Consider the following 72,089-nt stretch of genomic DNA (forward strand, 5'->3'; position numbering starts at 1 on the left):
GTCATTATATACACCTCTCTACACACATCCCAGTCACACAGCTGTGCTTTCTTCCCAGCACTTGCAATCACAGATAATGCAGAGCAGTGTATGTAATAACACACAGCTCTGCTCTCTTTCCCAGGTAATACAGATCTCACTGCCCGCATCTATTGTGCTGACAGGTGCCAAGAAGAGAGCAGAGATATGTGTCTTTACATATTATGCTCTGCATGCAATGTCGGACTGGGGTGACAAGGGCCCACCAGTAGCATTGACATTGAGGGGCCCACTTTTCACATGCATACAAATATTACACTCCCCTCATTCACAAATGTACCTTTATCTCTAAATAATAATAAGCTAGGTAGTTTGGTTAATGAATGATGAGATGCTGCTTTTTTTCTGTACAGATTAAATCAAGTGAATTATGCCAAGTATTACCATATAGTGGGGTTGGGAGCCCAGACCTGCACAGGGGCCCACCGGGGGATTCCCCTGTTACCCTGTGGGCCAGTCTGAGCCTGTCTGCATCTATCATAGGCATCAAGGAATAATGCTCTAGTATATAGAATAGATATAGAACGGTGTATGTTACACGCCCCAATCTCCATGCGCCGTTATATTATTACATTATGAATAACATGACAAGAATAGGAAGTTTTCAACCCTCCTTAATGTGAAGGAGCTGTCATACAAGCCCTGTAGGTCAGTTTGATTGGGAGACATGCAAAACACAAGCCGCGGAGACATCACATGTTTCTCAACGCAAGCAATGACTAGCCAGGTCTTTCCCCGGGAAGGAACAACCATGGGAAGGGCAGTCTCCAATGAAGGAAACCACCTATGCCAGAACATGGTATCCATCCACAGACAGCTGTTTTGGGGTATTGCCCCTCATCAGTGTGGAGTAGGAAACTGGCTAGTAGGGGCAATGCCTAGTAAAAGACTGTGAAAAATGAGGATGAATGAACTCATGGAGATCAACATCCAACACGGCGTAGACTATCACATGTTTCTCAATGCAGTGATTCTAGAGCAATGCCCCCATCCCTTATGGGAAATATGCAAAAACATGCAAAACACAAGCCGCGGAGACACCATCACATATTTCTCAACGCAAGCAATGACTAGCCAGGTCTTTCCCCGGGAAGGAACAACCATGGGAAGGGCAGTCTCCAATGAAGGAAACCACCTATGCCAGAACATGGTATCCATCCACAGACAGCTGTTTCGGGGTATTGCCCCTCATCAGTGTGGAGTAGGAAACTGGCCAGTAGGAGCAATGCCTAGTAAAAGACTGTGAAAAATGAGGATGAATGAACTCATGGATAGAATCACTGCGTTGAGAAACATGTGATAGTCTCCGCAGTGTTGGATGTTGATCTCCATGAGTTCATTCATCCTCATTTTTCACAGTTTGATTGGGAGAGACAGGCCGATACTCATTTACATACAATGATGGATTTTTACCAAATACATGGTCAATTCTTTATTTTGAAGATCTTGAATATGCCCCAAAATTAAGGGGTCGGCCTAGAGACAGACAACCTTAAAAAGGTTAATCCAATCGTTTAAAGATATGGCCTATCACTAGGATGCGTAATTAATTTATGATCAGTGGATGCCCTGTATCTTAGATGTCACCAAATCTTAAAATTACTGGCAAAGTGTTCTAGGGCGCAGCTCCGTCACTGTTTTTTTTTTCGTAGGCAAGGCTGTAGAACACCTCCATTGGAATGAATGGGGCCATTCCGCATCTCCCTGCATAGCCATGGTTGGGATTGCTGCTGTGCAAGAAAAATTTAGTTGTGGACACAGTTATTAAATCTCAGGATCTATAGGGTTCAGGATCTATAGGGTTCAGACCCATATGACTATATAGTGATGGCATATCCTAGCAATACCCCTTTAAAGTAATGTGTGATGCTGGATAGGGGGTCACATGAATTGAAAGAACCCTCCTAAGACCCTGCATTAGACATAACCCAGTATATTACTTTTCATTGGATTTTTTCCTTTTAAGAAGACAGAAAACGTTTTTCACTTATTTCGAAATATAAGTCAAAATTTAGTTTTGTGTGTCCGTAATAATAATAAGTTTCAGCTCATAAAATATCAATTTATGTGAATATTGGAGAAGAGTATTATAATCCTGATTTCGTGCAGAGGTTAGCAGCAGGTGAAGCCAAGCAACCACCAGAAATATAATCTTTTCTCATGTGAAAGTAAAGTGTTCTCCGGCCTCGGAGACTGGATGTCTCCAAACAATTAAACAGTCTTGTTCCTAATGTGCCAAATGATTTGCCACGGGTTATGAAGCAGTTGGATTCAGTCCTTCAAGATTTCTTGCTTCAGACACATTCAAATTATTTCCTAGACTCTTCTGTAACTTTCCCAACTAGCACTTTTGAAAACTGCAAAAGGTCAGTTAAGGAATTATCGGCAATCAACGGACCTCCGACCAAACCCATCCTGCTCGGTATTTAGAGACATACCTCGCAACCCTGTAGGACAAGATCGAGGAACACCATTGCCTAACAAACAGCCAATCCCTGCATGTGTTGTGACTGTCGAACAGCTGCGAGACATGCAGCCGCTGGGGCTCAAACTTGTTTTTTGGGCATGACAAAAACACTTGGTTAACACCTGAGCATGCTTATCCGGGCACGTAGACTCATCATTAATGGTCAAGTGTTTACATACAGTACAGGTTAATTTTTTGACTACTGATATGGGTTCTTATTAATAACGGTTATAGGAAGTTTCGCCCCAAGCAATTTGCCCCCAGGTACATTTCGCCCCCAGGTACATTTCGCCCCCGCGCATTTCACCCCTATCATTTCAAATGCTGAGGACGAAATGTGCGGGGGGAGAAATGTACCCGGGGCGAACTGCTGGGGGCGAAACATCCAAATCCCATTGTTAATATACAGTACAAACCCAACATAAAGCTTTTTTCTTGTACTTGGGTGTCTTTTTTCATGTTCTACTGTCCAGTGGTGTATCCAGTTTCACAGAGGTGGAGCTATCATCAGAGGTTATGTGAAGTAAGAGGAAGTGCGGCCATCTTAAGGGCAGTCTGCTGTTATTGAGAACAGGGACAGGACATGCCGGAGGGGAATACATTGACATCCTCTCGTGGAAGCATCCCACTGAGACCTGAGCAGCGGCAAAGTGGAACTCTCGTCCATGACCAGAACTTGTCCAGATGTGAGGAGATTCTGACAGGGACGCTGCTGAGAGGCGGAAAAGGCCAGGACTTGGCGTGAGAGGTGTTGGACACCGCTGAGGAGTTAAGTCACAGTCGTAAATAGTATCACTCTGCATCACTCCATATACACTGATTGTTTATCCAGAGCAAATCCGGGTAGGTAAGAAAACTAAGGCCCCGTACGACGCCGTATTGGATAATCGTGCACGCACCTCACTACATTATGAAGTCAAAATACTCAAGGCTGAGATAGAGCCTGTAGTTAGATTGATAGCCATATTGACTTTTTCAGGTCACGTTTATTGCCAAAATCAGCATCCAGAACTTTGGGATTTGCTGCCACTTTTCCTGCTCGTTCCGTAATTAAGAATCCTAATCCATGCCTAGGTGCTGATATGGAACGTAACATACATCAGATCAAACTTGAACTTCTTTTTGATTCAGGAGAGAGTTTCTGAGGAACAACAGGAGGACCTTCTATAGACTTTGTTTATGGCTAAATAGCTATCGCAGTTGGTTAACTGTTAATAGTGTTTTCGGTATAATTAAGGATGGACTATTCCTCTGAGTTAATTAAAGCCATATCGTAATGGGGAAGGGGTATTTGGTTTTGGGATAGAGGTAATTGATTGTAAGTGTAAACTGTTCTGCTGTACCGCAGGCAAGTCTGGGCATTACACTCATATATTTGTCCCACGACTTAGGGTGTTAATAGGTAACAGGCCACCGGTTTAGACAGGCACACCAGTAGGTAGATATATAGAAAGCATAGTAGGCACAGATTGATCGCCACTCTGTACAGCACAAGGGTCTCAGCCTCCCGGCTGAATGTCTATATAATGTTTTCAAAGTTTTCTATTTTCTTGTTGTCATCCACATAACTAAGTAAATTAATTCCAGTGAGTGAATTGTGTAGGAGTCGGTTTTATCGCTGGTGACTTCATTGATCCTGAGGAAGACACCCCGGTATACGACTTACACTATTTCTGTCCCCAGGATTACCCCTGATGGTGGGGATGCCTGGGTCTCGTTCCTCAATATGCGCCTGAGTATCAATAATCTGTTAAGTGTATGGAGAGAACTCAAGCAAGATAAGGTGTTAAACAGAAACACAATCAAACAGCATTCTGACAGGGAAGAACACTAAGGAACAAAGGTGTAAAGCTCATGAGGCAACAAACTAACATAAAGACACCAAGAGAAAAGGACAGGTTTCACAGAACACTGCTGGCAACAATTTTGGAATAACCACCAGTAAACCAGGATGTGTCCTGTCCACCTCTCCAGACCGGGATAGACTACTATAGCTGCATAGCAAAGCCAGCATATACAGAAGACGAGTAGACAAGACTCGTTCTTCCATAGCATGTGAAAAGAGAATAACAACCCCAGCCCAGCACAGATTTAACTCTTGCTAACCTGCCTAGGAGCTGCATCTCTTTGAATGGAAGACCAAGTCACCCTGCGATGATCATGGCTATAAATGGAATTAAAAAGAAAAGTGTAAGAATATGTGGATTCTACAGACCCAGATGCCACCATGACAGTTGGAGATAATTGCAAAAACCTCCTTGTGACAAATATCTGCAGCAACTACCCTTCCCAGAGGCCTGCTACTCCTCAGTCCTGCAGGCCCCTGCCCCTGCTCTACTGTGAATTTTCTGATAGATATAGATAGATCTCAATATAGACAATATTTATTTGTATGGGTGAGGTGACCATTGATAGTTGTGAAATTTATGACTGACCCACTATTTGACCAATATTAAAAACTTATGCCAACATTTCGGCCCTTCAACCCTTTATCGACATAACATAACGCAAGTCAGAACAGAACAAAGTAGAATAAAAGTGTCAAAATTGGAAACACAATATAATGGTATGCATTTTTGTATCATCTCAACATAATAGACTCTGTTTCTTGTTCATAGGAATTTCAGAAAAGTTTTTTCAAGAAATAGAAACTTCATATAAAGTGAATATTTTCAGTAATATAAAAAGAATATCGGGTAAAACACACTGTGGATGGACAACATGAGAATGGATGAGGTCAGGTGGACCACTGGTATGGGAAAGATGAGGAGACTGAGCTGAAATGTGAAAGATTCACTAAAAGTTACACATTTTAAATATATGTATAAACAAATAAGAAGGAATATATGAAAGGGTCATACAGCCAATAAGTGACTCTTATGGGTTGGCTCAATAAATACTGTTACTTTCAGAAAATTTCCATTTGTGCGGAAGGTTTTCTTCTTACAAGAGTTTGATAATTTTTCATTTGAAGATAAACTTTCATTTTGCACTGACCATCTCTTACAAGTTTGTTATATATGTCGTTCCTTCTGTCATACAGTATTCCTAATAAACTCTTTTTAATATTTGCCCGGCTACCTCTCCCATGTCTGCGTGTATTGTCTGTCTTCAGAAAACTAGGACGAAAATGGTCGTCTCAATCCTCTACATGCGATATTCTCTTGCAAGTAAATTATCCAGGAACATCATGTCAGACTGATTATTCATTTCTTTCTATTTCTTCTCTTAGGCTACTTTCTCATTTCCGGATTTAGCATCCGGCACCCTGCGGCAAAAATTTCCCAAACCGGATCCGGCGATATGTGGTGCCGGATCTGGCTTTTTCCTCATTGAGATACATTGGTGCCGGATTACGCCGCATTAACACGCGGTGCGTCCGGGTTTCCCTGGATCCGGCGAAAAGTGACGATGCGGCGTTGTGAAAGAACGTTGCTTGCAACGTTTTTTTCCTCTGCCGGACCGTTTTTTTGCAATGCGCATGCCCGGCATATTTCCTCGGGCGAGAATGTTAACCCTGCAAGCGGCGGCAAAAATAAAAAATATCTCTCCCTCTCTCTCTATAGATCTCTATCTCTATCTCTCTCTCTATATATATATATATCTCTCTCATCCAGCAACCCCTTCACATGGCCAGAACGGAGGGATCAGGGTCATCTGTTCCTTTAAATTTCTACTCCACTGTATCCGGCCAAAAGAAGGGTCTGGTGTCAGCGTTTTATGCCGGATCCGGTATTGCGGCTTTTCACCGCAGGCCGCCGGATTCCAAAGCCAAAAATGTGAAAGTAACCTAAAGCAGGAGTCCCCCAGTCATCGACTTGTGAGTCACATGTGGCTCCAGGTCCCTGATGTGTGTTTCACAGCTGACTGCTCTGGTGAGGGCAACTCTCAACTGTGGCGTCCACCAGGGAGATTTCTACTTGTTGAGGAGGGAATATGGGAACACTAAGGGGGCATTATTAATTTTCAAGGGGCACTCAGGACAATATTTATTTATAAAGGTCATTCAATGCATTGTTACTTTTTAACACATGGGCCATAATTACTTTATAAGGGGACACTTGGGCATTATTATCTATTAAGGGGTCACTTGGGCCATTATTACCATAAGGGGGCACACATGACATTAGTACTATGTAAGGGGACACACATGACATTAGTACTATATAAGGGGACACTCAGGGCATTATTGCTGTAAAAGGGGGCACTCGTGGCATTATTACTATATAAGGGGACACTTGGGACATTATTATTATATATAAGGGGACACTCGGGGCATTATTACTATATAAGAGGGTACTTGAGGCATTATTACTTTTTAAAGAAACGCTCAGGGCATAAGCCATTTATAAGAGGGGCTTGAGCCTTTTTCCTTTATAAAGGGAAACTTTGGTCACTATTAACTTATTAAAGGGCATCTGCAGAGCATCTGCAGAGCATAATTACTTTTCAAGGGGGCACTTGGGACATTATAAATTTATAAGGGGGCACTTAAGACATTATTACTTATAAGGTGGGCTTGTGCCATTATTTACTTTTAAGTGGGCACTTGGAGAATTAGAGCCGTCAATGCGGCACATCGGGAGCTTCTATAATTTCTTTGCACAGAATGGGGCTCACGACCATCTCTCAGAGCCGATTGTGGATCTCAAAGTAAGAACGGCTGGGGCCCCTACAGTTAAGCGATACACCTGGGAATCATATCCTTAGTTTGTTCTTTGGAAAAACATTTTCACTTTTCTGGTCCTTGTTGGGCTGGCCTCTTTCTGTTTCTCTTGCAGTCTCTTGACACCGTTGATTCTTCGGTTGATGAGGCAGTCCATCCTCATGAGCGCTGTCGCTCCTGTTTGGATCTATGATCCTCCAAATTTGTCAAATAATCAAAGGGATTTCAACATGAGACAGAGGAAAGAAGAGCGGTGCTGTCAAAATACCGTAAATATTCAGTAGTTGTTTTAGAACAGGCGATATGACGGCTCACTTCCCCTGTGCCGGATCGTCTCATGGTAGCCCGTAATCAGAACAGGGCATCAATGGTATAAAAATGAGCATTCAGCATTGTCACCACAAATAAAGACTTCCTTGGATGACAAAAATAGAGGGAACATATCTCCATTGAGGACAATTTCCAGTTTTATGCTTAAATTTTTCCCTCGTCTTCTTCCAAAAGCCATAACTTTTTTTTTATTTTTGTCAACATAGCTGTATTGGGGCTTGTTTTATTTGCAGCACAAGTTGTAGTTTTGAACGGCACCATTCATTTTACTATAAATGTACTGAGAAATGGGAATACAAATCCAAATGAGGAGAAACGGTGAAAAAAAATGCAAATCCTCATTTTTTTTGGGTGTCAGTGTTCATGTGCCGGAAAAATTCAAATCATGATTCTATAGGTTAGTACAATTATAGTGATACCAAACTTGTATTTTTTATTTATTTTTATTACCGTATTTTTTTGGACTATAAGACGCACTTGTTTCTACCAAATTTGGGGGAAAAATGGGGGGTGCGTCTTATAATGCAGATATACATATACCTTACCGGTACCGTTGCTGCAGGCCGCAGGCTGGGATGAGGCCGGCGGTGCTGCTGGTGTCTACGGTGCTGCGGGGTCTCTGCCGACATTTTGTGAAAGGCCAGAGCCCCCCACAGTTCCATGGTTTCCTATGCGGTGGACTACGGGAAAATGGCTGCCGGGGGCGGCGCATGCGCAGATGGAGATCTCGGAACCAAGATCTCGGGAGATGAGATCTCAGAGCAGCAGCATTGAACACCCCGCAGTGCCGGACACCCCTGCAGCACAGCACACCCGCAGCAGCACCAGACACCCACAGCAGCGCGCTACACATCAGAACACCCTGCCTCCTCCAGCAGCGACCCTGGGACCCCGTTTCACCGTAGCCACCACCCCTGGTAAGCAATAAGACGCATGGATTATAAGAAGCATCACCATTTAATTAAAAAAATAAATTTTCCTATTTTTCTCCTCAAAATACATAGTTTTAATTTTCCGCTTTATATTTTTGTCCGTATAGAGGATTGAATCGGCAACTGTTTGATCACTTGTTCTATATACTGTAATACCGCATTATTTCTTTATACAGTAAAAATGACAGTCTCCTATGAGATGCCTTATGAATGAGTGGAACCAAGACTTCTATGACCTCTTATTTCGTGGCTGCCGGCTGGGCTTTATCAGTACCAAGACTGTAATGATGGGGACCTTCAGCAGGTCCCTAAATGTCATCACAACCCACTGGTACCCTGCAATCATATCACAGGGGATGATTGGTTCCCAAATGGATATTCGGGCAGGATTGCATGCCTTAAAGAAGCACTCTCATCAAAATTTGGATCCTTGTAATATATTGCACTGTGTACTTACAATTGCACATTTTGCCTTTCTACCCAGCTAATTCTTCTCTTTTCCATTAAGTCTATGACATCACATGTGATGAGCGAGTGTGCTCGTATAAGGTGTTATAAGATGTTGGATTAGGACACGAGCATGCTTGGATAACACCTCATCAAAGCATGCTTCCTCTCATCACTAATCATGTGATTAAAAACTGACTAGCTGAATCCTTCTAAGCTCTATGTAGGACCAGAAGTCTCTCTTCTCTGCAATTTAACATCATGGCAAAGTATATACAGTATATCGGAGCAGGGACTCTTCAGTGTCATAAAAATGAAAAAATATATGTTTTAGAAAAGAATATGTGCGCCATCTAGAGTTCTTTTTTTAAATTACAACTATCAAAAGCGGGGAAAAATGACCCATTGTATTAAAGGGGTTCTCCGATGAAAATTTTCACCTATCGATTGGATGGGTGTTAGATAATTGATCGGTGGACGTCCATCCACTGGAAACCACACGGATTAGCAAAGGGGAAATTTTATCGAAACAGTGAACTTTTATTCCCGCCGTGCACATGCTCAGCCTCGCTCAATTCATTCCTTATGGAGCATTCAGAGAAGGGCAACCACAGCACTCCTTGTCCCTATTGGGATTAAATGGAGCGGTGGTCAAGCATGTGCACTGCCGCTCCATTCCATGGAGGAAAAAATGGTGATGATTTCGGTTCCCCCCCGGTCATACCCCCCCCTTCTGTCCTTTATGCTACACACAGAAGATAAAATAAGTCTGTAATATCCTTGTTATTATCTGAAGTTGATTGAGATAACTATGAAATAACACGTCAACGCAACATGGGGACATAAAGTGGCACCAAAGAGGCACTCAAACTTACAGCAAAACTTCCCACTCGGGAATAGTCACAAGGTCATGACTGATATTTATTATTCACTGTTGGAAAAAATATTAGAATTAAATAAAGAAATAAATGAAATAAAAAATAAATAATAAATGAATAAAAAAAATAATAAAAGCTGCATTGTTACTGTGATCTTACCGAGATGAGTGTCTATAATACTATGGTTTTTAATGGAGAGGTGACAGCATATTTCTTTAGTGATTGCTGACTAGGTTTTAAAGGGACGGTCTTATGAGAAAGGGGCCCTAATATGGGCAATAAATGGTTGGAGGTGTTCAGTTGCTAAATTAAATGTGCTAACTAGTGATGAGCGAACGTGCTGGGATAAGGTGTTATGTGAGCATGCTCAGGTGCTCACCGAGTGTCTTCGGCATGCTCGAATAGTATGTTCAAGCACTCACAGCTGCATGTCTCGTGGGTGTTCGACAATCACAACACATGCAGGGATTGCCTGTTTGTTAGGAAAATCCAGATTATCACCAATTATGTCTCTTTATTGCCCGGTATTAAAAGGAATTTGTCAGTGACAACCTGACATATTGTTCTTTTCATACTTTCTGCATAGTATTTATGGGAAATGAATCGAGGGCTTATGTACTAATGACCTACCATGATTAAGACCTGAGGCGTCGAAACGCGTTGTTCTGCAGTCATCCGACTGATATGCTGTACCTGCTGGAATTTTAATATGCATTGGCACAATAAAAAGGATTTTTAATTTTCCATTCCTTGCGCTGGAACTTTCTTCCCTTTTTTCTACTAATGACCTACCATGGGACATTCAGTAACCCAACTGATCAGCAGTTTGCATCGGCAGGATGTACACAGTGTACGGAGCCAGAAGAGCACAGCGCCCCACATTGTGTAGTGGCCATTTTCAGGTACTGCAGCTCAGCTCTTATTCATTTTAATAGGACCTGAGCTGCAATACCTAGAATGGCCGCAACACAGCGTGAGAACTTGTGCTATTCCAGCTCCGTACATTGTGTACATCTGGCAGATTTGGGAGATGCAAAGACACTCGGCGACGTCACCCTCACTGATCTCATATTGATGACCTGTACTAAATGTGCAACATCAATATCAAAGTGATGACTTAGCCAGGCAACAATTTTTTTTTAAGTTCTGCATACAGCATATAAATTAGTGGAACAGCAGGGGGCAGTGTTGTTTTATCGTAACTTAACCTCTGCTGCTGCAGCAGACGCTCTTTTTGAAAAGTAGCTGGAGACTTACACAAATAAAAGTTACAGATAAATTTTATAAAAAAATGTACTGCCCAACGAAAATAAATACTCCCGTCCTCAAGATTGTGCTGCAGTGCTCTCGGGAATGAGATCTGTAAACCACAACACCTGCCAGTGTTAATATCAGGAGGCTGGTGCCGGTATTACATTTATTCTGCCAATATGTTACCAAGGGAATCTTTCAGCAGATTTATGTTATGTAATCTGAGAGCAGCATGATGTAGTCCCTGAGACCCTGATTTCAGTGATGTATCACTTACTGGGCTGTGGTTTCAATAAAATGAGTGTTTTATCAGCAGGAGATTATTATCACTACATGATTGACTTGGTGTCTCGTGCCTCCTGGTCCAAGCACGCCCCCCCACATTGTACACAGAAAGTGGCCAATCAGTGGTGTGGGCGGGGTTATATAGAGCTCAGCATTCGAGCACTGCTGGATCTGCAGAAGAGAAAACTGTGATTGTATCACAACTGCTACACCCAGTAAAAAAAAAAGTGATACATCACTAGAATCAGGGTCTCTGTCCCTACATTATGCTGCTGTCAGATTACATAGTAAAAACCTGCTGATAGATTTCCTTTAAGGACCTGGATATTTTTTTTTAAATTTTGAGCTTTAATTTTTTTTTACTTCCCATCTTCCAAGAGCCATAACTTTATTATACTGTCAACACAGCTGTATGAGGGCTTTTTTTTTGTGGAATGAGTTTTAAATGGCATTCACTTTACCATATAATGTACTGCAAACTGGGCAAAAACAAAATTCAAAGTGCGGTGAAATGTTGGCAAAAGGTCAATCCTGCCATTAAGTTTTGGATTTCATTTTTTCCTGTATTTTTTGTGTTGTAAGAACGACTAGGCAACATGATTCTTCTGGTCAGTATGATTACAGCAATACCAAACTTGAATGTATTTATTTTATATTTTAGGGGTTTAAAAAAAAACATAAAAAATTGTTTTTTATTGCCGGTTAGGTCACCAGATGAGGTGGATCCTCTAAGCCTCAGGTTTTGGGAAGCCACGCAAGCCATGGGAGTTGATGCAGCAAGCAAGAAGAGGTGGGCATAGAAAAAAAAACATGGCACACTCAGGAATCTCAGGAGCAGCAAAATGGATGAAGTGGAGCTCAGCATGGCTGGAAGCAATTAAAGCAAAGTATGCACAGAAGGTGGAGGACACCAAACATCGAGGTCTAGAGTCTCAATCCAAAGACACAAGTGTGTCTAAATGGGCCTTAAATAGGTCTAGGGAGATGATGTCATTGAACCACATCGGGCAACTTGCAAAACCCGATGTGCAGCGCAACAGAGGGCAGCGGACCTAGGGGAAGGAAGTGGAGTCGGGGACAGGTATGTAACACTGCTATAGTCCAAGATTCATTTCTTTTATATTCTTCCTTCAATAGAGCTGCATGAGGGATTGGCTTTTGCACGACCATATAACTGATCAGTCACACTGGCACTGCTGCGATTGCTCTTTCCCGTATTAAAAGATTCTCCGTAATATTCGTAGAATACGTCACTCCTCTTCTTCACTGCTACAGTTGTGCCGCACACACTGACTGGAGCATTTGACTCATGTTTTAAGTCGTTCTCTTCAAATCTCTATTGCTGCGCTGTGAGCTCTCATGTCATCTCACTTTCCTGATTCACACTGAAATGGCTGCTGTTTTCCTTGCAACGGCTTTTATACAGGCTCTGATAGTTCCTCCTGATTGGCTGCAGTATGCTATATAATCTGATAGGTGCAAAGCATTAGAGGAAGCCCGTGTGGCCTTGCCTGAGGTCATGTGACTTTTTTCTGGCTGACGCAATTTTATGCAATCATTTTTTTTGAACGATTCGCATTTCAAATTGTCTACATTCGCCGAGTCCAGCAAGTGTCCTAAAATTCAACATGAATTTAATTTTCATCAAATTGATTCAGTCATCTCTCGTCTTTAATACTTGGTAGAGAACATTTGGCTGCTATAACCTTCTGCAAGCATGATGAATAGAGAAACATCAGCTTCTGACAGTGTTCCAGAAGAATCTTAGCCTAATACTCTTGGGCAATGGCTTACAGTTCCCTAACATAAAACATATAAGATAAACCTCCGTCCAGATCACTCTGATTTTCAAAAAAGAAATTACGTGATGCACCTGGAGGACGTCTCCTCGCTGGTACACAATTCACATGAGAGATTTTATAACACTTGATTTTACTGGATGGAAGTGCAACAAATACATGAACACACAGATCTATCTAAGCCTAGGTCTGAAGTTTTCAGTGTGAACATTGGATTCATCAGTGTCTTTCCTTCCTTCTTCCCTTCCTTTCCTTCCTTATCTTTCTTCCCTTCCTTCCTTTTTTCCTTCCTCCCTGACTCACTTCTTTCCTTCCTTCTTCCCTTCCCCTTCCTTCCTTAATTTCCCTCTTTATCTTGCTTTCCTTTCTTCCTATCTTCCATTCCTCCCGGTCTCCCTCCTTTTCTTCCTTCCTTTCTTCTTTCTTTCCTTCCTCCCTTCTCCTTCCTCGCTCCCTTCCTTTCCTTCCTGCCTCCCTCCTTTCCATTTTTCTCTCTTTCTTTCTCTTTTCTTCCTCCCTTACCTTCCATTCTTTCCTTGCTCCCTCCCTTTCTTCCCTCCCTTCCTTCCTCCCTGCCTCCCTCCTCTCCTTCCGTTCTTCCTTCTTTCTTTCCTTCCTCCTTTCCCTTTCATTTCTTCCTCCCTGCCTCCCACCTTTACTTCCTCCCTTATCATCCTTTCTTCCCTTCTTTTCCCTTCCTCCCTTCTCTTCCTCCTTTCCCTTTCCTTTTTCCTCCCTGTCTCCCTCCTTTCCTTTCCTTCATCACTACTCTTCCCTCCCTTCCTTCCTCCCTCTCTTCCCTTCCTTCCTCCCTGCCTCACTCCTCTCCTTCCATTCTTCCTTCTTTCTTTCCTTCCTCCTTTCCCTTTCCTTTTTTCCTCCCTGTCTCCCTCCTTTCCTTCCTCCCTTCCTTTCCTTCATCCCTTCTCTTCCCTTCCTTCCTCCCTTCTTTCCTTGCTTCCTTCCTCCCTTCCTTTCCTTCATCCCTTCTCTTCCCTGCCTTCCTCCCTTCTTTCCTTGCTTCCTTCTTCCCTTCCTTTCATTCCTCCCTTACTTTCCTTCGCTCCCCTCTGTTAAGGCAATTCGATCTTTCTCACATTTCGAAAACCCTGAGTGACCCTGAGTAAGGTGAGTAATCCCTTCCCCACACTGATACGCAGTAGTCTTCATGGATTAAGTCTTCTATGTAATATTTGTGGTTCCTCTTTGTTTTTACAGACACTTGTATGTTTAGGGGGTTGTTGCCCCTTGTCCTTTATGGCTACGCCTTTGATTTTTAAATGAAGATTTGATATAAAAAAAAAATGATGAGACATGTGCAAATGAGACATTTTTTCATTTGGACCACCCAGAACAGAATCTTCCACCCCAGATTTCATTGTGGACGTGGCTTGATTAATTAGCACATTTCATCTTTATATAAATAGACATTCTGCAGCATGCACATGACTTTTCTTAAGGCTGTGTTCACACACATCGTTTTTTTTCGCAGATTTACCAAAAAATCCGCTCAAAAAACGCTTAAAAGAAGCATCCCATTCATTTTAATGCATTTTGCACTTTTTGTGCCAATTGATGCATTTTTTACCGCGAAAAAAACGCTTCGCGGTAAAAAAAACGCAGCATGCTCATTAATTTTGCGGAAAATTCCGCATTTCTGGCTATTTTCTATGTGTCTGGGGACGCGCGGAAAAAACGCATAAAAAACGCACGTTTTCTGGGAAGGAGTCCAGTTTTAATGCATAAATTTTCTGCATACGTGTGCACATAGCCTTAAACCTCAGCCATAATACTGAAAATGACTGTAATAATAATCTGGATGGAAAATCAGCTGTGTATGCACCCTAATGTATCCTAACCATGCGGCAAGGTTTACCGTTATCCGTGAGCAGATTACAGCAGCAGGAGAGGATTGTGTTGATCTTGTAAGAGACAGTGACCATAGCTATAACTCAATGGCCAAAAACAGACGAGATAAATAATTACACACTGAGATTAATGTGGGCATAGAGCAGGGTGTTATTAGCTGGCTGATGGCATATGTGGTGGTAGGTTGGGTGCTGCATGCGGTCAGGTATTTATAGTATTGCCATATCCGGTAGAACATGTCACATCCATGTAAATAGACAATATCTAGTTAAAGAGTCAAATCTGAGTAAGGTCCGTGTCCGGTCATGTTTAGTTTATCATAGTGGTCCCAGGATTAAATGGAGCTTTGTTCCTCCTCACCAGGTTCAAGTGGTGTTAAATCCTGGAAGTGAAAGTTCTTGATTGGCTCTCCTATTATCCCGAAACTGAAGACAGAGGAGAAAAGAGAGCGTGATGAATCCATATCTGCCATACTAGCTAATATCAGAACATATCACAGTCTTGCATCACTTCCAAATGTCTAAGAAAAAGGGACAGCAATGGGTTCTTCTATGGCTCACAATACTTAATACCATCTTTACATATGACTACCGTGATACATAGTCCCAAGATAGAGAGTGGTGTATAGTACCAAAATAAAATGAAACTCACATTTTTCAGGCAAAGCCCGTCACGTGGACACAGTGCAGTTATTACATAAAGTGCCCAGCTAGTGTCCTACACCGCCAACATCCATTGTGCATGACACCTGGCCCTTTTGATTTTCCGTTTCTTTTGCTCTTACAAAGAATTTATTCAACATTTAGACTCAAAATTTTGGACAACCCACATTCCTGGCATGTTAATAAAAAAGGCTAATTTTTATAAAGGCCACTTCTGCTGCATTCAGTAGAAATGTCTGGACAAGTGAGGAGCCCTCAGTAAGGGCACTCATCTGATGGACGAAGCTTTGGAAGGATGGAGAGGTGATGAGAGAGCGATATTTAGCAGACTGGGCATCGCACTACCTGACCATTCATTAGTTTCTGGACATGATAAATATCTGACGTAATAAAGTGCTTACCGCCATGGGAACGAATACTCAACAATTGTCTTCTGAGATGTGTCCTCTGTGGTGGGCAGTATGGAGGCGATTAGTGGGGAGTGCAGCTTTCTACAGCAATGAATCGATGGTAGTTTGGTTTTCCTATTAGAAAATTAATATAAGAAGTAATAGTAAATGGACAACAATTGGATGTAAATTTTACTTGACCCCTGGGCAGGAGGGCAGATAGTGTGTCACTTACAAGTAGAGAGGGTCAGCCTAGGACTGAAGTAAAGATATAGGATTGTTAAATAGACTGGTGCCCAGCAAAACTTCTCTGGAGAAGGAAACTCTCAAGCAACTGTGTCACATACAAAATCTGTAAATGACCTCCGATAAGGTGACTCTAATGACAGAACTCAAGAACCCCAAAGCAAATTGTGTATATAATACAGTCAAGTGCTATTTATAATTCTGGTCATTTGGGCCCTCCTAGGCACCATGTCCTTTGCGGCTGCGCCATCCTAAAGATACACCACCGTTCACTATAACTAGGATTGTATGTTGACCCTACACCAATGGTCAGCAATGTGCTGTACCTGTCTCCTCCAAGGGCTGACACTCCAAGCAGGTTCCTCGACTGCAATTTTGGGATGAAATATTCTGTTTTGAAGATTCTGCGTAATTCATCCTCAATTTTTTCAAGCTTTTTTCTTTTGAAAGCCACCCAGGAAACTTTAATACATAGGCTGAATAAAGACTGTAATGTAACAAAGACAACCAATGATAGAAATAAGAAGATGGTCAGCACCAGGTCCACACCAAGACATGGCGATCTCAGCTCATCGGGAAATACCTTAGAAATTTTATGCTGGTACCTCAAAGAATCTGCGATCCCTCCATGTTGCTGATATTTGGCTCCTAGAACAGAAATTCAGGAGAAAGAAAATGAAAGGAGCGTTTTGGGGGGCAAAGCAGCCATGAGAACATCCTCATGGTGTACACGTAAACTCGTAAATGGCAGCAAGTGCTTAGCGGAGAGTGAAGATTGTGAAGATTGTTATTGGAACCGACTACAACACACGTATAGAGAACAGTTTCGATCATAACGTTATGGGATTTTTAGTTTCTCAAAATTTTCTAGAAGGATATCGTACTTTCCACGGGCCAAGTGGTGCCGATCCTCCAGTCCTGCTCCAAGGATAATGGCGGCGTATTTGTCAGTCAGTTGTCTCAGTGCGGCTCTTGATCTCTTTTCCAGATTAGACAACTCTGCCATTTTTCCTGGAGGTATTATGACTCTAAAACAACACCAATAAACAGAATTATATCAAAGGCTACTCTATAGAGGGGTTGAGGAGCAGCATCATGGACAATGAATAGCCCTTTCTTTCCATGTCAGACTCATGATCCTTTTTGTAAAGACACTTACAGCAGTAAAGATTCTGGCTTTTTTCCTCGAGATCTTTTTATTAGATGGCAGTAAACGTAATTAATCACGGCCAAGAGGAATTCATCCACTTCTTTAGATCTAAATGAAAATTATAACAGTTTAATTAAGACTCCATCATTGTTGCTCCTCCGATTTTCTGGAGTCATTTGCTCCTTTTTAGTGGTTTTAGTATTTGCATTTTATTCTGTATACATTTTGTACCATTTTTTCTGTTTTTCTTTTTTAAGTCTTTTTTTTTTACTTTGATCATTTTGCTCATCCAGATATTTTAGATCGATTCGTGTAGTGCAAATTTAACCAAATGTCACTTTTTTTTTTTTTTGCACATCTCCCTCCATTTCTCCCTGGAGAAGTTTTCGATTTGACTTATTTTTGCAACTTTTTGAAGACTGAAACTGTTAAATCCTTCAAAAACTGGTTTAAGTTAAAAAAAAAAAAGCATTTTTTTTATTTTTTGCCAAATTCATGGATCAAGTGTGCCGTTTTTAAGAATTTGGTGAATAAAAATCAGCAAATACCACAAGACAAAAGATGAAAAGTGACTCCAATAAATTACAAACAGGTTCAGAAATATCTGGAAGACCAGTTTTGGGAACCAGCGCTGAAACAACATAAAGACACCAATCATCAATTCTCTCTGCCACGTTACGACCTCTCACCACCCATATAGTCCATGGGGCAATAATAAAGTTGCCTGCGGGTGTTGTGTACATCAGTCCAGCTCTCCAGCAAGGTTTTCTTTTTTCATCTATAGAAAAGATTTCTGAGTAGATAAGACTCCTCATACCCTTGGCATCACTACTTAGACCCAGCATGAAGGTCTAAATGGTTAGCACAGTGAAAGATATTTCGATTCTCAACATTGAAGGTTCCCGGTATCTATCGTTTTCCATCGTTTTAATGAAGGTTCCTGGTATCTATCGTTTTCCATCGTTTTAACTTATACCAAGATGAATGGAAATAGAATATTTTGCTGGTTTTCTAGACCCAACTTACCCGAGGACAGAAGAAAACTCAGATGTTAGGCACAGACAATGTTGGTCCTCAATCAAAGTTAAAGCAACTCCTGGAAAAGAAGGGACACGTGAGATGGATCTGTTGGCCACCTAGTGAATGGGAAAAAAAATCATTGAGTTCCTTCATGGGTTTCAGGGCCGTTCACTTGTCCCCTCAACGATGGATTGATGGCACATAGACATGTCATGTACTTGTCACCTTGACCATACTTACTCTTCACGTCTTCCAGAGTCACTTTGTCATGTCGTCCCTTTCTTGGTAGAACCATGTACCTCGGGGTGAAGGTCCTTTCTGAAAATGTAGTTCCTAGTTGTTGTCTGAAGTAGGTGAATGATTGTCTTAAAGTGACAATAAGAGATGAAGTTACTGGTTTCTCAGCTGTACAAAATGTCCTCTCGTACGTCAAATAAGTATGAGAACAGGTCATTATCCTTTATTAGAAAAGGTTTTGCCACCACCACTACCGATAGTCCTCTTTCTGCAGTCTCCAAAGGGTCTTCAGTAGCCAAAAATGATGCATTCATTTGCCAAAATTGAAATGTAATGCCCAGGCACAACTTATACTAATAAAATCTTTCATTAAGTTGGGATGGAGCGACAGCTGGGGCACCTAACCACTACTACACGTATGTGATTGACCGCCATTCTATTCGTTTTTCTCAATGAGGATGTGTAATGAGAAAGGACAAAAGATTCAGTGCTAGGGATCACAGGGGTCCCACTGATCCTACATTTATCTCCTATACTGTGGATGGGTCTAGGAACATAACAGTAAATGATTCCATTCTTATGAAAGACGTGAAAAGTGAAATCACTCCCCTAATCCTCCAGAGTATCTGAATCTGTATCTGTTACAGCTTCTCCCCATCCGTTCATTTCTCTATTGCATGGCCATACTAATGGTACCTGTCCGATGGCCGATCCGAAGATAGTAGGTTCTCCTTGGATCCCATGAATATGCTGCTCCTACAAGCGAGGGATTTGCGGACCTGCACATTGCTGTGTCTAAAGTAATAGTGTAATAAGAGAAGAACTATAAGGAACAGGATCCAGAGAAGAGAAGAATAGGTCTGCAGGCCTAATCTTTATAAGGGACTATATGCCATCTCGTGGAAATGATTCTTACTCATTGCACATCTCCTGGCTGGTGGAAAGGGGGACAAAAAAAAATATACAGACAGGACAGCATGGGATTGCAGCTGATTTTTTTTGTGACATTTCCCTGCCTGTTTTTAACCAATATTTTACCTGTCAGAAAGAATCATTTGCAATCCCATGCTGTCCTGTCTGTATACTCTCTTTTGCTTCCTCCCCTTCCCAGGAGCTGTGGTATGATCAGACCATGTTCCTGTATGGTCAGACACAGCCATTACACAGTACACAGCAGGGACGCATTTATAAGATTATCTCGGCACAGGAACATTGTTTTAAACACATCCAGTTGTGGAAATTATTATTATTCCAAGATCTATTGATTAAAATGTACTTTTGTTCCTGGGAAGACCCCTGTAAGGGTGCACCAGAAATGTGTTAATACAAGGTTTTTTTTCTACATTATTTTTCCCTTGCACATTTTAATTGTATTTTGCACATTGATATTTGTTTGCACTCTTCCACTGAATAAACCATTTTGCATCATTGTGGACTTGAACTTTTTCTCCTTTTCCTCAAGGGCTTCATAGCGCCCATATGTTTCAGAAAGGGTTAAACCCTGGGACGTCTTTTCATCTTGGAGGATAACTCCGGCTATGAGGTTATTCCTGAATGACTCCAGATCAGAGTGACTTCTAATAAGTAGCATCTAATAGTAGTTCATCCAGAGTCACTGGCACATCCCGTACAAATAATTCCCAGCTACTGACCATTAACGGGAAGCTCCACATTTATAAGCACTGTAGCTGATACATTACAGAAGGCCTTGACCACTTATGCTTAATATCAACCTTCGAGCTGGAGAGAAATAATAGAGATGAGAGAGGAGGACGAAGGGTCGGTTCTCACCTTAGGAATTCAAGTTCCTTCTTCTCATCATTCCAGATCCATGTTCCTGTACATGGCTTCCTTATCTGATGGGAAATTGAAGAAGAAACTTCAGATCTAATCTTAGACTGAGAACCCAAAACCTGACTAATGATGAAGTCAGGGGAAGTGGTCAACACTGGATATTAATGAGCAGGAATGTCATATATGTTGGGTCAGAGGTCAGCAGCACCTTTCCAACCTCTGGTCCACGGGAGCATGCTTCAATGTAATCTCTCAATTACTGATTCAATTATTACATTTTTTAGAATAGTGTAAGACTTCGGGCATAGATGAGGGTGACTGGCAATAAATGGTATCCTCTCCATGTATTACAGGGGTTGTGGCTGGAGGGATAAGTTAGTTGCCTGCTCTTTGGTTTTGGTATAGACCAGACTTAGGAAATCTCTTTGAATCTTCTTAAAGTGACTTCAACTGTGACACATTCAGCATGCAGAGCAACTGAACTGTGCGTGGGTGGGGAAACTGAACTGTGCGTGGGTGGGGAAACTGAACTGTGCGTGGGTGGGGAAACTGAACTGTGCGTGAATGGGGAAACTGACACATTTAGCATGCAGAGCAACTGAACTGTGCGTGGGTGGGGAAAATGAACTGTGCGTGGGTGGGGAAACTGAACTATGTGTGGGTGGGGAAACTGAACTGTGCATGGGTGGGGAAACTGAACTGTGCGTGGGTGGGGAAACTGAACTGTGCATGAATGGGGAAACTGACACATTTAGCATGCAGATAAACTGAACTGTGCATGGGTGGAGAAACTGAACAGTGCGTGGCTGGCAAAACTGAACTGTGTGTGGGTGGGGAAACTGAACAGTGCGTGGGTGGGGAAACTGAACTGTGCATGAATGGGGAAACTGACACATTTAGCATGCAGATAAACTGAACTGTGCATGGGTGGAGAAACTGAACAGTGCGTGGCTGGCAAAACTGAACTGTGTGTGGGTGGGGAAACTGAACTGTGCATGGGTGGAGAAACTGAACAGTGCGTGGCTGGCAAAACTGAACTGTGTGTGGGTGGGGAAACTGAACAGTGCGTGGGTGGGGAAACTGAACAGTGCGTGGGTGGGGAAACTGAACTGTGCATGAATGGGGAAACTGACACATTTAGCATGCAGATAAACTGAACTGTGCATGGGTGGAGAAACTGAACAGTGCGTGGCTGGCAAAACTGAACTGTGTGTGCGTGGGGAAACTGAACTGTGCGTGGGTGGGGAAACTGAACTGTGCATGGGTAGCGCAAGTGAATTGTGTGTAGAAGGGGCAACTGTGCTGTGCATGGAGGGGTAATTACTGTGCATGGGTGAAGCAACTGAACAGGAGGACCAACTGAATTGTGCATGAGTGGGCCAACAGAATAATTTGTGGACAATGCAACTGAACTACAGTATGTGTGGGCAGGCCAAAAACCTGTGCATGGGTGGGCAACCGAACTGTGCATGAGCATAGCAAATGAATTACGTGTGGGTGGGGTAACTGAAAATGCATGGGAACTTCACAGTGATGCAGCCAGAAGATGAATCTTGTGAGTCACAGTAGTCACATAGGTACTTGGAATTAACTTATGAAAGGATATTTCTGAAAATCACAGGTCCCCACACCTAAATTTTAAATAGCCGCACAAGCAACAGCGTCAGTGGTGGAGGAGCCACGTATGTAAATTCTGAAATAAATACCAACATGGGACTGAAGTTTGTTTAACATGGCTTGCCATGAGGCAGGGTTTGGTAAAATGCACATTTTTTCAGAATTTTCCATGTATTTTGTCCTCAATATGAAGACCTTTAAATGAGGAGAGGATAGAGGGAACTTATTGCTTATGATGGTTACAGATTTTTAATGCCTGGATAAAATATTTTATCCAAGCCTGACCCCTAAAATTATTTCCAACCCAAAAATTCATACACCAACGAGGGCTTGACTTGGCCTAAAAAAGAAGCCATTGTGCGCTTTGAGTTCATTGTGAACAAAATACAAATGTTTGTTTGTTGATTACACAATCTCCAACTGTAATACACAACATCACAAGTATAGATGAGGTAGTACAGGCAACAAGTGACGTTATTTACCTGCGCCATGGTTGTGGCATAGAACAGACTGAGGAAATCACGAAGCTTCCAATCCTAAGAATTCTGTTGCTAGGTAACTTCTATTATGACATATTCAGTAGATCACTGAACTATGTGTGGGCGGGGCAACTGAACTGCTCTTGGGTGGGGAAACTGAACTGCTCTTGGGTGGGGAAACTGAACTGCTCTTGGGTGGGGAAACTGAACTGCTCTTGGGTGGGGAAACTGAACTGCTCTTGGGTGGGGAAACTGAACTGCTCTTGGGCGGGGAAACTGAACTGTTCTTAGTGTTTTGTGACTTTTAAAAAAAAACAAAATATCATGGTGCCCCAGTACCGATGCTCCGGTTATCTTTGCCAGTCTTGGCCCTTGACTGCTGTTTTCTTGTAGATGGACCTCATATTATAGCTGCAAAGTAAATATTGACCTTCAGGCACGGCCGATGTTAGAGTGGGGTAAAATGGGCAATTGTCCACTGCCCTTACTCCCTTAGGGGCCCCCAGTGACTAGTGATCTCCAGTTATGTATCCCCTTTTTTTTTTCAAAATTATTTCGATTTTAATATACTGATTGTCTGTGTCGATTTTGTTACTGAAGTATTTCAGGATCTGGGACCTCACTTTGAATTTTGCCCGAGGCCAGAATTTGTATGAAACCTCCCCTAGTTACTATATTGTGTGCTACATCATTAGTTAATTGAATTACTCTGTTATTGCTAATTAACCTGTCTCTATAGGATTGTGCCTTAGGGACAATTAACCCCATATGTGTGTGTGCTGCCTGCAGGTTCCAGGAGATGAAAAATGCAGGTAAGTAAATAATTATTTTTGCGGTGTATGGTACTTTATCCACACTAGATGGCAGTAGAGTACAGTGAATATGAAGAAGATCTTTTTGGAAGTGTTGAAAGCTGATGATGACTGCAGCACCAGCTTCATGCAAATGACGCGGAGTATAAATCATGCAGAACAGATATATTTGGCTCTCTGAGTGGTTTCATTTTGTTTTATTTGTTTCTTTTTTCTTACTATTTGCAACACACAACACAAAGAAAAAAAGGTTTAAAAACTGTGACTTATTTCTGGGGAAGATTGGTTGCGACAAATATGAAGACTGCACATTTGTTCCTATAGCGGCTCACATCCAGCTTTTATGGACTCCTAAAATGGAAACCCTGATTGCAATACTTAGGTCACAATCAGACGGCCGTATAAATCAAACCAAAATCGAAATGCAGTGCATGGACTGGCCGGAGGCCCTCCCTACCAGAGCGTGACAGCTTCATATATCTCTAGGCAGCTGACATGCTCGGGTCGGGAGAGCCGCCGGCCAGTCCGTGCACTCCGTTCTGATTTCTATGACCGTCTGACAGCGCACATGAAATAGTTCTCTGGCAGCAGTCACTTCCGCATCAGGAGGCTGATGATGATACTGTATCAACAGGTGTCTGTGGGGATGGAAGCACACCCAATGGCAGGTGCACAATACTTATGCATGAGACCTGACTAACACTTGCCAATGCAACTCATCAGTGCCTCTGTGCATGAGACCTGACAAGCACCTGCCAATGCAACTCATCAGTGCCTCTGTGTATGAGACCTGACAAGCACCTGCCAATGCAACTCATCAGTGCCTCTGTGTATGAGACCGGACAAACACCTGCCAATGCAACTCATCAGTGCCTCTGTGTATGAGACCTGACCAGCACCTGCCAATGCAACTCATCAGTGCCTCTGTGTATGAGACCTGACAAGCACCTGCCACTGCAACTCATCAGTGCCTCTGTGCATGAGACGTGACAAGAACCTGACAATGCAACTCATCAGTGCCTCTGTGTATGAGACCTGACAAGCACCTGTCAATGCAACTCATCAGCGCCTCTGTGCATGAGACGTGACAAGAACCTGCCAATGCAACTCATCAGCGTCTTTGTGCATGAGACGTGACAAGAACCTGCCAATGCAACTCATCAGCGCCTCTGTGTATGAGACCTGACAAGCACCTGTCAATGCAACTCATCAGCGCCTCTGTGCATGAGACGTGACAAGAACCTGCCAATGCAACTCATCAGCGTCTCTGTGCATGAGACGTGACAAGAACCTGCCAATGCAACACATCAGCGCCTCTGTGCATGAGACCTGACAAGCACCTGCCAATTAAACTCATCAGGGCCTATGTGCATGAGACCTGACAAGCATCTATGTTATGAATGGGTCACCGAGGAGAAAAAAACAAAGCAAGCTAAGTCACAGAAAGCCAGAGAGGTTGGTAACTATGCAGATTGCAGATCCCTGATCCTACCACACAACTAGCAGCAGCCATGGAGCGTACCTACGATGATCCTAGACGCCTCGTCACGGCCGGAGGACTAAAGCCTAAAGCAAGAAAAGGGGAAAACTAACTGCCCCAGAGCAGACCCCAAAGCAAAGACAGCCCCCACACATGTATTGACGGTGAAACAAGATGAAAGCACAAACACAGGCAGGAAAATAGGCTGAGCAAACAATGGGTCCCAAACTAACTAGAAAGGAAAGGAAAGACACTGTCTGCAACCTGCAAAAAACCCTACAAAAATAATGTCCAACACTTCTGATAGCAAAATTAACCCTGAAGTCACTAGACTTCTCCCACTATATCAGCACTCTGAAATAATCTGAGACAGAGCAAAAAGAGGCCAAACAAGTAAGGGGCAAAAAGCAAATTGGCAAATACAGATAAATAAGAGTGGAAATTCAGCACAGCCCCCAGCCAGGGCTGGCTGACCACACAAAAAACTGAACAGACCAACAAAAACAACCCTCATCCACGCCACCAGGCCGATCAGGATGGGCCCGGTGAAAAGCACGAACCAATCTATTGGCATGAATATCAGAGACAGAGACCCAAGAATTATCCTCCTGGCCATAACCCTTCCATTTGACCAAATACTGGAGTCTCCGTCTAACCAAGCGAGAATCCAATATTTTCTCTACCTCATATTCCACATTGCCTTCAACCAACACAGGGTCAGGAGGTGCTGCCATAGGAACCACTGGCTCAACAAACCTCTTCAACAGAGATTTGTGAAATACGTTATGGATCTTGAACGTAACTGGAAGAGCCAATCGAAATGAAACAGGATTAAGAATTTCCAAAATCTTGTAAGGACCAATAAATCTTGGCTTAAATTTAGGAGATGCAACCTTCATAGGAATATTCTTAGACGACAACCAAACCATATCACCCACTTTAAACCGGGGACCAATGGTCCTATGTCGGTTTGGAAATCGCTGGGCCTTTTCCTGAGAGAGTGACAACTTATCCACAACTTGATCCCATATCTGCTGCATTCTCTTAACCACAGTGTCCACACCTGGGCAGGACGAAGATTCCACTTGCCCTGAAGAGAATCGAGGATGAAACCCAAAATTACAGAAAAAGGGTGACATCAAAGTGGCAGAACTAGCTCTATTGTTCAGTGCGAATTCGGCCAAGGGCAAAAATGAGACCCAATCATCCTGATCAGCAGATACAAAACATCTCAAATAAGACGCCAAGGTCTGGTTTGTTCTCTCAGTCTGTCCATTGGTCTGGGGATGAAACGCGGAGGAGAAGGATAACTGAATTCCCAGATTGGAACAAAAGGCTTTCCAGAATCTGGAAACAAACTGGACTCCTCTGTCGGACACAATGTTCTCAGGAATCCCATGTAACCGAACCACCTGTTGTAAAAACAAGGGCACCAACTCAGCGGAAGATGGCAACTTTGGGAGTGGTACAAGATGGACCATCTTCGAAAATCTATCACAAATCACCCAGATCACAGTCATTCTCTGAGAGACAGGAAGATCAGAAATAAAATCCATTGAGATATGGGTCCATGGCCTCTTGGGCACCGGCAAGGGCATCAGCAACCCACTAGAACGAGAACAGGGCTTAGACCGAGAACAAGTCCCACAGGACTGTACAAAATTCCTGACGTCACGAGATAACGCAGGCCACCAAAAGGACCGACTCACCAAATCTCTGGTACCAAAAATACCTGGATGACCAGCCAATGCGGAGCAATGAATTTCAGACATCACTCTCTTTCTCCACTGGTCAGGAACATACCATTTTCCCATAGGGCAACGCTCAGGTTTATCCTCCTGAAATTCCTCCAGGGCGCGTCTCAAATCGGGCGAAATGGCAGAAAGAACTACCCCTTCACCTAGGATGGTAGTAGGCTCGGTCACACTAAGAGAATCAGCAAAGAAACTCTTAGAAAGGGCGTCTGCCTTAACATTCTTATTGCCCGGAAGAAAAGAGACCACAAAATTAAAACGCGTGAAAAACAAGTCCCATCTAGCCTGTCTAGGATTCAAGCGTTTGGACGACTCCAGATAAATCAAATTCTTGTGATCGGTGAGGACCACAACTTGATATCTAGCTCCCTCCAACCAATGTCTCCACTCCTCAAATGCCCATTTCATGGCCAACAATTCCCGATTCCCCACGTCATAGTTGCGTTCAGATGGGGAGAACTTTCGAGAAAAGAAGGCACAGGGATTCATCATAGAAGTCACAGGGTCTTTTTGGGACAAAACAGCTCCTGCACCAATCTCAGAAGCATCTACCTCCACCTGAAATGGAAGTGAGACATCAGGTTGCCGTAAAACTGGAGCTGAAGTAAATCTCTGCTTAAGCTCCTGAAATGCTGAGATAGCCTCAGGAGACCAATTCAGCACATCAGCGCCCTTCTTGGTCAGATCAGTCAGTGGTTTGACAATACCAGAAAAATTACCTATAAATTTCCGATAGAAATTAGCAAAACCCAAAAACTTCTGGAGGGCCTTCAAAGAAGTAGGCTGAACCCAATCATAAATGGCCTGTACCTTGGCCGGGTCCATTTCAATAGTCGATGGAGATAAGATAAATCCCAAAAATGAAATCCTCTGTACACCAAAGAGGCATTTCGATCCCTTAACAAACAGGGAATTCTCCCTCAAAATCCGGAAGACAGTCCAGACGTGTTCCACATGAGAATCCCAATCACTAGAAAAGATCAAAATATCATCCAGATAGATGATCAAAAACTTATCCACAAAGTCACGGAAAATATCATTCATAAAGGACTGGAAGACAGAAGGGGCATTAGTGAGCCCAAAAGGCATCACCAGGTACTCAAAATGTCCCTCCGGAGTATTAAACGCCATCTTCCATTCATCCCCGTGCTTGATGCGAATAAGATTATACGCCCCCCTGAGGTCAAGCTTAGTAAACCAGCAAGCACTCTTAACTCTGGAGAATAAATCAGACATCAGAGGTAATGGGTACTGATATTTAACCGTCATCTTGTTAAGGGAACGATAATCAATACACGGTCTTAATGAACCATCTTTTTTGGCCACAAAAAAACCCAGCACCTAAAGGTGACGAGGATGGTCTAATATGACCCTTCTCCAATGACTACTTAATATAGGATCGCATAGCATCATGTTCGGGTACTGATAAGTTGAAAAGCCGACCCATGGGAAATTTACACCCAGGCATCAACTCAATAGCACAGTCATAACTCCTATGAGGAGGCAAAGACGCAGACTTGCTCTCACTAAATACATCAGAAAAATTGGCCAGATATTCAGGAACATCATGAGACTGAGGAGAGGTGGAGAAAACAGGAGCGTCCCTAAGAACACACTGACAACCCCAACTCACCACAGACCCAGATTTCCAATCCAAAACTGGATTATGAGTTTGCAACCAAGGAAAACCCAGAACAATAGTATCATGCAAATTATGCAGCACAAAAAATTTACAATTTTCTTGGTGGTCTGGGGCAACTCGCATTATCACCTGGGTCCAAAACTGAGGTTTATTCTCCACCAAAGGAGTAGCATCAATACACCTCAAAGGAATAGGCGTCCGCAGAGGCGTCATGGAAAAACCACAACGTTTAGCAAAGTCCAAATCCATCAGATTCAACGCTGCTCCTGAATCCACAAAAGCCTTCGTGGAAAACGTGGATAAAGAGCAGATCAGAGTAATTGCCAAAAGAAGCTTAGGTTGTACACTGCCCACAGCAAATGTGTGTGCAAAACGTTTCTCTCGTTTAGGGCAGACAGAAATAGTATGAGAGAAGTCTCCACAGAAAAAACACAGCTTATTACGCCTTCTAAACTCCCGACGTTGCGCCCTAGACAAAACCTCATCACATTGCATAGGTTCAGACGTTTGTTCAAAAGGTGGCAGCGCCTCACGTGTAGTTTTACGTTCACGTAAACGCCGATCAACTTGATTGGCTATTGACATAGAATCATCCAGACCAGATGGAACAGGAAATCCCACCATAACATCTTTTACGGTCTCTGATAAACCCTTCCGAAAGAGAGCTGTCAATGCACTATCATTCCATGTAGTAAGGACCGCCCACTTTTGGAATTTTTGACAGTATAACTCTGCAGGATCCTGACCCTGGTTTAATGCCAACAGGGTTCTCTCAGCTTGATCAACAGCATTAGGTTCATCATACAACAACCCCAAGGCTGGAAAAAATGCATCCACATTAGTCAGAATAGGATTTTCAGGTGTCAGAGAAAAAGCCCAATCCTGGGGAACGCCACGCAGCAAAGAGATGACAATTTTAACCTGCTGCGCAGAGCTCCCCGATGAGTTAGGCTTCAAGGCCAGAAATAATTTACAATTATTATTAAAATTCAGAAATTTAGATCGATCCCCAGAAAACACATCAGGAGTAGGGATCTTAGGTTCAGCAGCATGTGACTGAATGAGGTAGGTGGAAATTCCCTGCACTTCAGCAGCAAGCTGCTCCACACAATCAGACAATTGCTTAATCTCCATTAGGAAAAAGAAAAATAAATCCTCCTACGGCCCCAGAGAAAAAGAGGAAAAAATATTAAAAAAAAAAAAAAAAAATCTGACACTTTTTTTTCTCTTTTTTTTTCTTTTTTAACAACTCTTTCCTGCTTTTGAGTACCCTAGAATCTGCGGTATGGCTGGTGATTCTGTTATGAATGGGTCACCGAGGAGAAAAAAACAAAACAAGCTAAGTCACAGAAAACCAGAGAGGTTGGTAACTATGCAGATTGCAGATCCCTGATCCTACCACATAACTAGCAGCAGTCGTGGAGCGTACCTACGATGATCCTAGATGCCTCGTCACGGCCGGAGGACTAAATAAGCCTAAAGCAAGAAAAGGGGAAAACTAACTGCCCCAGAGAAGACCCCAAAGGAAAGACAGCACCCCACATGTATTGACGGTGAAACAAGATGAAAGCACACAGGCAGGAAAATAGGCTGAGCAAACGATGGGGCCCAAACTAACTAGAAAGGAAAGGAAAGACACTGTCTGCAACCTGCAAAAAACCCTACAAAAATAATGTCCAACACTTCTGATAGCAAAATTAACCCTGAAGTCACTAGACTTCTTCCACTATATCTGCACTCTGAAATATTCTGAGACAGAGCAAAAAGAGGCCAAACAAGTAAGGGACAAAAAGCAAATTGGCAAATACAGATAAATAAGAGAGGAAATTCAGCACGGCCCCCAGCCGGGGCTGGCTGACCACACAAAAAACTGAACAGACCAACAAAATCAAGTGTGAACATTAGCAGAAAAACTTAGCTTTAGATGACTGGAACAGAGCTGAAAACAAGAGCTGACAAGCCAGAAGGAATCACCAGCAACAGAATAGGGCGTCGGCTGTCTTAAATCCAATCTGAGACTCCTGAGGTCCAATCGTCATCCTCATTCTCAGGTGGCAGATCTCCACCGATCAAATCAGCCTCACTACCTCCTGTTACCACCAGAGGGAGTCTGGAAGGAGAACTCACAACTGGTGAACCAGAGAATGAACTCACAACACACCTGCCAATGCAACTCATCAGCAAATCTGTGCATGAGACCTGACAAGCACCTGCCAATGCAACTCATCAGTCCCTCTGTGTATGAGACCTGACAAGCACCTGCCAATGCAACACATCAGCGCCTCTGTGCATGAGACCTGACAAGCACCTGCCAATACAACTCATCAGGGCCTATGTGCATGAGACCTGACAAGCACCTGCCAATACAACTCATCAGGGCCTATGTGCATGAGACCTGACAAGCACCTGCCAATACAACTCATCAGCGAATCTGTGCATGAGACCTGAAAAGCACCTGCCAATGCAACTCATCAGCAAATCTGTGCATGAGACCTGACAAGCACCTGCCAATGCAACACATCAGCGCCTCTGTGCATGAGACCTGACAAGCACCTGCCAATACAACTCATCAGCGCCTCTGTGCATGAGACCTGACAAGCACCTGCCAATACAACTCATCAGCGCCTCTGTGCATGAAACCTGACAAGTACCTGCCAATGCAACACATCAGCGCCTCTGTGCATGAGACCTGAAAAGCACCTGCCAATGCAATGCATCAGCTCCCCTCACATCCGAATGTGGAAGTGAGAGGCGCTGGACAATCCCTTTAAACCTGTAGCAATACACCCTTCGTTCACCTACCTCTAAACTTCACTAGCCAATGTGCATCAGTTGACATGAAAAATTTGCAAATTATGTGGAGTGCGACGATATTTCCAACTTTGTTGCTGTTTTTTGCATATTACTCCAATGTACTATACATTAAGACTAAATGTCAGTGTTGGTAAATTTTCCACATACAGTAAGAAAATGAGTCCAGAAAGATAACACGTCATAAGTTGGGTTACGGCCCCAGTCTGTGGTCGGATTCATATATGTATTTGTGCTAAGATGTCCAAATTATGGCGCCACATCTGCTCTAACCCCTGTGCAATGGCTGCCAGCGTTATCCAACTTCAGTTCTGTAAAACTGTACAAGCTTCAGCTTCTGAGTTTATTCCATTAAGGGCAGGTTCAGACAACCGTATTTTCGATCCAAGTGCGATCCGAAAAAACATTGGATCACCTCCAGACCAATATTTTTCTATGGGACGGTGCACATGTCCGATTTTATCCTTGGATAGACACTGGAGCATGTGCAAGATTGATCCAATATTCAGATCGCTCTCGGCCATGCAAGTCAATGAGATCATGCTAAACATCAGACTGCACTCAAATGACATCTGAGTGCAGCCTGGTTTCCGTGGCCTCATAGAATGGAGAAGATGGAGACATTTTTTTCTCCATCTTCCCCTCATCCGAGAGAATCAGATCACACTGATCAGAGTGTGATTAGGATAATTGACCAGATTCTCTCGGATGAGAATATGATAGTCTGTGCCTGGCCTTAGAATGTTTCCTTTCCCGCACTGTAAAAAGAGATATTGAAAAATAAAATATTTTCAGGGATTGTCTTAGGAAGTTGCACAAATTTTTGTTTTTTTGTGGATTCAACTTTCTTTTTTTAACAAACAAGTGGTGCCTTGTTTAGTTTAGGGCTACCCCCGGTGACATTCGGTGGCTGTACATCGCTCAAGTCCAAGGGAGTTGAATTTGCATCGAAAAATGTCTCTGATTAGCTCTAGACTTTAGACTACACAGTCCTAAGAAAAAGAACATGTAAATGACCTCTTAGAATAACATTGGTCTGAGTCCTGTACGTTTTTTTTTCTTCCGCAAATACAGTTGTGTGAACGAGTCCTCAAGATCATTGCTCTCTGCAGCACACTGTCCTGTGTAAACATGTAATCGTGCTGTCGAGAACATTCCATTAGCTTAAGTTCCAACGATGAGCTGCTAGAAATCTCCTGGCCACCGTGCCTTTTTATGCTGTGTAAACTGACCTGCGGTGCGTGTTCCATATCTGCAAAATGTCAATTTTTCTCACGTTTTAAGTATGGATTTTCCCCATAGAATTTCCTAAGAAATGCAGAGAATAGTGATAGTAATTCCATGCTGCTCCAGCACCGATGTTCCGGTCATCTTTGCCAGACTTGACACTTGGCTGCTGTTTTCTTGTAGATGAACCTTATGTTATAGCTACAAAGTAAATGATGTCTTTCCGGCACGGCCGACATTAGGGTGGGATAAAATGCCCAGTGCCAATGTAACAAGGTGGCACGGGGTGGTAGTTATGGCCGAGTCACTTAAAGCTACAGTGCACGAAGAGTCCATTGGGCAGTCAGCGAGCACCCAGACTCCTTGCACAGAAAATAGACAGGAGAGATGCACCTCAGACAATTTACCTCTTCTCCACATTCACTGCATGCGAGCAATCAGGATCCAGGGACACCGTTAAGATCCAACAGGGATGACAGTTTATTGCAGGGTAGAGATCAGGTAATAAAAGTAAAATAATGTGGAAAAGAAAGGTGGTTACAATGATTCAGGTAAACTTTCCCTAGTTCTTTCACTATTGTAGCCGCGGTAGAAGCAATGACGGCAGCAATGGCAGCCGCAGCAACAGTCACAGTCCTCAAGCCAATTTGTGGATGCTAATAGTCCTCAGTCCCAGTGCCCATTCCTGCTGCCTGACAGTCCTGGCAGCCTGTAGTCTCCAGCCGGGGCTACTCTCCTGTCCCGGATGCGGACACACCTTTTCCCCAGATGGGGGGGTCTCTCTTGTCCCGGATGGGGACACACCTTTTCCCCAGACGGGGGGGGTCTCTCTTGTCCCGGATGGGGACACACCTTTTCCCCAGATGGGGGGGTCTCTTGTCCCGGATGCGGACACACCTTTTCCCCAGATGGGGGGGGTCTCTTGTCCCGGATGCGGACACACCTTTTCCCCAGACGGGGGGGTGTCTCTCTTGTCCCGGATGGGGACACACCTTTTCCCCAGATGGGAGCTCCTTCTCTGTCCCAGACCGGGACGCACATATGCCCCAGACGGAGGCTCCTTCTGTCCCAAGCGGGGACACACTTGTGCCCAAGACGGGGACCTTTCCTGTCCCAGACGGGGACACACACCCTGCCTCAGGCCTTCCTGCCTGGGCTCTTACCAGGAAGCAGGAGCTTCCTCTTCCCTAGAGGCTGCTGGCTCAGCCCCCTAAATTAACCCTTTCTGTCCCTGCCTCTACATGTGCCTAACAAACACAGCACCACATGAATACAAGTTAACACAGAACAGAATAAAAGGGGCATCACACATTGCATCAACACATATATGAAACATTGCCAACACAGCACATTAATATGTAAACATACAGATAGACCATTCGGGCGCCGCATAAAGTGCACAGACCCAGCACACGAAAGAGAGGGGGCAAGGGTTCCCGCCACCTCTTACACCCTTACTCCCATAGGTGCCCCCAGTGACTAGTGAAAATCCACAGGTAAAAAAAAGCATATGCAATTTTAGTTAGTTTTCGCAGTCACACATGTCTAAATAGCCTATTAAATGATCATCTATCTGCTAATATGTAGCTGATTGATGACCACTTAACTAATTTTGCACCCTTTGGTTCTTTATCCTATATGGTGCACTGTGTATTGCTGGCTGCACAATGAGTTAACTGAGAATCTGTCAGTCAGCACGTCATGTTGGTCTGACAGGAGAGTTTGTAACTCTTTCAATCTGAGATCTTTTTAGCTGATTTATGACCACAGACCACGTCACAGTTAAATGTGCACGGAAACAAAGAGCCTGTAAAAAGCCAAACGGTGCAACATTTATAGTGAAACCCAATTGTAAAAATTATTGTTACCCTCAAAAACCTGTATTTAAATAGCAAAAAAAATTGCCCCCAAAAGCGATCCACTCTTTTAAATCTTGTGATTCACTGATCTTCTAATAAATCTGATAGATCTCAGCTGCTCATGCGCCACAAACTGAAATCTATGAGCCGACCAGGTTCCCTCCTTGAAGAACAAGTATATTGTGAAGTTGTCTAATGACTTGCATTAAAGGGAATCTATCACCGGAAATTTGCGGGCTATGTAAATGCCCTGTGTCCGGTCCAATGGGTGGTGTTTCTTCTTCTTTTCTCCACCCCATCCGTGGCCGCCGTCCATGATATTTTCCAGAATTAGAGTGGTTCTTCATATTTCGCGCGTGCGCAAAGCAATCTTGCCTCGCGCACACGCAGTATGCTTTGCCCAACTGCGGGCAAAGCTGAAAATCATTACTGCGCATGCGCCGGTACACTATGTCCCGGAAGTATTTCGCTGTGTTCCGGGACTTAGTGCACCGGCGCATGCGCAGTAATGATTTTCGGCTTCGCCTGCAGTTGGGCAAAGCATACTGCACGTGCGCGAGGCAAGATTGCTTTGCGCACGCGTGAAATATGGTGGAGAACTACTCTAATTCTGGAAAATATTGTGGACGGCGGCCACGGATGGGGTGGAGAAAAGAAGAAGAAACACCGCCCATCGGACCAAACACAGGGCATTTACATAGCCCGCAAATTTCCGGTGACAGATTCCCATTAATGATGTTGATGTTGTGTGCTGCCTGAAAGTAGGGAAAGTGAGAGTTAATGTTTGGGACTAGCCCAGAGTAGGAAGTGTTAAGCTGAAGGGACAAGAGACAATTCCGGTTAGAAAGGGCCCGTAGTGTATTGAGAAGACACCTAAGGTTTGGTGTGAGAGGTGCCGCATTTCTTGGGTGCCCATAGAAGTGAGAGGAGATATGAGCATAATAGAGGAAGCATGACCAAGAGACAGTGATAGATCGGAGACGGGTACCAGGAGAGGACGCCTAGCAGTATGACCCAAAGTTTATAACTCCTAAAGGTAAAGGACCTAGACTAGACAAAGTAGGCAAGATGAAAATAGTGCCCAGGCAGGAGTTCCAGAGCATCAGCACCAGAGAGGATAAGTATTGGCCATATTGGTACCATAGCTCCCTTAAGTGGAAAGAAGATGCGGTGCCGAGGGTTGAGTAAAGGACTCTTGCTAACTGAACGGTAGTGTCGAGCTGGGTTGTGGTGAAGTAGTGAGGAACAGAATTGAGCGAATCTGTTCGAATTCGGTTCCGAATACGATCGCCGGCGAATATTGTTTTTGCAATATTCGTTGAACACAGCCGAACGTCATTAGAGTCAATGGGAGTAGAAATTACCGAATATGTTCCGAACCGCTCATCAAACATACAGTCGGCATAAATAGGGTACAAATATGGCAAATTTAGATCCGGCAACCGAATCCGAACGAATTCGCTCAACTCTAGTGAGGAACAAGTAAATAGAGACAAGAGTAAGGGATTGAATTTGCGTGGGAAAATGTTAGGTTTGAGAAGATATGTACCCACCATCCCTCCCCAAGGCAATGTTCAGAAAAATGTTTATTTTAAACCTCAACAAAGTATACCCCAATTGGGCCGATTCTTAACTCTTGTACTTCGCCTCCCCATGTGTCAGTAGACGTAAAAATAGAAAAGAGCAGAGTAGGACCCGGGTCCCAACTGTTCAACCACCCGTCCGTGGAAAGCTATATCAATAAACAACCCAAAAATGGAGCCACTCCGTTTGTACAAAGTGCAAAAAAATGAACCAAAACCAAAAAATTGAGCCGGAGCATATGTAGATAGAACTGCAATACATAGGAGTGCATTCACACAGTTAACAGTCAGCTCAAACTTTACATAAAGAAAAGCAGCAAAAAACGCAACGTGTGAACATAGCCTAAGGGTAAGTTTTTTTTTTTCACAACCGCAAAACCACAGCATTTTACAGTACCAGCACGCTGTTTATTTTTTTTCTTGATTCTTTCAGTATTTTAGCAGTGTTTTTCGCATATTCAAATGAATTTAGAAAAAAAAAAAAACAATGACTAAAAACTAATCAAAAACAAGCCTTCTCTACGCAGAATTTTTACTGCCAACACTCACGAGTTTGCAGTAGAAAATTCTGCTGCAAAAACTAAATGTGTGCACATACCCTAAGGCCTTGCGCACACGGTGAGTATTTGCTCAGTATTTTACATCGGTATTTGTAACCCAAAACCAGGAGTTGAACAATCAGAGGAAAAGTATAATCGAAATACGTCACCACCACTTCTGGATTTATCACCCACTCCTGGTTTTGACTGATGAAAAACACTGAAGGTGAGAACGTGGCCTTATAGTCTCCCTGCACTTACATGTGACTTTTACATGGCTCAGTGGTGAAAATACAGTAGTTAAATTAATCTCTCCCCATGGTCATTTTTTGGGGTCTAATTTTTAATATTTCGACACATTTTCCACTTTTCACTAGAATTTAAAATCGGATTTTTTTTTCAGCCTTACTTAATATTACGTGTATTGTAATATCCGGCAGCCGCACAAGTGTTTGTTATTTCCTCTCCTACTTCGTCTTATTCCTTTTTTTCTTTACACCGCTGGCACCAGCAGGCATCTTACATCTGCATCTTGTATCTTGGCAGTTGTCTCACCCACCTCTTTCCTCATCCTATGGCTCTGAATGATTATTTTTCCAAGGAATGAAAGAGAATGCCAAATAATTATCTCTGCTCATTAAGGAGTGGGCTGCCGTCTTGAGCACAATCAGCAGGTCATGCTTTCAATGCCAGCGGAAAAAAATAAATAAAATAAAGACATTGGAAAACTCAAGGTGGGGTCGAGAGTCTTGATTATTCCCTAAAGTATCTTGAAGACTTCACAATCAGCTGAACTAATCCGTGGGAGATAAAGTGTTAAATGTATGATGTCAGCTGTAAAAATTGCACTGATCATGACCCAAAGGAGAGGTACTCTATCAGCGGGGTCTGCGGGAACTCACACCCACCCCACGCTCGCCTTATGTAATGTTTAACCAGACCCCCGTGATGACGTCCAATGAATGGAACTGAATTTCTCAATTAACTTTTTGTTACATTTTATACATTGCAAATTCTGACGAGGTCTCGTGGGGCTTGTTTTTCCTCTTGTGCCTAAGGGCTCATTCAGACATCAGTGTTTTCCACCTACGAGAAAAATGAACCAAAGTTTGATCAGAGTTTCATCAGTTTTTCTTAAAAAAAAAAGTTTCTCCACCTTCTCCTTTCTGACGGTCCGTAAAAATCGGACCACGCTCGGACGTCATCCAAGTGCAGTCCGAATTTTTCACAAACTCATAGACTTGCATTGTCCATTTTGATCGGATCAATATCAAACGTGTCTCTGCAATATTGCGCAGAATGATCGTTGCGCGAAAAATCAGGGACATGTGAACAGCCTCAATCACTACTGCACCCATATATTAAAAACTGTGGGTGGAAGAAAGCTGATGCTAGGTGTTCCCATCGGTGGCGTCTGCCCCATAAGTCAATGTCCAACCCTTTCCTTTGCGTGACGGATCATATATTTGCCTTTTTGAGAAGGCTAAAAATCAAAATATAGGAGGATTGGATATTGAATTTAAATTGTCTCCATCCAGTGGGTGGCAGTAGAGGGCCAGCTCTCGACTTTCTGGATGGGAGAGCTCATTTTCATATTTTTGGACTGAAAAGCAAGGGGCCAATATGTGCATTATAGATCGGATTCACACAAGGCATAATTTAGAGGGGTTGTCCCCTTTCAGAAAACCCCTATCTATAGGCGCCGAGTTCAGTGACTTTACCCGTGTAGACGGAATGTCCCGTTGAGAGGCGCTGAGCTCAGTAATTGGCTGTCGACATAACATCACCACCAGGGGGTAAAGCCTGGATTGCTTTTTAATATATACACTAGCTGGAGAGCCCGGCCCGCCATCACGGTCTCTCCTTTCACAGCCTCGCTCTCCACCCACCTTCCCGCTCTCCATGCGCCATCCATTCTGTTCTCTATCCCTCCGCAGCCCAACTCTTCATCCGTGTCCCGCGCTCTCCCTCGCAGCTCCACTCTCCACCCACGTCCCACACTTTCCCTCTGAAACCCCGCTCTCCAGTCGCCAGTGGGCGGGGCTATGTGGAGTGGGTGTGGCTTGATACACACACACATACATACACTCAGCTTTATATATAGATTAGACCACGGTATTTTCTGCCACAAAGTCTGCACAACTTACATAAGAATTTTGATGTGGATCTGCTTCCAATTTGATCCTTTGCATAGTAAGGGTAAGTTCACACCAGGCATTTTTTCGTTGTTTTTTTTCTGCAAGTTTTCAGGTGCATTTTACAGTACAAGCTACGTCTAGATTTCAGAAATCTTACACACACACCTTGGGTTTTTTATCATCAGTATTTTGTTCTTTGCGTGTTTTTTTTCACATCAGAGCATGCCATTTCTTTCATGGTTTTTTTAGCGTTTTTCAACCACTGACATGATTGGGTGGTGAAAAAACGCTGAAAATCCTCAGCAAAAACGCAGGTGTCAGGTTTTGCTGCTTTTTTGTGCCAAAACCTGATTCTGGAGAATAGGACTTTTTTTTTATTGCACTAAACTTTATCAACATGCATAAGAGACAAATCTAGCATGCCCAAACACAAAAAAATTGCAAAAAATGCAAGAGAAACCAAGCAAAACCTGTTTTTTTCTGTAGCTTCTTTCCTGCCAAGAGATCGCATTTGCTGTAGAAAAAAAAACGCTGAGAAAAAACGCCTAGTGTGAACCTACCCTAAAGGGTCCAATCCACAGTGATTTAATTGAAAATCCACATCAAAATTTACATGTGGTGTGAATAAACCCTTATTCAGCAGAAATATTGCCTGTGTCACCTTCAAATTCAGGCCTATGTCATATGTATATAAGCCCATGGAAAGATTCACAGAGGGCCAGTTTAGGTCCCATCTCTATAGTTGGCAACTTTTCTGAGGGTTTATTTCCTAGTCCTTCTGACCTACCTGGAATGTTTCCACTTCTTCTGAGAAAACACAGGCCCCACCCAGAATGCCTATTTTTAAGTAAACTCTGCACTTATTGTATAAGTGTGTGTACAGTTTTAACTCACTCCTCCTCCTGACTGACAGTTGCAGCTTGTACTAAACAGTGTGAGATCTCAGCATGGAGGAGGGACATTGAAGAGCTGTCATTTAGATTAGATGGGCCAAAGATTCAGCAGCTGCAGGGAGGAGGTACACTGAGGAGATGCCATTCAGACTATGTGGGTAGAAATTCATCAGCAGGAAGGAGGGACATTGAGGAGCTGCCATTCAGACTTTATCGGCTACGATTCAGCAGCAGCAGAGAGGAGGTACACTGAGGAGATGCCAATCAGACTATATGGGTAGAAATTCAGCATCAGGAAGGAGGGACATTGAGGAGCTGCCATTCAGACTAGATGGGCAAAGGTTTAGCAGCAGCAGGGAAGAGGCACACTGAGGAGATGTCATTCAGACTATGTAGGTAGAAATTCAGCAGCAGGAAGGAGAGACATTGAGGAGCTGCTATTCAGACTAGATGGGCAAAGATTCTGCAGCAGCAGGGAGGAGGTACTCTGAGATGTCATTCAGACTACGGTAGAAATTCAGCAGCAGAAAGGAGAGACATTGAGGAGCTGCCATTAAGACTAGATGGGCAAAGACTCAGCAGAAGCAGGGAGGAGGTTCTCTGAGGAGATGCCATTCAGACTATGTGAGCAGAAATTCAGCAGCAGGAAGGAGGGACAGTGGGTAGATGTTAATCAGACTATGTGGGCAGAGATTCAGCAGGAGTGAAGTGGGACACTGTGCAGTTTTCTATTTGCAAAGTTGGAGCTTAAAATTTCATAAGGAATTATATTGCTATTATGACAAGGATTTTCAAAGTAAACACAACAGCCTTATCAGGTCCAAGAGATCTATTTACTAATGGATGTAGTTTGTATCATGAAATCCGGCCTTTGATTCTGTGGATCACCTTCCCTGTTTAGATACAGCAGAATTAAATATTAATAAAGTTGACCAAATAAAAATAATCTTTCTGAATCCCTTGATAGCTGTATACACTTCCCATTATAGCCAGCATTATCAGCGTACAGTACTAGGCAGGTATTAGTACCAACCTATACAAAGGCCGTTATACTGCCCAACCCTTCACATGTCTACGCCAGGAAGTTATGCAGCCAGCGTATTGCTTCCATCTGTTAAAGCTGTTGTCCATTGTAACCAAGGAACCCCCCAAAAATATTTTTATTTGAATTTGGAGAAAAAAAAAATCTCAAGTTACAATATTGTTATCAACCCCGTGAGCTTAGCAAAATTCCCTGCTGGTTCAGTAGTCTCCATGTCAGCGTTGTCTTGTAAATCACTTGACATGGGATTATGTTTGCCCAGGTGATCGTTTAGCTTGGTTTTCCTTTTACTTTAAATTCTTGGCTAATATGGCTGGAATGAGCAGCTCCACATAACTGTACAAAAGGGAAGTTCACTCATGTATTGTGTCCTGGAGACTTCAAGAGAAGAAAAGCCCCGCTGACAGAAATGTTCCTGATGGCGGCGGGCTGTATCGTAAATCCTACGTTTGCATTAGGAGATCCTGCCTACAGCAAAGTTGGCTAGATCTCCATGGTGGAATCATATATACAGTATATTTGTCATGTATTTCTCAGAAAATCGAGCCACGCACCATTATCAACCCCACCAAAAAATTACAGATCCAATGGATCCGAGTTTATATTTGTAACTGAATAGACATTGTCTAACTTTAAGGTATTCATATTTATATCAGGGGCAGAGTAAAGACCCCCACATGTCAGATAAAAGTTAGCCGGACCCACGGATTTGGCGACATCGTCCAACGAGCTGTTGTATATGGTGGTCTCCTAAAGAGGATGTTGGGGGACAAAGAGATTAGGTGGTTGATATTCTCAAGAAGGACACAGGAGCGCTCAATTCCTCCGTATTGAGGAGACCAGAGAGATAGCCTCCCATAAACCTTAGATAGCTGTTGGCCATTAATCGTTCGGTCAATCGTTCATCCGGCACAGGAGCGTTCTTAAACAGCAGACTGGTGAATACTCATATCACATACTTGCAGTCACATGGCCGTCACCAAAGAATCCTAACAGCGTGCGGTGTGCGCAATGTGAGGATTCACAAGTCTGCAGTCACATAGAGTGACTGAAGACTTGTGGTTTAAGGCCGCGTGCACACGTTGAGTATTTGGTGAGTTTTTTTTACCTCAGAATTTATAGGTCACAATCATGAGAGGAACAATCAGTGGAAAAGTATAATAGAAACACATCAGCACTTCTGTATTTTTCACCCACTCCTGGTTTTGGCTTACAAATACTGAGGTAAAAAACGCACCAAATACTGACCGTGTGCACATGGTCTAAGGCTGGACAACCCCTATAATGCTTACAATGTCATACACACAGTGGTACTATAACTGCATTTTATACAGAGCATTAATAAGGCTCCTATAGAAATTTATAGCACCTCCGATGTACAGATTTTTTTTCTAATTACCTTATTTTTACAAGTCTATTCTATATAGCAGTATAGTTTACCTTTCACATATTCAATGTTTGGTATGTATAGCATGCAGTCACACTGTAGCTGCTTACGCCTGGTCACATTTGTTTCATTCTGATAGGAGATGCTGGTGAATTTTTGTTTCTTAGGTTACATCTTATAATAAAAATAATCATATTTCAGAGATGAGCTAATCAAATTTGCCTTGAATTTCACAAAAAAATTCTAATTTACCAGAATCAATTTTATGGTTATTCGCTTCCCTCAAATCCAGCAAAATGTTAGCCCATTTTGCTGGATTCTTTTAGGGCCAGGAAGATTCTTCTAGGCTCTTCGGCTCCTCCAGTGCTGACTAGGCCTCACAATGTTGACTAAACCTCAATGTCATGACAATGCAGGGTGATGCACTCCATGGCATTAGAATCATAGAATCGTAGAGTTGGAAGGGACCTCCTGGGCCATCTGGTCCAACCCCCTGCTCAAAGCAGGAAGAGCTTTGTGAGGCCTAGTTTGTTTTGGAGGCACTGAAAAGCCCTGAAGAGCAACCTGCAGAGAGCAGGGTATTATATATATTTTTTTAATCCTACTTTTATTCTCTGAGATCTGAAGAAACCTTAGAACAGTTATGTTCTGGAATTTCGAAGATTTCGCTCATTTCTACTGGATAGAAAACCAATACAAGAACATAAGAAATCTAGGAAGGGATGAGCATTTTTTTCAAAATGGTGCACAATTAACTTTGGAAAAATTCAGAAGAAAATGGTCATGGACTTACAGTAGAAATGGGAAAATATATATTTCTAATGTTGATCTGGGTCGCCCTCCGAGGGCTGTGGGGTACTCGGTACCGGGCTGGTGTCAGGGGGATGTGTCACAGCAGTGGTGACCCGGTCCGTGGCCCTGGGCGCCCAAGCAATGGGGAGATGTAGTTAATGGTAGGATAGTTTGTGACGCCACCCGTGGTGTTTGGCAAATATGGTGTTAGGCCAACGCTGCATACAGATCCGCTGGGACTGGTGGTAGGTGCAGCTTAGATGGTAAAGCTCCCCACAGGTGGAGCTGTAGTCCCAGGGCGGTGTAGATGTAGATGTAGCTGGCACGGGTATGTAGCAGTGCCGAAAGCGTAGGGAACAGACAAGACACAGCGGTTGTAGTTTCTGTACCTTTACTGAGTATATGCAGTCCAGAGTCCTGATTACAGATGGTATTGGAGCAGGCTAGCCAGGAAGCAGATCAGGATTCTCTCTCAGCAGAAGGGCTGTGCAGTCTCCTTCCTAGCGCCTTGAGGTGTGAAGCACTCCAGTACTTAGTTACTCTGGAATGCCTCTCTTCAGATGTTCCTAGAACTTTACTTGTATGACAGACAGCTGTAGCCTCTCTCGGGGACTCCTCTCCTGAGTTCTGGCTCACTAGTCAATTGCTGTTGTGTCCCAAGTCTTTGCTGGGAGCAGGGCATTTACAGCCTCCTACTCCTCTGGTATCTGTGGTAGGACCGTCAGTATCCGTACCACCGTGGAGACCAGGCTCCAGTTCTGTGTGCTATCAAGCTGAGGGAGCTCGCCTTCTGCAGCTCAACCTCTCAGCTTTGCACCTCCCGTCCGCACACTTCACCCTCCGCAGACTATCTGATCTCTTTCCCTCCTGGCCCTCAGAGGACACCCCTTTCCAGAATCCCGGTTCATAGTTCCCCCTGCTGGCCCGGAGTGGAACGGTGTTGCATGCATTAGGTTAACTGCTGGAGAGACCCCTCACTGCTTCCAAGCCTGGCATTACCCTCCCCTGGAGGAAGGCAAAGCCAGTGTGGCGACCATACCCCTGGGGGTGCCACAGATCTTTTTTAACTTAATAAAGGAGTCAATGTGATGTGGAGTAGTGATAAGACTACAGAGGTAATACTTTTCGCATGGTGTGCACAGCCACATGCGGGAAGTAAGCGGAATAATGCTTTCCTATAGGTGAGGGATCGCCGCGATTCCGCAAAATTAATGAGCATGCTGCGTTTTTTACCGCAAAGCGATTCCGCCGCGGTAAAAACCGCAGCATTAGCACAGCATTGCAGAATTCCATAGGAATGCATGGGATGCTTATTTTTTTGCGTTTTCGAGGCAAAATCGCGCAGTTAAAACCGCCGCGGAAACGCAAAAAAAAGCCACGTGTGAACTCAGCCTAAAGGGAAAGCGGACCTATGTAATTTTTGCATTAGTCCTAGGAGCTTCTAGTTACGTCACTAAATCCCGGAAAAGTGTTGACTCTACATGATGTTTAGGAAAGGGGCAAGACTAAAGGCCCCGTCACACTAAACGATGCACCAGCGATCCCAACAAAGATACAACCTTGTCAGGATCGCTGGTACCTCGCTACATGATCGCTGGGGAGCTGCCAAACAGGCAACTTCACCAGCGATCAGGACCAGCTAGGACGCTGGTATCCACGGTAAATATCGGGTAACTAAGCGAGCGCGTCACTTAGTTACCCGCTGTGTACCTTAGATACCTGCGTGCTTGCGCTAGGACACTGGTATCTAAGGTAAATATCAAGTAACTAAGCGCACGTCACTTAGTTACCCGCTGTGTACCTTAGATACCTGCGTGCTTGCGCTAGGACACTGGTATCTAAGGTAAATATCAAGTAACTAAGCGCGCGTCACTTAGTTACCCGCTGTGTACCTTAGATACCTGCGTGCTTGCGCTAGGACACTGGTATCTAAGGTAAATATCAAGTAACTAAGCGCGCGTCACTTAGTTACCCGCTGTGTACCTTGGATACCAGCTCCCAGCGCCAGCACGCAGGTATCTAAGGTACACAGCGGGTAACTAAGTGACGCGCGCTTAGTTACCCGATATTTACCTTGGATACCAGCTCCCAGCGTCTGCTTACAGCACTGGAAGCTCGCTGATCGTCAGTCTCCCGCTGCCACGCGATGCGTGTTGGCCAGCGGGAGACCAGTGATCAAAAAATGGCCCAGGACATTGCTGCATGATCAGCAATACCCAGCGGGGGGGGCGGTCGGTGATGTGTGTCACACACAGCGAGATCGCTGCTGCGTCACAAAATCAGCGATCTCGCTAGCGATCTCGCTGTGTGATGGGGCCTTAAGAAAAAGCAGAGGCAGGTCTAGGATAGGGCGGGGGTAGGGGCGAGTCTAGGACAGGGCCTAAAACAGTTGAAGATTATCTTTTATTATTTTCTAACTCCTTCCCATCCCTCCATTATTATACTTTGGGGTATAAAGAGATCTCCGAGTATAATAAATGTCTTTTTGGGGCACTTTCGATCCCAAATGAATTTTATTGAGAACAAATCTACCGGACAAAATTTCTATTGGCTACATAAAGTTTTATCTGGTATACTCTAAGTACTTCAATCCTGAGGAGGACATGTATTTTTTTTAGAGATGTGTAACATGTCCTCATATTATTGTATTAATATACAGGACGATGTATGAATAGACCCTAAATTCAAAACCTTAAGAAATGCTGTGCTATAAAGTACGCTGCTGTGCTACAAATGATTCCCATAAGAAATCTGTAGGGAAGAAAAACGCGTAAAATTTTGGGAAAATTGTGCAAATGCTGTGTGTGTTTGTGAGGTCCTAATATTTGAAGGCTTCTTTAGTTTGCAATGGTTGGCAAAATTTGGAGTGCTGAAACATAGCAATTACTACTCCAAGTCAGAAATATTTGCCACTTTTTTCCAACCCATGTGAAAATATAGGAAATTGAATTTTTTTGTCTGGGTTTTGCATTGTATTTCCGTCACCTTTGCAGCAGCAGGTTTGGAGTTTTCTGGAGAACTTCTCTTTATCTGATTTCTAGGACCCACATCTATTGAGCTCATTGTGCAGGATATCAGATTATCAGTTTGGCGGATAGGAATTCTTTTCATTACAAAATGTTGAAATACTGCAGATAGACATCAATCCCGATCTTCCAAGTAAACTGAGTTCCATGTTCTAAGATTGTGTCTGATGAGGCCTCTCCTTTATGTCTAGTCTGAAACAAGACAACACAAGAAACAGGTCAGTGGTCTATTTGTTGCATTCGGTATGGTTATCCGAATGGTAAAAAATGTAAAAGGAGGCTAAAAAAATAGTTATATGGTACAAAAAATACAAAAAGTACAAAAAATATTAAATACAAATCACTAAAATATTTTTTATCGTCAATTGATGATAATTGGTGTAAAAGCAAAAGAACGGGCTGTCTCGTAAAATCAACTCATTTCCTAATGTCCTGTTAGAGCATAGTGATCTCATAGATAGGGGTCTGCCTTGGGACCCTCCTTTATGAGCTAGAATGAGAGAGAGTGACTCAAGTTCTGACATTTTTTGGCCTCTTAAAGTGAACTTGGTCAACGATGGACAGAGGAGTGGGAAGTCAACTTCCAGGGTGCAAAATTTTAGGGTGTCACAAATTTTTGCCTAACCTCTCCAGGATGGCAGAACTAGTCCCTGGGAAATTTTCACTGAGCAGCTAGCTTACTAGCAGCGTGCAGGAGGCCACCATGCAATAGCTACTTCCATTTTAAAGCCTAGCTTAAAATAGAACCCAAATGGACCCATACTTTTGTACATGTTCTCCTTTTGATTCTCTAAAGGAAACAATACTGAAATGTGGTCTTAGCTTTAATTACACCAATATTTTCAGATATGGGCCTTTTTTTATCTCTTTCTAATTTTCATAGTCTTTACCAATCGGATGGCGCTCACAGTATTCTTTGGGGGTCATGCCTTTAGGTTGCTTTGCATTATTACTCTGTGAGTAGAGATGAGAAGACTCTGATCCAGAGTCCAGGTCAGTTTTACCTGGAAGCTAGATGGGAGGCCCCCGAATCTCTTACCTTCCGACATCCCCGGTACGGCTTTTGACTTGTCAGGTCTGACGCGACGTCATCTGTGCCTCCCATCTAGCCACCAGGTACCATTGACCTGCACGCTAGGCCGGAGTCCCGCAAATTGATCTGCTCATCTCTACCTGTGAGCATCACCCCCTTGGTAAAGATCATAAAAGTTATCACTAACTGAAAAGGCCCATATCTCTGGAAACATAGGACAAAGGTGAAAAACAAAAATGCAATACTCAGGAAGGGGAGCAGCGGGAAATAATTAAGAGCAAGGACTGGGCCGTTTTGACCCGGTGACATGTCCTCTTTAAATATACAAAACTAAAAAAAATGATTTTGAAATTATTGTAGAATAGAATGTTATAAAATAGCAAAAATAGCCATACCCACCTTACTGATCCCCTGCTGCTTCGGGTCTGGCACTTCCCGATACCCCGCCGGTCTCCACCTCCAGGGATGACCTCCTAACTCAATGACATGCCCACTGTAGCCAGTCAGTGACGGGAGCGGGTTTGGGATGGAGAGCGATATTGTAGGCAGATGTATGAGGGATTGTTGTAGGTCTGTGTGAAGTCAACCACTATGGATTGTGGCCCCGGGAGAGGAACAAGGAGTAAATTTAGAAAAATAACCATGTCCTGATGGAAAAAGGGGAGATAAAAGGGCAGAACTCTTAAATATCGGACTGTATTGATGAAAATATTACCTATTATGGGAAAAACACTTGACATATTGGCTACGACTTTGAGGTGGTACATGTGGGTAGGAGATAGCATTTTTCGAATTCTGTGTAACTGCATAGAAACTGTTACTACTTCTTATCTATTGTCTTTGGTTCTCAAAATAATTGCTAGTTTATTTTCCCTTGTAGCAGCCAAAACACAGGTCGGAGGATGTGAACATCTCTCGGCTGCGGAAAAGACCATACATATTATATTCTGCTTTATTGTAATGCGTAGGAGCCAGAGTGATTGTCACATTCAGGATGCCTCAAGTTCCTTTCATCTCAATATAAAATGTTATTTAAAATCATAAACCTTGTACTTAAAAGAATTGATAAGCAGGTTTATTCCAGCATCATGATGTAAGGGCAGAGATTCTATCAGCATGTGATTATCACTAGAGGACTAGTACACCTGCTGCCATTTAATTCTCCATATTTATGAACTATGTATAACTCCGCCCCCACCACTGATTAGCAGCTTTCTGCCTATGCAGAGTGTAAACAGAAAGCTGCCAATCAGTGGTGTGGGCGGGGTTATACAGAGCTCAGCATTCAGAGAACTGCTAGATCTGCAGCAGATAAAATAATGATTTAATCAAAATTACAGCAAGCAGCTCAGTAAATGATACATCATTGGAACTGGGGTCTCAGATGGAGTAGCAAACATGATGGAAGATTCCCTTCGATTATTGTTTTACTTTTTATTTTATGAATCAACAGTACACATGAAAATAAGAACATTGTAATATATCTCTTGAGAGAAATCTGCTTCTTTCTCCTCCTGGACTGATCTTTCACTCTCAGTTCAAATATAAAGTCTGTATTCAGTGCAGACAGATTTCACCATTACTGAGATATTAGATGACAGTTGGTGCTTTCAAAATTCTATGGAGAGGGGGCGGGGCTAGGAGACAGACATTCCACTGTAAGTGCTCCAGAAATGACAGTTGCAGTTCTCCATAGAACTTTATAAGCACCAACTGTCATCTGTCTCAGTAGTGGGAAAATCTCTATTCCTTGAAGACAGATTTTACTCAAGAATTGAGAATTTTGAGAATGAATGATCAGTCCAGGAGGCGAAAGAGGAAAATTTCTGTAATAAAATATATTAAAAATTTTCTTAGTTTCATATGTACTGTCGATTTATGAAACAAAATTAACCCCTTTTTGATGTTAGACATAATAGTACGCCCACATTGGACATCCTCCCTTTGATGTGGGCTATGGTGGTGAGCCCACAACTTTCCCAGCCCATGTCAGCTGTTTTGAACAGCTGACATGTGCCTGGAACAGCCATGGGTGCAATCGCGATCCACCCGCGACTATTAACCCGTTAAATGCCGCTGTCAAACGCTGACCATCACGCCGGAAATCCGCCTATCGGTGACCCCGTCATGTGATCGCGGGTCACCGATGAGTTAACATGACAACCAGAGGTCTCCTGGAGACCTCTATGGTTGTCACTGCCGAATTGCTATGAACGCCACCCGGTGGATTTTTAAGAAACGGTAAATTACAAAGTTGCTTGTTTTTGCAAGCACTTTGCAATTTTACCAGTCTATCAAAATGAAATCAACTCTTTTAAGTCTATGAAAACACTAATGCATTCACATCCTACCCTTTGCTGCTATCCTTGTAAGTAAATAAATATAATTACTATATAGGTCACTCATTTAAAAAAATGATCTATTGAAGATTTATTAAATTTGCATTAAATAGTACTGCACTTCTTTGTGTTTGTTGTAACATGCTAGGGTTGAGCAAAACCATTCGGCCCTGGTTTAGTGGTCGGTACTGTGTGGCAGCAGGACCAGAGCTATACGAACGTATTACAATGTGCAAGAATACTAGGTGACTCTTTCATATTAGAAGGCCTATGAGATGGAAGGATATGGTGCATTTGGCCACAACATCATTATGTTTTGGGGTCTACTAATTGGAAGACGCACCCTGGATACCGTTAGGTAGTAGGAAGTTTGCCGTGGACAGGTCTGATTGCCACCTACTTTGATTGTCTACTACTGATTGTCTACCTACTTTGCCGAGTTCTGATGGTCAAGCATTTTCAATCTCCCCACTACCAGGTCTTTATTCCTATTCCCAGAGTAGTGATCCTCTATTCTTCTTCTGGCTGACAGAGGGGGAATGAGACTGACTGGTAAATTAATGTGGACTATTTTTATAGATGTCAGAGGTGGAATCAATTGAATGTGGTACTTACTGAGGACTACATTTTGTTAGGTAGCTGTCTCATCTTGGTGGCCAGTTTCCACACCCTTGCCCTATGGCTACCTCTCTTTGCTGTACTCCACGTCAGGTCATAAATTGGCCTGGTGTTCTTCAGTGACATTATCTCCAAAGGCTTTTTAAGGCCAATTTAGACAAATTGTAAACGGTGCAAGTTTCTGTTAACAGTGCAGGGGTTAATCTGTTCAGTTGAGAGCTCCTGGAGCTTTCCTGCTTTGATCTCAGCTGTTCAGTGTTGGCCTCTCCCCTCTGCTATATATACTCGTCAGTGCATATTTCTCTGAGGGGTATTCTCATTTATCCATGCACGGCTTAACTGTTCGTCTGGTTTGTGTGTTCGTATACACTGCTGCTCCTCACTTCTCTTGAGTGAGGAAGGGGACAGATAAGGGTGGATGTAGGAGCTCACTAAGGCACATGGCCCCGGGTCTTTCCCATCAGAAGTAATCCAGGGAGCAGAGATACCTAGGGCGCCCCTAACTTTGGGGATAAGGAAGAAGCCCCCAGACCTGGGATCTCTGGCAACTGTGCTGTGACATCATCTTTGCAAACGCCTGTGATATCCACAAAGCCCCAGACCTAGTGGTTTATCCATCATCTGCTGTACAATCACAAACTGTTATTAGAGACAGTTCACATTAAGCTTTTACTTGCTATGGATTCATTGGCCGACACTGAAAGCCTGGCCTGCTTCTTGGTATAATGTCCCCGATCCATAATCCTCGACGCACAACCAGCTGGTGCTGGCAACTATTTCAGCTTATTCAGCTCTCCACCTTTGGGCTTTGGTGCAGCTGCATCGGCTGCACCATTGATATTTAAGAAGAAAGCAGACCATGAGATATGACCCACCAGCCCACCCACAATCCCATGCATTAGCACTGGTTTTGAGGGGGACACAATACAGAAAAAATAGAAGAAGAAAAGATGTATTTTTTTGGTGGAAACATTCAAAAGTGATCGGAGAGGGGACAATTTCCAAACTTGGCACAAACCCTTTAAGTGTTTTGAAATAGTTTGTTCTTCCAAGAAGCCAAGCTTGGTCTACTACCAAGTTTAAACTTTTGTCTGTCGAAGTCTTATATTAAGCTGTGCCAGGTATGAAGCTGGGGTTTTGGTATGCTGTAAATGGGGTCTTTGGACCCTCTCAGGTATGTCTCTGTTGGATTGACATAATTTGAAGGTGAAAAATACATGTTGCCTGGCTATTATCAATGGGGTCAAGCAGGAGAATAGCAAAATTTCTTGGGAACCGAAAATCACAAAAACAACTTCTCAAACTTTGAATGCCCTTTCCAAACCACATCAAATGAATAGAGTCAACGTTACAATATTCTACTTCTTATCCCTGGACATTTACTACGCGGAGAGTGAATATTACAGAAAGCAGGGCTATTGGGCTTCAAATTATCTGTCTTTCCTGGCTAGGAAAAAGGGAATATTATACTAGGAACAGGTTATCCTGTAAACATTTCTCCGAGCTGATGACCTCAGTTTTCCCGAGCTCTTTGCTTAGCAATAGTATGATTGCCCAATCAATACACATCAATAGTTTCTCTATTATCCTTGAAGGCTTAGTGGTTGATCAGCACTTCTCCCAAGATGTCTCAGGGCTATTTGAAGCCGGGATTAGGGCAGGACTTCATTTTACAGTGTTATAGACCAAAGTGTAAACAGTTTTCTAAGACTGTTTACACTAGTAATAATCACTCCAAGGCAAAAAAAAAAAAAAGAGGAGTGTCAGTCATGGATAGGCCAAGGAGTTTTTTTGGCACAAATGCTTCCTTGGAATAATACGGTAATTGTAGATTATCACTTAAGGAAACATGCAGCCTTTCCCTGTAATAACCGCAAAATGCAGGCTGTGTTAGGGATGCTCACTTAGCGGTTGCATGGGCAAATTATTTCTCATATTATTCTTAAATATTTCCCCTTGAAGGATAAAAAAAAAGCTGTTAATAGCTGTGTGGCACCCCCAGGAGTATGGTTGCCACACTGGCTTTGCCTTCCTCCAGGGGAGGGTAATGCCAGGCTTGGAGGCAATGATGGGTCTCTCCAGCAGTTTACCTATGCATGCAACACAGTTCCACTCCAGGCCAGCAGGGGGAACTCTAAACCAGGATTAAGGGGAGGAGTGCTCTCTGTGGGCCAAGAGGAAGGAGTGGTCAGTCAGTCTGCGGAGGGTGAAGTGTGCAGACGTGTAGAAAGAGCGCTGAGGTTGAACTCCGGCTGGAGAGCTCCCTCGCGGTGAGAGCGCATGAGCTGGAGCCTGGTCTCCACGGTTGTATGGATACTAACGGTCCTGCAACAGACACCAGAGGAGTAGGAGGCTGTACATGCCCTGCTCCCATCTAAGACTTGAGGGCACAACAGCAGCTTGGATAGAGAGCCGGGACTCAGAAGAGAGGAGTCCCCGAGATAGGCTACTGCTGTCTGCCGTGCAAGTAAGGTTCTTGGGAACATCTGACAGGAAGAACTCCAGTGAACTGAGAACTAGGAGATCTTCACATATAGAGGCGCTAGGAAGGAGATTGCACAGCCCTTCTGCTGAGAGAGAATGCAGAGTTGCTTCCAGGCTAACCTGCTCCAATACCATCTGTAATCAGGACCCTGGACTGCAGTTATCAAGTAAAGGTACAGAAATTGCACCCCGCTGTGTCTTGTCTGCTTTCTACCCTTGCAGCACTGCTACATCCCCGTGCCAACCACCTCTACACTGCCCTGGGACTATAGCTTCACCTGTGGGGAGCTTTTACATCTTTGCTGCACCATACCGTCAGTCCCAGTGGATCTGCATGCAGCGTCGGCTTAACATCTCCCTTGCCGAACACCACAGGTGGCGTCACGAACTATTCCATTAACTACATTCCACTACCCTATTACTTGGGCGCCCAGGGCCACGGACCGGGTCACCGCTGCTGTGACACATCCCCCTGACACCGGCCGGGTACCAACTACCCCACAGCCCTGGGAGGGCGACCCAGCTGTATCTTAACTAGCAAAAAAACAACTTTTTCCTCATTTTTTGCCTTATTGTATTGCCATTGGTGATGCTACTGCTAAACAGTGCTTTGTAGGTGGACACCGCGTAGAATAAGTCTATTTTTCTCTATGGCAGAATTCCGTTTAACTTTCCCTGCATAAGGAGTATTCTCAGTTGAGTATCCTTCCCCCTCTGGAAGCTGACATTATAATCACTTCTTAACTTCCCTACACAAGGAGTCTTCTCAGCTCAGTCTCTTCCCCACTGTCACGCCGTCACTGTATACTCACCCGGCCTCCGCTCCCGCGCCGCAGCCCCCCGCCGTCCGACAGCCACAGCGGCCCCTTCTGACAGGTCCGCGGCCGACGGAGTCTCTGCATGCAATGCGCATGCGCCGTAGGCCACGGCTGCGCCTCCCTTCTGTCACTTGTGCTCCGGCAGTGCCCTGACCCGGAAGCACCGCCGGACCAATGGAAGGCATACCAGGCTGTCCTCCTTTGAGGGAGGTGCCTGATTATTGTGTTTGCTAGCACACTGGGCCCTGCTTCCTCATGTTCCTGCTGCAGTCTCACATTCCTGTACTCCGTGGTTCCTGCCGCAGTTTCACAGTCCTGTACTCCGTGGTTCCTGCCGCAGTCTCACAGCCCTGTACTCCGTGGTTCCTGCCGCAGTCTCACAGTCCTGTACGCTGTGGTTCCTGCTGCAGTCTCGCAGTACTGTACTCTGTGGTTCCTGCCGCAGTTTCACAGTCCTGTACGCCGTGGTTCCTGCTGCAGTCTCACATTCCTGTACTCCGTGGTTCCTGCCGCAGTTTCACAGTCCTGTACTCCGTGGTTCCTGCCGCAGTCTCACAGCCCTGTACTCTGTGATTCCTGCCGCTGTCTCACAGTCCTGTACTCCGTGGTTCCTGCTGCAGTCTCGCAGTACTGTACTCTGTGGTTCCTGCCGCAGTCTCACAGTCCTGTACTCCGTGGTTCCTGCTGCAGTCTCACAGTCCTGTACTCTGTGATTCCTGCCACAGTCTCACAGTCCTGTACTCCGTGGTTCCTGCCACAGTCTCACAGTCCTGTACTCCATGGCACCTGCCACAGTCTCACAGTCCTGTACTCTGTGATTCCTGCCGCAGTCTCACAGTCCTGTACTCCGTGGTTCCTGCTGCAGTCTCGCAGTACTGTACTCTGTGGTTCCTGCCACAGTCTCACAGCCCTGTACTCCGTGGTTCCTGCTGCAGTCTCACAGTACTGTACTCCGTGGTTCCTGCCACAGTCTCACAGTCCTGTACTCCATGGCACCTGCCACAGTCTCACAGTCCTGTACTCTGTGATTCCTGCCGCAGTCTCACAGTCCTGTACTCCGTGGTTCCTGCTGCAGTCTCGCAGTACTGTACTCTGTGGTTCCTGCCACAGTCTCACAGCCCTGTACTCCGTGGTTCCTGCTGCAGTCTTGCAGTACTGTACTCTGTGGTTCCTGCCACAGTCTCACAGCCCTGTACTCCGTGGTTCCTGCTGCAGTCTCGCAGTACTGTACTCCGTGGTTCCTGCTGCAGTCTCACAGTCCTGTACTCTGTGATTCCTGCCACAGTCTCACAGTCCTGTACTCCGTGGTTCCTGCCACAGTCTCACAGTCCTGTACTCCGTGGTTCCTGCTGCAGTCTCGCAGTACTGTACTCTGTGGTTCCTGCCACAGTCTCACAGCCCTGTACTCCGTGGTTCCTGCTGCAGTCTCGCAGTACTGTACTCTGTGGTTCCTGCCACAGTCTCACAGCCCTGTACTCCGTGGTTCCTGCTGCAGTCTCGCAGTACTGTACTCCGTGGTTCCTGCCGCAGTCTCACAGTCCTGTACTCCGTGGTTCCTGCTGCAGTCTCACAGTACTGTACTCCGTGGTTCCTGCCACAGTCTCACAGTCCTGTACTCCATGGCACCTGCCACAGTCTCACAGCCCTGTACTCTGTGGTTCCTGCCGCAGTCTCACAGTCCTGTACTCCGTGGTTCCTGCTGCAGTCTCACAGTCCTGTACTCTGTGATTCCTGCCACAGTCTCACAGTCCTGTACTCCGTGGTTCCTGCCACAGTCTCACAGTCCTGTACTCCGTGGTTCCTGCTGCAGTCTCGCAGTACTGTACTCTGTGGTTCCTGCCACAGTCTCACAGCCCTGTACTCCGTGGTTCCTGCTGCAGTCTCGCAGTACTGTACTCTGTGGTTCCTGCCACAGTCTCACAGCCCTGTACTCCGTGGTTCCTGCTGCAGTCTCGCAGTACTGTACTCCGTGGTTCCTGCCGCAGTCTCACAGTCCTGTACTCCGTGGTTCCTGCTGCAGTCTCACAGTACTGTACTCCGTGGTTCCTGCCACAGTCTCACAGTCCTGTACTCCATGGCACCTGCCACAGTCTCACAGTCCTGTACTCTGTGATTCCTGCCGCAGTCTCACAGTCCTGTACTCCGTGGTTCCTGCTGCAGTCTCGCAGTACTGTACTCTGTGGTTCCTGCCACAGTCTCACAGCCCTGTACTCCGTGGTTCCTGCTGCAGTCTCGCAGTACTGTACTCCGTGGTTCCTGCCACAGTCTCACAGTCCTGTACTCCGTGGTTCCTGCCACAGTCTCACAGTACTGTACTCCGTGGTTCCTGCCACAGTCTCACAGTCATGTACTCCGTGGTTCCTGCCACAGTCTCACAGTCCTGTACTCCGTGGTTCCTGCCACAGTCTCACAGCCCTGTACTCCGTGGTTCCTGAATCTTACTGAGTTTTTTGGGACTCTCAAAAGAACATAGTTGGCATACATTGCAATTTATCTCCTACAACATAGACGCCCCTTCAGGGATCGCGGTCATGGGATCACTTCTGTCACAGGGAGCAAGGATTTCCCTAATGGATGACAAATATTCAGTTTGTGAATCTAGTTCCATATCTATATACCATACCTTAAGTAGAGTAGCTTGCTGACTTTTGCCCCTGGCACGCAGAACCCCCAGCCCGTGTCATGCCTCCCTCCCCACCCCTCAACTCCCTGGCTAAAGTGGCCTAAAGAGGTTGTCCACTACACAAACAACCCTTTCTGAATCCCTCTGTTTCCTCCCTTGAGACAAAGACCCCAATGCAAATCTATTAGGAATACAGAAGATTGAGCTGTGGAAGAATAAAGGCATGGATCACCACATTTAGTAGTAATCATAGTGGTTTCAGTCTCTTCCCCAAACCCAGCATCCCCGACATACTAGAATACCCCTTTACGGTCCTTGTTGTAATATTTTCCATACTGTATAATTATCTACAGCCTTGATTTATCGCTGTGCTACTGGTTCTATATTAATGATACCATTTGCAGATTATCACTAGATATATACCTCACAGGAGAGATCCTTACCGCACGTCTCATTTGTAGAGTGCATCCATTTGCCTCATCTGAACAGATAATCTATGCTTGGATCATGATATTGGACTATAACTCCAGTGACTGGCTGGCCTCTGTATGAACCTCTGCACTTATTGATACACCCAAAACTGCTGGTTCATGTGTCATCATCTTTAGATTGCAGGCATGTCTATCACATTTTATACACATGAATTGTATAACGATTACTGCACTTGTTTTGTTACTGCCTGCATGTGATATAAATGTAAATTAAGTGGATGGTATTCTACAGTTTTCAGAAATAAAGCTTAGCATATATGTTGTTTGCTGTAGTATGCAACAGCTGCAGGCTTATGTTGGAGGGACTGCTTTGGGCAATTGTGCTAAGCGTTAGTTTGTCATGTAGTGCATATATACTGTAATGTATGACCTCTCTAGTTTACGTTTGTGTCAGTTTCTCCCTTAATAATTCATATTGTGGCCTCCCTGCTAACACTCGCACAACTCTGCAGTCCATCCTTAACTCTGCTGCTCGACTAATCCACCTCTCTCTTCACTATTCCTCTGCTTCTCCCTTCTGCAAATCTCTTCACTGGCTCCCAATTCCCAAATATATCTACTTCAAACTGTTAACACTGACCTACAAGGCCTTCCATAATCTGTCTCTTTAGTGTATATCCAAACTATTCTCCCGATATCTTTCAACACACATCCTCAGGTCTTCCCAAGGCCTCCTTTTCTCCTCCCTGACTTGTATGTTCCTCACCCAATCGCTTCCAAGACTTTTCCTGAGTATCCCCCATCCTCTGGAATTCTGTGCCGCAACACATCTACTTATCCACCACATTCGGAGCTTTCGGAAGGAACTATATCTTCAACAGCCTCCAATGACGCCACTGACATCTCACCACCACCGGTGCTGCCGCAACCCCTCAACCCACTGCCTCCTTCCCCATTATCCTGTAGACCGTAAGTCCACAAGGGCAGGGTCTTCTCCTTGCTGTACCCATCTGGCATGGTTAGTTTGTTCACCATATCTTATATTTGTATCTTGTATGCAACCCCTTCTTATGTACAGCACCATGGAATCAGTGGTGCTCTAAATATAAATAATATTGTGATGGTCAAGATAATGGTTAATGTACCAAGTAGAACAGCTCATTCTCCTACAATGTATGAGCACTAATGATTCTTCTGAAAGCTGAAATCTTCAACATTCTCATGAACCAGAATGGAGCTGTGTTGCAGTTCTCTGCTCAGTGGGCAGCAGTGGGTTCCCTGCACAGTGGGTGGGTCTTTGGATCCATGGGCAAACAAATGTTACTCATCAATTGGAATGTTTTGGCGTATCTTAGCAATATGCCATAAAATTTAAAAATCTGAATAACCCTTTAGAAAGGCTGTCTGTGCTGGACTGTGTCTACTTTACTGCTCAGAGCTCCAATTGGGGTTTCCCATCCAAAAATGTCAGAAATTTTATTGGAATCCTTGAACGTTCATTTGACTATTTCGATTCCTTAAAGGGTCATGCCTTTTGTTAGAAGTTTAAGCCATGAGCCTAGGGCGAATGTAGTTTTGGAAAAACTTATTTTTAATTATGAAGTTCTGAGTTAATAGAGGGCGTTCTTCATCCAGTTTGGCCCATGTGAGAGGAGGACATGGTATGTGTGTGCATTACACAGATTACCTACCAGTATCAACGAGAACAGTGCAATGCTTCATTTGTCCTGTTGGGGTGCTGTAAACACTCACTGCCAGGTTCCCACACAGATTAAAGCCGATCACTAGGGATCCTAGCAGCAGAACTTCATGGCCTCAATTCAAGACTGGCATTGTTTTCACCAGTTTTGATTAGCAAGTGTGTTGGAGTGAGAGAACCTTGATTTATTCATCATGTGCCTTGCCACAAACCTTTCTCCGATTGCCCCATCCTGCTCCAATTCCGCCCATTTTGATGGAACTTGCCAAAACTGGCCTAAAATTGCTGAAGATTACAAGTCTTGCTCAACTTTTGAAAAATGAGGATGAATGAACTCATGGAGATCAACATCCAACACTGCGGAGACACCATCACATGTTTCTCAACGCAGTGATTCTAGAGCAATGCTCCCATCCCTTATGGGAAATATGCAAAAACATGCAAAACACAAGCCGCGGAGACACCATCACGTGTTTCTCAACGCAAGCAATGACTAGCCAGGTCTTTCCCTGTGAAGGAACAACCACGGGAAGGGCAGTCTCCAATGAAGGAAACCACCTATGCCAAAACATGGTATCCATCCACAGACAGCTGTCATTGCTTGCGTTGAGAAACACGTGATGGTGTCTCCGCGGCTTGTGTTTTGCATGTTTTTGCATATTTCCCATAAGGGATGGGAGCATTGCTCTAGAATCACTGTGTTGAGAAACATGTGATGGTGTCTCCGCAGTGTTGGATGTTGATCTCCATGAGTTCATTCATCCTCATTTTTCACAGTCTTTTACTAGGCATTGCTCCTACTAGCCAGTTTCCTACTCCACACTGATGAGGGGCAATACCCCGAAACAGCTGTCTGTGGATGGATACCATGTTTTGGCATAGGTGGTTTCCTTCATTGGAGACTGCCCTTCCCGTGGTTGTTCCTTCCCGGGGAAAGACCTGGCTAGTCATTGCTTGCGTTTAGAAACACGTGATGGTGTCTCCGCGCAGTGGCGGATTATAATGAGGTCAATTTGGGCAGTTGCCCCGGGCCCAGTGGGGTTAAGGGGCCCACAGCCCAGGCCAGTAAATTGCCCCATTATAATCCGCCACCGCGCAGGGCCGGATTATAGGCAGGGCAGGCGGGGCTTCAGCCCCGGGGCCCCCACCACAAAAGCTTCTAAGGGGGCCCCCACCACATTCCTGCTGGCTGCTGCAATGGCACTCCATCTTCTCCCCACCTAAAAGTGAGTGACCGTGGGGGCGGCATTATGTGCTCTGCTACCAGCAGCATCTACAAGTAGCCTGAACGCTGATGCTGCTGGTAGCGTGCAAAGGCTTGTGATGAGATCACAGGAGGGAAGGTGTCAGGGCCCCCGATCATGTGACCCCTGTCTCCTCCCCTCCTGTGACCTCATCACAGGTCCTGTGCGCACAGCACAGAGCACTGAGAGCAGCCATGTATGTGGAGTGCGGCTCTGTGGGTGGAGGTCGGTGCTGGAGGCCCCATTATTCTCTATGTGGAGTGTGGCTCTGCGGGTGGAGGTCGGTGCTGGAGGCCCCATTATTCTCTATGTGGAGTGCGGCTCTGCGGGTGGAGGTCGGTGCTGGAGGCTCCATTATTCTCTATGTGGAGTGCGGGTGGAGGTCGGTGCTGGAGGCTCCATTATTCTCTATGTGGAGTGTGGCTCTGCGGGTGGAGGTCGGTGCTGGAGGCCCCATTATTCTCTATGTGGAGTGCGGCTCAGCGGGTGGAGGTCAATGCCGGAGGCTCCATTATTCTCTATGTGGAGTGTGGCTCTGCGGGTGGAGGTCGGTGCCGGAGGCCCCATTATTCTCTATGTGGAGTGCGGCTCTGCGGGTGGAGGTCGGTGCTGGAGGCCCCATTATTCTCTATGTGGAGTGCGGGTGGAGGTCGGTGCTGGAGGCCCCATTATTCTCTATGTGGAGTGTGGCTCTGCGGGTGGAGGTCGGTGCTGGAGGCTCCATTATTCTCTATGTGGAGTGCGGCTCTGCGGGTGGAGGTCGGTGCTGGAGGCTCCATTATTCTCTATGTGGAGTGTGGCTCTGCGGGTGGAGGTCGGTGCTGGAGGCTCCATTATTCTCTATGTGGAGTGTGGCTCTGCGGGTGGAGGTCGGTGCCGGAGGCTCCATTCTCTATGTGGAGTGCGGCTCTGCGGGTGGAGGTCGGTGCCGGAGGCTCCATTATTCTCTATGTGGAGTGCGGCTCTGCGGGTGGAGGTCGGTGCTGGAGGCTCCATTATTCTCTATGTGGAATGTGGCTCTGCGGGTGGAGGTCGGTGCTGGAGGCTCCATTATTCTCTATGTGGAGTGTGGCTCTGCGGGTGGAGGTCGGTGCTGGAGGCTCCATTATTCTCTATGTGGAGTGTGGCTCTGCGGGTGGAGGTCGGTGCTGGAGGCTCCATTATTCTCTATGTGGAGTGTGGCTCTGCGGGTGGAGGTCGGTGCTGGAGGCCCCATTATTCTCTATGTGGAGTGCGGCTCTGCGGGTGGAGGTCGGTGCTGGAGGCCCCATTATTCTCTATGTGGAGTGCGGCTCTGCGGGTGGAGGTCAGTGCTGGAGGCCCCATTATTCTCTATGTGGAGTGTGGCTCTGTGGGTGGAGGTCGGTGCTGGAGGCTCCATTATTCTCTATGTGAAGTGCGGCTCTGCGGGTGGAGGTCAGTGCCGGAGGCTCCATTATTCTCTATGTGGAGTGCGGCTCTGCGGGTGGAGGTCGGTGCTGGAGGCCCCATTATTCTCTATGTGGAGTGCGGCTCAGCGGGTGGAGGTCAGTGCCGGAGGCTCCATTATTCTCTATGTGGAGTGCGGCTCAGCGGGTGGAGGTCAGTGCCGGAGGCTCCATTATTCTCTATGTGGAGTGCGGCTCTGCGGGTGAAGGTCGGTGCTGGAGGCTCCATTATTCTCTATGTGGAGAGCGGCTGTGCGGGTGGAGGTCGGTGCTGGAGGCTCCATTATTCTCTATGTGGAGTGTGGCTCTGCGGGTGGAGGTCGGTGCTGGAGGCCCCATTATTCTCTATGTGGAGTGCAGCTCTGCGGGTGGAGGTCAGTGCTGGAGGCTCCATTATTCTCTATGTGGAGTGCGGCTCTGCGGGTGGAGGTCGGTGCTGGAGGCTCCATTATTCTCTATGTGGAGTGCGGCTCTGCGGGTGGAGGTCGGTGCTGGAGGCTCCATTATTCTCTATGTGGAGTGCGGCTCTGCGGGTGGAGGTCGGTGCCGGAGGCCCCATTATTCTCTATGTGGAGTGCGGCTCTGCGGGTGGAGGTCGGTGCTGGAGGCCCCATTATTCTCTATGTGGAGTGCGGGTGGAGGTCGGTGCTGGAGGCTCCATTATTCTCTATGTGGAGTGTGGCTCTGCGGGTGGAGGTCGGTGCTGGAGGCTCCATTATTCTCTATATGGAGTGCTGCTCAGCGGGTGGAGGTCAGTGCTGGAGGCTCCATTATTCTCTATGTGGAGTGGGGCTCTGCTGGTGGAGGTCGGTGCTGGAGGCTCCATTATTCTCTATGTGGAGTGTGGCTCTGTGGGTGGAGGTCGGTGCTGGAGGCTCCATTATTCTCTATGTGAAGTGCGGCTCTGCGGGTGGAGGTCAGTGCCGGAGGCTCCATTATTCTCTATGTGGAGTGCGGCTCTGCGGGTGGAGGTCGGTGCTGGAGGCCCCATTATTCTCTATGTGGAGTGCGGCTCAGCGGGTGGAGGTCAGTGCCGGAGGCTCCATTATTCTCTATGTGGAGTGCGGCTCTGCGGGTGGAGGTCGGTGCTGGAGGCTCCATTATTCTCTATGTGGAGTGCGGCTCTGCGGGTGGTCGGTGCTGGAGGCTCCATTATTCTCTATGTGGAGAGCGGCTCTGCGGGTGGAGGTCGGTGCTGGAGGCTCCATTATTCTCTATGTGGAGTGTGGCTCTGCGGGTGGAGGTCGGTGCTGGAGGCCCCATTATTCTCTATGTGGAGTGCGGCTCTGCGGGTGGAGGTCAGTGCCGGAGGCTCCATTATTCTCTATGTGGAGTGCGGCTCTGCGGGTGGAGGTCGGTGCTGGAGGCTCCATTATTCTCTATGTGGAGTGCGGCTCTGCGGGTGGAGGTCGGTGCTGGAGGCTCCATTATTCTCTATGTGGAGTGCGGCTCTGCGGGTGGAGGTCGGTGCCGGAGGCCCCATTATTCTCTATGTGGAGTGCGGCTCTGCGGGTGGAGGTCGGTGCTGGAGGCCCCATTATTCTCTATGTGGAGTGCGGGTGGAGGTCGGTGCCGGAGGCCCCATTATTCTCTATGTGGAGTGCGGGTGGAGGTCAGTGCCGGAGGCTCCATTATTCTCTATGTGGAGTGCGGCTCTGCGGGTGGAGGTCGGTGCTGGAGGCTCCATTATTCTCTATGTGGAGTGCGGCTCTGCGGGTGGAGGTCGGTGCTGGAGGCTCCATTATTCTCGATGTGGAGTGTGGCTCTGCGGGTGGAGGTCGATGCCGGAGGCTCCATTATTCTCTATGTGGAGTGCGGCTCTGCGGGTGGAGGTCGGGGCTGGAGGCTCCATTATTCTCTGTGGAGTGCGGCTCTGCGGGTGGAGGTCGGGGCTGGAGGCTCCATTATTCTCTATGTGGAGTGCGGGTGGAGGTCGGGGCTGGAGGCTCCATTATTATCTATGTGGAGTGCGGCTCTGCGGGTGGAGGTCGGTGCTGGAGGCTCCATTATTCTCTATGTGGAGTGTGGCTCTGCGGGTGGAGGTCGGTGCTGGAGGCTCCATTATTCTCTATGTGGAGTGTGGCTCTGCGGGTGGAGGTCGGTGCTGGAGGCTCCATTATTCTCTATGTGGAGTGTGGCTCTGCGGGTGGAGGTCGGTGCTGGAGGCTCCATTATTCTCTATGTGGAGTGTGGCTCTGCGGGTGGAGGTCGGTGCTGGAGGCTCCATTATTCTCTATGTGGAGTGGGGCTCTGCAGGTGGAGGTCGGTGCTGGAGGCTACATTATTCTCTATATGGAGTGCGGAGGTCAGTGCTGGAGGCTCCATTATTCTCTATGTGGAGTGGGGCTCTGCTGGTGGAGGTCGGTGCTGGAGGCTCCATTATTCTCTATGTGGAGTGTGGCTCTGCGGGTGGAGGTCGGTGCCGGAGGCTCCATTATTCTCTATGTGGAGTGGGGCTCTGCAGGTGGAGGTCGGTGCTGGAGGCTCCATTATTCTCTATGTGGAGTGCGGCTCTGCGGGTGGAGGTCGGTGCTGGAGGCTCCATTATTCTCTATGTGGAGTGGGGCTCTGCGGGTGGAGGTCGGTGCTGGAGGCCCCATTATTCTCTATGTGGAGTGTGGCTCTGCGGGTGGAGGTCGGTACCGAAGGCTCCATTATTCTCTATGTGGAGTGCGGCTCTGCGGGTGGAGGTCGGTGCCGGAGGCTCCATTATTCTCTATGTGGAGTGGGGCTCTGCGGGTGGAGGTCGGTGCTGGAGGCTCCATTATTCTCTATGTGGAGTGCGGCTCTGCGGGTGGAGGTCGGTGCTGGAGGCTCCATTATTCTCTATGTGGAGTGTGGCTCTGCGGGTGGAGGTCGGTGCCGGAGGCTCCATTATTCTCTATGTGGAGTGCGGCTCTGCGGGTGGAGGTCGATGCCGGAGGCTCCATTATTCTCTATGTGGAGTGCGGCTCTGCGGGTGGAGGTCGGTGCCGGAGGCTCCATTATTCTCTATGTGGAGTGGGGCTCTGCGGGTGGAGGTCGGTGCTGGAGGCTCCATTATTCTCTATGTGGAGTGCGGCTCTGCGGGTGGAGGTCGGTGCCGGAGGCTCCATTATTCTCTATGTGGAGTGTGGCTCTGCGGGTGGAGGTCGATGCCGGAGGCTCCATTATTCTCTATGTGGAGTGGGGCTCTGCGGGTGGAGGTCGGTGCCGGAGGCTCCATTATTCTCTATGTGGAGTGCGGCTCTGCGGGTGGAGGTCGGTGCTGGAGGCTCCATTATTCTCTATGTGGAGTGCGGCTCTGCGGGTGGAGGTCGGTGCTGGAGGCTCCATTATTCTCTATGTGGAGTGTGGCTCTGCGGGTGGAGGTCGATGCCGGAGGCTCCATTATTCTCTATGTGGAGTGGGGCTCTGCGGGTGGAGGTCGGGGCTGGAGGCTCCATTATTCTCTGTGGAGTGCGGCTCTGCGGGTGGAGGTCGGTGCTGGAGGCTCCATTATTCTCTATGTGGAGTGCGGCTCTGCGGGTGGAGGTCGGTGCTGGAGGCTCCATTATTCTCTATGTGGAGTGTGGCTCTACGATTCGTGACCCCCGTCACGTGACGAGGGGGGCCCACAGAGTCTGAACTGCCCCGGGCCCTGGCTACCCTTAATCCACCCCTGCCTCCGCGGCTTGTGTTTTGCATGTTTTTGCTCAACTTTTGAGACTTTTCGAAGTATTTTAGGCCCAAATCTGGCTTATGTGATGAGCTTGTATTTGTGGTAGGAGATAATATAATGTAAAACTTGCCCACTCGATATGCCCCACCATCTTCTGCCAACCTCTGTTAGAACATCAAGGTTTGATGGTATCTAAATATAAAGTTAATAGTATATTATGAGTTAATAGACTTTAGGGGTCTCAGGGTCATTTTCCAAGATCAGTCATATTTTTCTCTACTCCTGTGTGCCTAAGTCCTTGCCCCCTAAATTATATCATGAAAATATGAAGCACAGCAGCTGCACAATTCTTCAGAAGGCTTTGACAGATCCATGCTAAACAGTCACTTACTGGCTTAGGCTGCTTCTTTGAGGCATGTTTCTCGGAGGTGAAAGCAGTTTAACAAAAGTTGTGTACGCTCCTTGTTTCTGTTTTTCATCTCCTCTTTGAAGCTTGTGTGATTTTCTTCTGAACAGGAGCCAGTTCTGCAGATAGAAGACAGTGAGGTCTTGAGACAAGATGATGGATGGGTCTGTGAAGCGTGGACTAGTTCCTTCATATATTTTCTTTTCTTCACTTATTGCCGGGATCATTAAGGTTCCAGAGCACCTAATTTATTGTCTAAATCTCGAAGTAGTCACATGCGTAAAGGAAATTGAATTTTTTCAGAGGCTTGAGCACAAAAGCAGTTTTTCTATCAGTTTTCACCTACAGAAATTTTTGCACATGCCATGCCAAAAGATTTTATCTCTACCCTCACAAAAATGGAAAATATGAAAGAGAACAGTAACTGGGGGGAAATTGCCGAACAAAGAGCTGTCGATGTTTTTGTTTCACTCGGTTCATTTTTCACACTTCCTTCTTTTACTTTCGAATTCCAACATTTACTAGTTTAGTTTTTATTTTTTTTTTTGTAGAAGTTTCCCTGGGATGCTGAATTAAAATCACTGTCCTCTAAACCAAAGGTCAAGAATCCCACATGTGAAAATTCAGAAAGCATGATAATCCAGCAATGGACACCCTCTGGCATACAAGACTTAAAACTTGGTGGCAAATCTCTTGTTGGCAAGCACAGCAGTCAGACGTTTTTTGTAGTTGATGATGAGGTTTGCGCACATGTCAGGAGGAATTTTGTTCCACTCCTCTTTGCAGATCATCTCTAAATCATTAAGATTTTGAGGCTGTCGCTCAGCAATTCGGAGCTTCAACTCCCTACATATGTTTTCTATGGGATTAAGGTCTGGAGACTGGCTAGGCCACTCCATGACCTTTATGTGCATTGATTGGCAATTCGGAGCTTCAACTCCCTACATATGTTTTCTATGGGATTAAGGTCTGGAGACTGGCTAGGCCACTCCATGACCTTTATGTGCTTCTTTTTGAGCCACTACTTTGTTGCCTTGGCTGTATGTATTGTGTCATTGTCTTCCTGGAAGACCCAGCCACGACCCATTTTTAATGTCATGGCGGAGGGATTGAGGTTGTCACTCAGGATTTTACGGTACATGGCTCCATCCATTCTCTGATTGATGCGGTGAAGTAGTCCTGTGCCCTTAGCAGAGAAATACCCCCAAAACATAATGTTTCCACCTCCATGTTTGACAGTGGGGAGGGTGTTCTTTGGGTCATAGGCAGCATTTCTCTTCCTCCAAGCACGACGAGTTGAGTTAATGTCAAAGAGCTCAATTTTTGTCTCATCTGACCACAGCACCTTCTCCCAATCACTCACAGAATCATCCAGGTGTTCATTGGCAAACTTCAAACGGGCCTGCACATGTGCCTTCTTGAGCAGCGGGAACTTGCGGGCACTGCAGGATTTTAAACCTTTACATGTAATGTGTTACCAATGGTTTTCTTGGTGACTGTGGTCTCAGCTGCCTTGAGATCATTAACAAGATCCCCCCCGTATAGTTTTAGGCTGATCTCTCACCTTCCTCATGCTCAAGGATACCTCACGAGGTGAGATTTTGCATGGTGCCCCAGATCGATGTGGATTGACAGTCATTTGTATTTCTTCCTTTTTCTTACTATTGCACCAACAGTTGTCGCCTTCTCACCCAGCATCTTCCTTATGGTTTTGTAGCCCATTCCAGCTTTGTGCAGGTCTATGATCTTGTCCCTGACATCCATGGAAAGCTCTTTGGTCTTGCCCATGTTGTAGAGGTTAGAGTCTGACTGATTTATTGAGACTGTGGACTTTTATAAAGATGACTATGTAAGACAGCATGCTTTAATGCAGGTAACGAGTTGATTACGAGTGTCTCACTGGTCTGTAGGAGGCAGAACTCTTAGTGGTTGGTAGGGGATCAAATACTTATTTCTTACTGTAAAATGTAAATAAATTTATACAATGTGATTTTCTGAGTTTTATTTTTAATTTTCTATCTCTCAATGTTAAAATTATCCTACCCTTAAAATTATAGAGTGTTCATGTCTTTGTCATTGGGCAAACTTACAAAATCCGTAAGGGATCAAATACTTATTTCTCCTACTGTATATCAGGATGATTCCAAAAGTTAAAACAGAAAGAGGAAAACACCCCCCAAAATTAACACAAATATACACATTATACAGCCAAACCCCTAAACATAAACAAATATTATTTTTTTTTAGATCCTCTAAGCCAAGGTCTCCCAATTTCCAGTCCTTATGGGCCCCCACATATCATGTTTTCAGGATTCTCTTAGTATTGCAGAAGTGATGGTAGTATCAGCAAGGCATCAGGAATTCTTTCACCTGTGCAACACTGTGGAAATCCTGAAAACATGACATGTGGGAGGCGATGAGGACTGGAGTTTGGGAAACACTACTCTGAACTAATGAATAATCAGGACTAGACCCCTTTAATAAAGACCAATTTAATAAATACAGAAACCATACCAGACACCCAAAAATAAACACAAGCAATACTCCCTATGTACACCTTAAAATACACTGAACCCATAACAGACCCCTTAAATAACATCCCTTGTATTAATAGCCAAAGAGTAACTCAGCTTTTTTCTACTAAATTTTCCTCCAGGCATTACATAGTTATATAAGTATATATTTCGTAACCTTATTTTCCTTTTTTCTCTTTCAAACACCATGATGCAGTGCTGCTTCATATGGTCAGTTCATTCACCTTTAGGAGCTCCTTTCAACTGCTGTTCAGCAAGAAATCGATGCACTTTATTTAGACAGTCTGTGTACAGGGCTTTCCCTGTCTGAGCCTCTCAGTTCTTCACCCCCTAATCATATAGAGGACTGTTTGAAAATAGTGTATCAATTCTTGATTGAGCAGCAGTTGAAAGCAGCTTCTAAAGAAACATGAAGTCGACATTGAAACAGCATAGTGTTTGGGAGAGAAGTAAGCAAAATAAGGTAATGAAGAATGTTACATAAATTAATAACTTTGCAATGTCTGGAAGAAAACTAAATAAAGAAAAAGTTTAGTTATGCTTTTCTTGATTAATAAATATTAAAAACCTTATGTTAAATGTTCCTTCCACAATATGCACACTTTAGCTTGTTGATATCTTGGCAATAACTTGTTTTAGGTGATATATCGCTAGTGTAAAACACTTTGCAAAATTCGCAAACTTTTTGGATAACTCGATGTTGCGCACAATATTAGATGCTTTTGGCGTTCCCATTCCAGTCCCGACTAGCTTCACCAAGGTGGGTGGAGCAGGGGTGGGAGGTGGGTGGAGCAAGGCATACCATACACTAGAACTTTTACTCCAGTCTGTGCCTAGGGTAAGATTTCTAGTAAGAAACAGGCCAGTTGCAGTTGTAAGATGAATCAGGCGCTTCTCATTCCACCACACCCTTCCATTAAGACCAAGACGAGTCTCATTGTGAATTTATAGAAAGTAGGTTTGGTGAGCTGTGCTCGCTTGTGATGCCACCTAATGCAAAAGGCCGCCCTAGGCACTGGCCCTATGTCCTATGTGATTTTTGCTGGCTATCGTTATCAGCACTGAAATCACATACATGGGCCAGCTCAGATCATGTTTCTTACATCGAATGTGTCATATTCTCAAGCTCCTCCTGTGCCATTAGAGACATAACATGACCCTGGGGAGCATTGCATGTGCTAAGTAAGGTGAATGCTCAGCACCACAAGATTGCAATAATGTTGCAGTCAGCAAAACTAGTTCAGGACTTCTAGTGTGCCCCAAAGCTGTAAATGCTGATGCACAACAGGCCAAAGACTAGGGTGGCAAGACTGGAAATACAGTGAATAATAACCCTCTATCTTCCTGCAGCAACCACAAGGGGGAGCTCACTGAACTACACAGTCTTTCATAGTCAGTATTGAAGTCAGTGGCTATATATGCCCTTAGTGGCAGCATATAACATATTAAAGGGATCTGCCACCAGGGTTTTGCCGTCTAATCTGAGCGCAGCGTAATGTAGAGAAAAAGACCCTGATTCCAGCGATATGTCATTTACTGGGCTACTTACTGTAGTTTTGATAAAATCACTGTTTATCAGCAGGAAATTATCACTTGAGCACTAGTAAACTTGCTGCCATGCAGTCCTCCATATTAGGCTGTGAATAACCGCGCCCCCACCACTGATTGGCAGAAAGCAGCCATTCAGTGGTGGGGGCGGGGTTTTACACAGCTTAGCAGAGAACTGCTAGATCTGTAGCTGATAAAACAGTGATTGTGTTAAAACTGAGACACGCAGCCCAGTAAGTGATACATTAATGGAATCAGGGTCTCTGCCCTTACGTTTTCGGATGGGGTAATAAAAACTTGGTGACACGTTTTTCTTTAAATATGCTCAAAATCGCATTGTTGGGGGGTGGAGTGCATTTGTGACTGGCCAAATCATCCAAATGCAATTTACACATTCACAGTATTGGATCTGCGACGCACTTTAAGTCATGAGCGCAGGCATTAGAGTACAGAGAGACGGCCTGAAAATAACACCAACATGATAACATCTGCTAAAGTAGAGTGAAGAGAACGAAACTCCGTAGTTGCCAGGCAACTCGGACAATGGGAAAATCACAGTGTTCCTGACAGGGCAGATCTCAATGTAATCACACTCTAATCCCCATGGACTCTTTAGTGACCATCAACAAGAACTGGTACAGGGAATCTGACAGGTTCTGTCAGGCCAAGGCTAAAGGATATGTGCTTCTAGATATCAGAGAAGAAAAGACACCTGTCATGGCCACTCTCCTGTGAAGGAGTTTAATGTAACAGGCAAATAGCTCAGATCCCACCACCATTCCACATTCCCAGGGTCTTTTATTGAAACTTTATACTTGGGACAAAACTATAATGCACAGTTTATATAGCAAAAGAGGCTCAGCGGAGATGGATCAGGGTGTGGGGGATTAAGGTCAGGGGCCTCCTATTGGGTAGGGGTTCCTGTTTGTCCAAAGCTCTTTGTGCGCCACACCCCAATGCTCCATCACATCTCTGGGCTTCAGCTAACTAAAATCAGAGACACTTTCTATCTGATACTGTTTATGGGGAAAGGTCTGTGTACCACTGATGATAGGGACAGTTTAGGTCTGGCACTGACTATAGTTAATGCCTCTCTGAGACTGTTTATTGGGGAAAGTCTGTCTAAAGCTGCTTTTACATTTGCGTTTTTTTTTGGTGCTTTTTTTTTCGGCCCCAACAGATTTCTATGGGGCGGCAAAATCGGCCCGCAAAAATTCCACGGTGCGCCGTGTGCCGTACGGCCATGAGGGCCGTATTTGCGGCCGTGATAAAAGATCAAGCTTGCGCAATCTTTTTCACGGCGTACGGACACAGCCCCATTGAAAATCAATGGGGCCGCAAAAACAAACGGAAGTTTGTTTTTGTGGTGCACCGTGACTTCTGGTTTTGCGGAATGCCGTTTTTTTTCCCCACTACTATTTACATAGTATTGGAAAAATGAAAAATGGCGATCCGCAATCTTTTTTGCGGTCCATTATTGCGGCAGACCGTAAAAATTGCGGCGATACGGCCCGCAAAAACGGGCCGCAATAACGGGCTGCAAAAAAGTGTTAAAAGTAGCCTAACACTGTCAGTCAGGGTCTGAATATAAGTGTAATGTCTGTGGAACACTGTTTATGGGGCTATTCTGACGCTGATTATGATGGTAATGTCTTTTGAACACTGTTTATGGCACAGTTTAGGCCTGACACTGATTATGAGGGTAATGTTACTATGACAGTTTTTAAGAGTTAAAGTCTAACATTGTTTATGGGGGTAGTGTCTCTCATGCACTGTTTGTGGTATGACACAACAAGAGAACACAGAATGACATATTTGCAAACACACTCTGCAGTAAAAAATATGACAGTGATCATAGGGGTTACCTTGACGCGGTGGAGCAGCTTGACAGTGATCAATAGGGGTTACCTTGACACGGTGGAGCAGCTTGGTATAAATTTTTTTGCAAAAAAACGTATCGACTAAATATTTATTTGTTTGTTATCCAGCACTTGCTGATCACTGTCATATTTTTTACTGCAGAGTATTTTTGCAAATATGTCATTCTGTGTTCTCTTTTGGTGTTGCAGCTAGTGGGTGGTGTGAATATTTTCTGACCGACTTGTTCACATTTGTGCATGTCACATGTGTTTTTAAACTGTTTGTGGTATAGTCTAGGTCCAGCACAGTTTAGGGAGCCCATCCTTGTTTTGACTTGTTTTTGGCTGACACTACTTATGGGAGCTGTTTATGACAGGCACTGTATAATGATTTGGGCAGACTATGAAATAATGCCAAGTAATAGAACCAGAAGATCGCATTCCCAAATTTGTCATTTTTGCTGAGCAATCGTTGACGAATCTTGACTGTATGCTGATGACAGGGTGTTCTTGTGCAATCAGTAGTAGTAATCTGTGAGTGAACCTCATAGGAAGTGTTCAATATCCCTCTAGCTCCACCATATAGGAACATAAAGGAGTTGTTCAGGATTGGGTCTCAAATCTTCAGTCACTCTGTGTGACTGCAGATTTGTGGATCCTCACAGCACGCAGTGTGCATGCTGCCAGGATTCTCTTTGGCCTGCGCCGTGTGCAGGTGGGCACGTCACCTCAAGTATGCGATTTGCATACATGAGGTCACATACCAACTAGACATCTGTGGCTTTGCTCAATACAAGTGAACTGAGCAAAGCCACACATGTCTAGTTGGAATGTGGCCTGAAATATGCAAATTGGATACTAGCATTCATATGACTGCCCGCTCCCAGCAGCAGCACTGAAGAATCTTGACAGCTGCACACTGCACACTGTGAGGATTCACAAGTCTGCAGTCACATAGAGTGACTGCAGACGTGAACCCCAAGCCTGGACAACCCCTTTAAGCATTACAGAGTCCCTACTGAAAACACTACATATTTCCCATAAGGGATGGGGGCATTGCTCTAGAATCACTACGTTGAGAAACATGTGATGGTGTCTCCGCAGTGTTGGATGTGGATCTCCATGAGTTCATTCATCCTCATTTTTCACAGTCTTCTACTAGGCATTGCTCCTACTGGCCAGTTTCCTACTCCACACTGATGAGGGGCAATACCCCGAAACAGCTGTCTGTGGATTGATACCATGTTTTGGCATAGGTGGTTTCCTTCATTGGAGACTGCCCTTCCCGTGGTTGTTCCTTCCCGGGGAAAGACCTGGCTAGTCATTGCTTGCATTGAGAAACATGTGATGGTGTCTCCGCGGCTTGTGTTTTGCATGTTTTTACATATTTCCCATAAGGGATGGGGACATTGCTCTAGAATCACTGCGTTGAGAAACATGTGATGGTGTCTCCGCAGTGTTGGATGTTGATCTCCATGAGTTCATTCATCCTCATTTTTCACAGTCTTCTACTAGGCATTGCTCCTACTGGCCAGTTTCCTACTCCACAATGATGAGGGGCAATACCCCGAAACAGCTCTCTGTGGATGGGTACCATGTTTTGGTGGGTCGCCCTCCCAGGGCTGTGAGGTACTCGGTACCGGGCCGGTGTCAGGGGGATGTGTCACAGCAGCGGTGACCCGGACCGTGGCCCTGGGCGCCCAAGTCGATGGCGGAATGTATATGTAGCTAATGGAATAGTTTGTGACGCCACCTGTGGTGCTCGGCAAGGGAGGTGTTAAGCCAACGCTGCAGACAGATCCTCTGGGACAGATGGTAGGATGCAGCAGTGATGGTATAGCCCT

The 72,089-nt window shown here is 45.0% G+C and overlaps 1 protein-coding gene across 2 annotated transcripts; it reads right to left on the reverse strand.

Annotated features, from left to right (window-relative positions):
* Positions 1-15,093: 15,093 nt before the first annotated feature.
* Positions 15,094-38,270, reverse strand: LOC141047895 (protein phosphatase 1 regulatory subunit 36-like). Of its 2 annotated transcripts, none has more exons than XM_073543215.1 (11): positions 38,154-38,270; positions 20,459-20,523; positions 19,364-19,462; positions 18,671-18,795; positions 18,437-18,506; positions 17,420-17,518; positions 17,145-17,288; positions 16,866-16,908; positions 16,587-16,747; positions 16,027-16,149; positions 15,094-15,388 (listed from the first exon to the last, which is right to left on the reverse strand). In XM_073543215.1, the coding sequence occupies exons 1-11, from the start codon at positions 38,166-38,168 to the stop codon at positions 15,298-15,300; spliced, it is 1,035 nt and encodes a 344-aa protein (XP_073399316.1). In that variant the 5' UTR covers positions 38,169-38,270; the 3' UTR covers positions 15,094-15,297. The 2 variants fall into 2 exon arrangements, with proteins under 2 accessions (XP_073399316.1, XP_073399317.1); XM_073543216.1 differs by lacking the exon at positions 38,154-38,270 and adding an exon at positions 36,824-37,027.
* Between the last annotated feature and the right edge of the window lie 33,819 nt (positions 38,271-72,089).

Source organism: Dendrobates tinctorius, unplaced genomic scaffold, assembly GCF_039654945.1.
Source record: "Dendrobates tinctorius isolate UK_male_01 unplaced genomic scaffold, ASM3965494v1 ptg000129l, whole genome shotgun sequence".
Taxonomy (NCBI): Eukaryota; Metazoa; Chordata; class Amphibia; order Anura; family Dendrobatidae; genus Dendrobates; species Dendrobates tinctorius.

Coding starts and splice junctions, on each gene's coding strand:
- LOC141047895 (XM_073543215.1), bottom strand. Junction 19,463..20,458: donor AAGGAACTTGAATTCCTAAG/GTGAGAACCGAC, acceptor CTATTACTTTAG/ACACAGCAATGTGCAGGTCC. Junction 16,748..16,865: donor GGGATCGCAGATTCTTTGAG/GTACCAGCATAA, acceptor GTTACATTACAG/TCTTTATTCAGCCTATGTAT.